Consider the following 72,089-nt stretch of genomic DNA (forward strand, 5'->3'; position numbering starts at 1 on the left):
ACAAGTGCTCTTTATACTGCTAACTGCCTTGTACGATCGTCGACCATCGCAGTTTTTCATCGACCGTGACGATCGTCTGACTAGCCTTAACAGGCTCCTTCAAAGGTTAACAGCACTTGAAGCGGAACTTGGAGTTCCTGTGCTGTTCGGCGCATGTAAATCGAGGCGCGTCAAAAACAAAACCACGGGGCACTCAAAGCTCATAGACGCGAAGCGCCATAAAAAATCGAAACTCTCCTGGCCGCCTGTGGCGCCGCCAAGCATCGGTTTTCTTGGCTTCCGACATTCAGGTTGTCTTTTGTCTCTTCCTTGTGTGATAAAAGTGCACTATCGGTTCCAAAACAAAACAAAACTTCAATATTGAACCGCGCAACCTTCCTCCGTCAGCCTCAGAGATTCGTGGTCTCCATGGAGTAAGGAGAATTCCTCCAAGGCGGCGACTATTGTCCTATGACGTCATCACGCTTGTACTTGCGAGATTGGCCTGTGGCGGCAATACCTGTATTTTGGTTCTTGGTATTTTCTACCTTACAAGAGCTTTGTTTTTAGCAAGAGTGGCGTTTTTGTGATCAAGAGCTCGTATTCTGTCGATACAAGCCAACTTCAATTTCTCCTCAGTGTCCCTTTAAAGGCAATAGAGCTGGTAGCTTCTTGAGCTATTTCCATTAAAGATGGGTGCACATTACACAAGGCTGCAATTTGGTTAATTATACTTTTTGTTCCATAATTTGTTCTGGATCGTGTAGTCAGTGTTGTAGGTATTACTGAACAAAAGTAACTAAATACGTTACTCGTAAAAAAGGGACTGCATTATCACCCTACGTTAGCTACAAAAAAGATAACGCATTATTGTTATCGTTACCGAAAAAAAGTATTTTACGTTACTTTGCCGTTACTCCATGGTCATAAATTTTAATCAGTGCGTCTACGATGCAAGAACTCACGATAACAATTTTATAAAGGTCATATTTCTCAAAAAGTTCTAGCCCAAACAACGATTTTACCTGAAATCTTGATTTAACACAAATACTTCGCACAAATGTGCAGGAGCATAGCAGAGGCCTAAAGTTGCCTGCAGAGTTACATGTGATGGCTTCTAACTCAGTGGCACATGGTGGAGCCATTTTCTGAATGTGACATTACACCCAAAATGACACTTTGTCATCAATTCCAACTTCACAAAACATCACTGAAGTCTAGTCAAATTTACAGTAATTCTGAAACATGTGATGCTCCAAAATGCTCGGCATGCTTCCACTCATAAAGTTTAGGGGAGGTAGGTGAAGGCAAAAGCGTGGATGTATGTTCGTGCATGTGTTTCGTGCTTTATGGGCATTCTGTCTTTTTCTTTTAGCTGGGTGCACTGTCAAGGGCAGGCGTTTTCTGGCATGCGTGTGAGCCACAACAAGGCTCGTCAAAAGCACCTGTACATTTTCTTTATTTGCAACATCACTTTAAGTGCTCTGGAATTTTTTTTCCTCAAAAAGGGGGTGGAGGGGGGAGGAAAATTGGAATAAAAGTAACTAGTAATGTGACACCTAACATTACCGAAAAATGTTAACGTAAGTATGTTACCCGTTACAGTTCCGAAGTGGTAACAAGTACGTTACTAAGTTACCAAAAAATGTAATGCGTTACCGGTAATGCTGTTACTTGCAACGTGATACCGCCAACACTGCTTGTAGCAGATAGAAAAAGCATGCGCGATTAGTATTTTATGTTTCTAGAAAGCTACATATTTCAGAAAGAAGTGAAATCCTTCTGAATTTTATGAGACATATGAATTGCTAAGCTAAAGTTATAACAGTCAAGGAAACTGTGGGCATGAACAGTTTTGAAGAGATCTGTTCCATCAGTTGGGCTTGTTCATAAAGCACATAGGGCTCTTTTCTGGAGAGAAAATAATTTATGTGAATCAGTTTTATTGCAGGTACCCCATACTAGATTGCAATATACTACATGAAGTCAGTGAACCAGAGTAAAATATAACTGTTTTTAACCTGCTGTGGCAGAAGGTATCTTATTTGATAAATCATACATAAAGATCTGTCCATTTTCAATCTGATGTTATTCACCTGATCAGTCCACCCTAGATCACTGAGGAAATACACGCCAAGAAACCGAACGCTATGCACTTGTTCAATACTTCGGTTATTAAACTGAATTGAGATGTGGTGGTCTATTGGCTTATTTTTGGTTGGAAAAGCATAAATTTCGTGTTGTTAAAATTCAACTCAAGTTGATTTACAGAGAGCCAGATCATTAAATCTTTCGGCCAGACATTTGATTGCTGTTCAGTGTATGTAGGTTAGTACCTGAAAAGAAGACATTTGTGCCATCGGCATAAAACACAATATTAGTGGTTAGTGGACTGTTAACAATGTTGTTGATATATACAATGAACAAAAGGGGTCCTAGGATATAACCTTGGGGGACGCCAAAGTTTACTAAACCAAATTCAGATTTTACATCATGTATTTTTTTGTATTGCCTGCGTGCATTTATATAACTCTCTAAAAGTGTATTGGCAATAGTGCAAATTTAATATATCTGCAATATTTTAAGTAAAATTCAATGCCTAACTGAATCAGAAACCTTGCAAAAATATAGGACGATTCCAACAATATAGAGCCTGTTTTCAAAATTTTGAATTAAACAATTTTTGATGTCTAATAGTGCTGCTTGGGTTGGTTTGCCTGTCTGAAAGCCATACTGCTCTTCACAAGTTAAATTTTCAGCTTGCAAGAAGCTATTTAGCCACTTGAAAAGTATACGCTCAGTTATTTTCCAAAAAAAGCAACAGTACTGAAATCTGAAATGGGCCGATAATTTATCGGGTCATTTTTCTTCCCCCCCTTTGCAGAGCACTATAACACGTGCAACTTTGAGTTTGTCAGGAAAAACGCCTGTGAGCAACGTTCTATTACAGATATGTGTCAGAGGGCCAGTGATAATAGTAACAACATATTTCAACAGAAAGACGGCTATTTCATCATCACCAAGTGAAAAAGCGTTCCTGAAAGCATCTATGATGGATTCGACTTCATCTATTGAAGTAGGCGACAAAAATATGGAATCATTACTTCTGGAAAGCATGTATGAGTCTATCGTTCTAGTTGCATGAGAATGAACAGCCCTGTGATGAGCTCCAGCTACTATGAAATGATCATTAAGTTTACTGGCAAGTGAAACCCCCATGTAATTAACTCCATTAATTCGTAGTGCAGAGAGAAGATCCTTTTTCTTATTCCCTATGATTGCATTAATACCTTGCCAAATAATTTAGGGATGTGTGAGAATGCCCGAAAACTTGCTTTTATAAAATAAAGACTTGGCCTTCTTTAAATCTGTATTTAGTCTGTTTCGGAAGTTCTTAAACTCAGTCAAAGCCTCCAGGTTTTTGTTTCTAAAAAACGAAAAAAACATTTTATTCTTTTCTTCAATTCGTTTCAGGGGAGCCCTTGTTATCCTTTCCTGGCCTTCCTATGCTTTCTTATAGTCATCATGGGAAGGCTGCACCGCAAAGTTTTAGTAGTTTTCAATAAATACTTTGTACGCTCGTCACAGGTCTGTTTCATGATATACTTCAGCCCAATTAGTAGACGTCAAATTACAAAATTGGGCAATATTATTATCATCATAAATTCTCCACTTAAGAAAAAGACCATTAATGTTCTTTTTCTCTGAATAAAAGCGAAAAGATGGGCAGATGATCACTGATGAAAAAACACGTGATGGTGTTCTATTTTCCAGAATATTTGTAAAACAGAATCTTTCGGAGTATTTTGATATGCGCGTGGGTAATCAGTAGTGTTCTCACAACCATTAGAAAGAAATATTTCACTTAATATGGTCCTTGAAGGAATATCTTCCATAAAGTTAATCTTAAAATCCCGAATTAAAATAATGTGCCACTTATTCAGGTATGTGAGCTGGAGGAAAGACTCAATCCACCGGAAAAAATTACCCAAATTCACCTTGAGGTGGGCGATACAGGGCCATTATAGTAATATTACAAAAAATTATGCATACTGCTTCAAAGTCATTGCATACAAGAAAATAATCTCGCACGATATCACAAGATAAGTGGTACTGGACATATAGAGACACACCGCTACCACGCCTTCCATCTCTAAAAACTGAAATCAGCTTGTAGACTACAAACTCAATAATATATGAATTTGAATTAAACCATGTTTCTTTAAAAGCAATAAAGTCGAAATGAATGTGTAGTTTGTGCAATTCTGCTTCTATCTCTTCGGCTTTGTTTTTTAGGCTCTGAAAATTTAAATGATAAAAGGATAAAATGTTTCCTGAATTGTATGCATTACGCTTCAACATTTCATTGAATGACTCGAAAAGTAAAGTATGCCATTTTTGAGCAAGTTCGCTGGGCAGCTTGAAAGCTTGAGGTATTTAAACGATTTTAAACACCCACTCTGCCCTCTTCCTGTGTCTTAACGTTACATCTATAATTGTTCTTTCCATAGCTCGCTGCGTTGTCCTTAAACAAAGCTGAGCCCTTATCGCTAGCCTCCAACTGTAAGTACCAGCTGGTATATACAGCTGTTGTACACTTTTCTGTTGAGGATAACTGGTAAACTGCCATTCATGATTTTAGAGAACTTGCCAAATGCGCTCCACCCCATTCTCATTCTTCTAGCTTTTTTCCTCGCGCGATCCGGATCTGCGGTCACCACCTGCCTTAAGTACACGTATTCCCTTACCACTTCCAGCACCTCTGTACCAATTGTAAACTGCTGTTGCTTTCAAAGAGTGTTGAACATTACTTTGGTTTCCTGCATATTAATTTTTGATCCACCGTTCTGCTCTGCCTGCTATTGATCATGCTTGCAGTTCATCTTCTGAGTGGCTTATCAAGGAGATGTCGACAGCGAATCGTATATTACTAAGGTATTCTCCATTCTCTCTTATCCCCAACTGTTCCGAATCAAGGCCTCGGAATACTTTCTGTAAACAGGCGGTGAATAGCACTGGTGAGATCGCGTCTCCCTGCCTGACACCCTTCCTTATTGGAATTTTATTGCTGAATTTATAGAGGACTATGGTAGCTGTGCAGTTGCACAGCTGAATGCAGATATCTTCCAGTATTTTCACATAAGGCTCTTCTACACCCTAATTCCATAATGACTGCCAAGGTTTCTACTTAGTCAAATGCTTTCTCGTAATCAATGATGGCCATATATAGGGGGATGGTTATAATCTGTGCATTTCTCCATCAACTGATTGATAGTGTGAATATGGTCTAATGTTGAGTATTCTTTACGAAAGCCTGTCTGATCATTTGGCTGATTGAAGTCTATGGTTGTCCTGACTCTATTAGCAATTAGTACCTTAGTAAATACCTTGTAGGCAATGGACAGTAAGCTGACTAGGTCTGTAATTTTTCAAGTCCCTAATGTGTTCCTTTCTTATGGATTAAAATGTTGGCGTTTTTCCAAGCTTCTGGCGCTTTCGAGGGTATGAGGTATTGCGTATACAGGGGGGCTAGTTTTTCTAGCACAATCTCCCCTCCGTCCTTCAACATACCTGTAGTTACCTGATCCTCACCAGCAGTTTTCCCTCACTGCATGGCTAGTAAGGCTTTCCTTACTTCCTCTTTCGTTACTGGCTAGACGTCCCATTGCTGTGCGTTAGTGCCTCTCTCATTTACTTCCTGATTACATTGGCGACTGTATATATTTGTTTAGAACTCTACTGCTACTTTAACAATCTGACCTAAATCGCTAATGACATTACCCTCTTTGTCTTTTAATGCATACATGCATAAGTGTGATTAATGGTAGAGCATCCGTCTCGGCTACGGGAGGTTGTGGGTTCGACTCCCACTGCTGCCGGGTACCCACCGTTTTCCTCAAATGGGTACAAGCCATTCCCCGGCCAGGTGCTTGGCTTCTCAGGGTGCATGGCTTGGGAAAGGACCTCGCAACATGAAACCCCAACATTGAGTGAGCTAGGAACAGGTACTTGTGCATGCTTAATGCACAAGTGGGCTTTTACCACATGAGGCAGATTTAGGGTTGCTTGAGGGCGGAATGAATCACTGGCCCGTCAACTAAATGATTAAGTCTAAGACCCTTTGCCCAAGCAGTTCACCCCAGACCCCAGAAAAGCTGAGCAGAACGCCGCAGGAAATCTTGTACCCATTAGAAAGCCAGTGGGTGCCTGGCGGCACTGGGAATCGAACCTAGCACCTCTCGAATGCGAGGCGGATGCTCTACCACAAGACCATTGCCTATGCCTAGTTTGCTCTTCACCGCTTTTAGGCTACCTCCATTCTTTATATAGAGTATGCTCGATTCTCTCCATATTAAAATTCCTAATGTCGGTTACGTTGCACTTATTAACTTTGATAGCTCTGCCAGTTCAGTTCTGTCCGTGGGGTTAGATGTTTTCATGCTTTGGTGTTTCTTGATCAAATTTTTCGTCTCCTGAGAGAACTTGCCGGTATCTTGTCGAACCATCCTACCGCCTACTATTACTGTGAAGTCCGTAATGATAACTGTGAGATTATCGTTCATTGCTTGGACATTAAGGTGATCGTACTCAGTTAAAACTGATTATCTGTTCTTCAGCGATATACTGAAATCCTCTACCTTCCCTCTTGCAGCTAACTCATTAAAAAGCTTCCGTTTCACTAGTTTCTTCCATTCCAGTAAGCACACTGCAATGGACGCTTTACCAACTGCGAAGTGCGTTGGCTTAGGCAGATGAGTTGGTGGAAACGAGAAAGCAGAGGGTAGTGGTAGCGAGACTGGTCTCCCGAGGCGATCATATTTGCTGCTATGGATGCCCCTTGAGTCACTTGATTCCATCCTCGCACAGCAGGGCTCTTGTAAACATACCATGAGAAGCAATGATGCCGGCTGCGCTCAAAGTCGACGAGCAATGTGTGAACACATGAGTGCACGGAAGGAGAGCAGTTTGGGCAGCACTGAGACTGTGTTCTGCAGTGAACCGAATGTATGAGGAAAACATGATTGGTGGTGTGGCACTCAACTTCGAAAATTATTTTCTCAACTAAAACAAAAAAGACCTCTATACAAATTGCAGAGCGAAATTACAATAAAACAGGCTATCAGATAATTTCTATTTTGCATTTTTGCAACGAGCACCTCAGTATGAAATTCTTGTCCAAATACACAGCACAATGCACTTTTTTGCAACTTTTGCATTTTTTTCCGGAATGTTATTCTGATCACCTTTAGTGTAAAAATTTTCCAAGTAGTACATGCTATGGGGAGCCGGTTAACAGTCTTGTGCTGTTTATGAATTTTGTGTGTTTTTAAAAACAGTTAAACAATGATGTGTCTTGAGATACAAAAATGAACTAAACAAACATAAAAAACTGTGCACTGGCAATTTCTTGATGCTAGGTAAAAAGCACAACTCGTAAACATTACCATTAAAAAATTTTCAGCACAATCAGAAATAAATTTTTCTGACAATTTTTTTTAAACACCAAGTTCTGCACCACTCAGAAAATTCAACGAGCTGTCACATGACGGGAAAGGTTTTTCCCGAGAGATATTAAAGAAGAATGCATTTAACAGTTCAATAAAAACCCAGATATTTAATAAGAAATCGGAGTCAGTAAACCGTAAATTTTGGTGCATTTGGCATGGAATGACCCATGAAGTAGCATTATGGTTGCCAGTTTAATTTTCTTGTTTTTTTTCTTGGCCAAGGTCTTTTTAAAACGTTACTTGAGTCTTTCTTACTACTGTAGTCAGCCTGCCTTTTTACTCAGCCATTTTGTCTACTTACGCATGTAGTTTCAACATGCAGAAGTTCGGAGCAGAGACTATTTATGCAATTTTTTCAATAAAGTTTAAAAAGAATAGAAACTAATGTTTTTACTAGCATGCACATTTTGAAACTATGCATCAGTGTAAAGCTTGACTAGCATGCCTGCCACTCGTATGAAAATTTATACTGCACATTGCTGTTCAATGCTTTGTCGTGTACATTAAGCCACTCAAGAGGAAACTTCACAGCTGTTACATGGTCTGCTTTACATGTTCATGGCAAAAGGATTCGAACAATGTATAATTTATATTTCCATAAGTGGCATATGTGCTAGCAGAGCTTTACACCGACACTGTTCGTCAATTTCTACGCCAATATCAGGGTTATGTCTGCCTCTGTACAATCATTGGATGTTCGGTGCCTCTACAAACTAGTCCGCTGGACGTCCGTAGTATGTATCGTATGTAAACGGATCTCTGCTGGATATCCGAACCTCGAGAAAAAGACGTCTGGCAGACATCCATCGGGCGTTGTGTGCCATCTGGGTTACAATTTGTTCAGAAGCTTTGCTCTCTTAAAGGTGTGAAAATGCTGTAAATTTAAACTAGTATTTTTTTATCCCAGAGGTAACCAAGGGTGCAACAGGATATCTTCATCATATCTCCACAGAGTTCATTTAGAGGCTTGTCTAGTTTTGTCAGGATGAAGTTGCGTGTGTGAGGTGCATGTGTCTAATATGCAGACAAGATATCACCCCAGTAAAGCGTTCCTGATGTGTACAGGCAGTTTCACACCTAAAAATGTTCAGATCGGTGATCCCGTCATGAATGGATGTGGAGAGGAGGTGCACGGTGTCACTGAATGGCCAAAGTCCGCCTCTGGTCTCGAATTCATAAGGGCAGTGCAGGCGGACTGGGAAGAGTAGGAGAGGAAAGAAGGCGCCAAAAGGTAATCTGACATGCACAAGGAAGCGAGGTTGTGCCACTTTGAAGACAGCGGAGGCAAAAGAAAAAGAAAAAGGGAAAAACAACAGATGCGCAAAAGGAAGGGAGATGAGAGAAAAGAAAGCCAAAGGGAGGAAACAAACATAAAAAAGAAAAAGGTGGCAGCAACTGCATAAAATGGAGATCCACGTACCACCGAAGGCAAAATGCCACCGCATCTCCCGAAAACACAGAGTCTGAATGTGCCAGCCGAATGAACGGTCCCTCCCTCTGTTGGTAGGGTGGCTACCGTTGGCACTGCCGGAACAAAACAGGAAGCTGCGTCGCTGCGTAGCATGACATGTGCGCAGACACCCTCGCTTAGAGAGGAAAACTGGTAGCGAGTGGTCGCCGCACTTTGAGAAATGCTGCTATTTCTAGGGACCCTACAGCTGCTGTCGAAAGCCGGTGAGAATGGGTGGCACGACGCGCATACATGGAAAGAGCAGCCGGCTGTGCTTACTGCGCATGAGCCTTTGCCGCTGATTCTCACTGGCTGTTCGCAGCAGCGCTTCGCAAAGCACAGTGGTCACAGGCTCCCAGTTTCCTTCCAAGTATGGAGGAAGGAAGGAAGGAAGGAAAGAATTTCCTCCAAGTGTGAAAGAGCCTGTACATGACTTCCACTCTCAGATGGGGTTACAAGGTATAGCTTAATTAGTACTTGATTACTCTATATATAGACTGCTATTTATCCCCGAGTTTACCGTGTACTAACTTCATGCAATCTTTATGAGGCATGCTTATTATCTTACTTTCCTTGTGGCGGACTTGTGCTACGTAGACATCTGTTCTCTCTTTTCCACCAATTCTGACATGGCTTTGGATCCAGAATTTTATGTTATGTCCTTGTGTTGTGATCCTTATGTATTATATTGTCTAGTAACGGTATGACTGCATTTGTGAATTATCAGTGCATTGTCAGTGCACTGAGGGAACTGGTGTAAATAATACTGTTATCAATGCTGTCATATACTATTTTTCCTACAGCTACCAAGACAGCGTAACATTATGATCGACGGTGGCATATCCTTTCATCAAGGCGGCAACCTCCACCAGAGACAACAGCCTTGATAGGGTCTCTAGCCTTGAGCCTCGACATCAATTTGCAAACAAATTGTTGGCACCTAGAGTAATTGGAAAACTTTAGAGTACCGTGTTCCTTTTCCCTGCGCTGCTGAGCTTGGAAGGAATGTGGCTGTCATGGCCCGATGTTGCCACAACAGCAAGCACAGAAATTTGCAGGGAATATCCTTCCAAAGTCTCTGGACTCTCCTCTAAAACCTGCATACACACGCAAGGTGCTGCTTAAACGAGTTACAAAAACCACTGTTTCAAATTTCTTCTGAGTGTTCGTTTACGATATCACTGAAGCTGCGCAGAAGTTTATTTTGTCATTTATGATAACGATATTGTGAAGGCAAATACACAGGGCATCACAGACGCGACATTCATGATGGGAGGAGCACCAGGCAGCGGCTGCCCCATATATCTTCCAAATCCGTTGGCAGGGATAGGGGGATCACGGTACTCAGAAAAAGTGGAAGCGCTCCATGGCACCACCTGCCACACGTGTCGAGCCACAAGAGTCTGTATTATGACACATGACAAGGCCGCAATGAACCATTGACTGAATCACCGACTAAACCATTGACTGAACTAAACCCACCACAGATCTAGGTGGCTTTGACTGAATGCTTTATTTTCGTTGTGGTCCACTCAAAATCGAATACTACTGACTCAGCTTTTGAGTCGAACACAGGAACGTTCACGGCAACGGCAACGCAGCTATAGATAGGCCTAGTTAGAGATACGCAGTCATGTCTTACCATGCATTTCTCTGTGTAGCACACTTGGAACATCAAGGCTTTACTACCTCAAACACTGCAGCTAGAGGCCATGACTGCAGTATTTTCAAAAGCAAACTGTCTCTGAGGTGCAGTGAATGAAGACCAGCACAACTGTGGTGCACACAAACATTTATCCTCAAGAGTAATGGCTTGACCAAATGTTTTACAAGTAGAAGTACATATGCAAAGCAAACCAAATGGGATTTGAATTAAATAGTGCAAGTGATTTTACAAGGTCACAAGGCAGCGTTCAAAGAGTAGACATGAATGAATGAGCTGTTTATTTAGAAGGGGAGGCTCAAGGCCGTTTGTTGCGGAATTGGGTTGTTAAGGAAGGGAAAAGTAGGGGTCTATTGATACATGAAGGGACAGCATGGGTGGTCTAGCCACGCTTTACATTGCTTTGTAGAGGCCACTTATGAAAATTTCAGCATTTATTTTTTTGCCAGTTATGATTGCACAGTCATGGAAAACAGTTTAGTTCTGGTGTCCAGCTGGTCCAGTGCTCAACATGTTGTGAGCATGAGCCTAGTAAAGATTCTCTGAATTCCTTTGCTGTCGCCAATGCTTTTGAAATACCGTCTAAGTTACTCAATAATGAGGGCATGCCAACAAACCTGCTAGAAGTCCTAACCTGTGCATCGACCTATTTCTATTTGGAACCAACAGTAATAATTAATAAAATCACCCTATAGACGAAAAGGTATTGAATGCCTATAAAAAACCTGCTTGTACCTATAAGCTCAAATAATTGCCAACTGTCAGGGTGCATCATTTGCAATATATATTCGTTTAATTTGGCACTTGCTTTAAGGCTACCTGGCACACCTTTGTCTATGAACTACTTCGCTGACATGCATAAAGTTCTGCTCACATTAGAAAGTGCCATTTTGTCAATGGCCAATGAATAAATGACTGGCACCCAAGGAAGCTTTGCAAAAGATGACATGTTCTTGTGCATGTCTTAACACTGGTGAGAGGACTACTGTAGACAGTAATGCTTACAAGGCCTCACACAACGATGGTCCTGGAATGGTGGAATGAATAGAGGAGACTGTTGCCTGCAGTTTGTGACATGCAAAGGTAGCGATAGGTGCATACTTTTATGCAGCTCTCATGTGCTATGAGATGAAAATAATTTTCCCTGTGCAAATCTTATCGAGTTGCACCTGCTTCCTGCTCCGCGTAACACCAGGGCTGAGTCAACAATTGAAAACATGACTACAGACCAATCTTCCAAGCGCTTTGCGACAGATAGGTGGCACTATGCAGAGAAGTGTTGAATGATCTAATATAATTTCCATGTCTGATGCATTTTTCTTTTTTTTTTAAAGCTGCAGCAATGTTTGCAGCCTCGCTCCTTTCTCACAAAGAAACCCCGTTATTAGAGTGCAGTCAGTCTTTTCTTTTTGCTGCGAAAATATTTCACACTAATATTCTTACAATATGCAAAACTAAATCTAAATGACGTCTTTAACTATGCTTATTCCAGAACTGCGTGCCTTTTTTAATGTGTACATTGAAATTCCTTTAAGATAAAGCCTGTTATGCTGATAACTCTAATTAGCTGGACCTTTGACAGTTTTTAAAGTTTGTCACAGAGATCGCGCAAACAATATGTCGTTACCAGAAACCACAACTTGTGCACATGGTTAATGTGAACTCTTGCAGTATTATGAGCAGCCCACAGCACAAAGTGATCAATTGATTTGTGTTACTGTACAGCATTGCCTAAGGAAAAACGATGCAACAGAATGAGTAACAACTTTAAAGCGACACTCAGGACAACTCTCCAATTACTGTTCTTATTAAACATTTGATTCTCCAGCTCTTTCTGGGCATGTTAATATATTTATCCGGCCGCTTGGCTGGGAAAATGGAATTAAAAAATTTCCTGGTACTAGATACAAATTTATGACGTTAACACCGAGAAGGACTGGTTACTGCTGTTTTGAAGTGAATGGCGGTGCCGCATAGCATTCGGTTTAAACACGCAGTTTACTTGCAAAATCGGCTGGTGATGGCAACACCTGTATTTCATGCTTTGGTCCTTTCTAGATTATAAATGTTCCATTTTCTATGAGAGTGGTCTCGTCACTGGAATGCTGCAGTCTATCAATACAGGCCAACTTAAATTTGTCCTCAGTGCCCCTTTAAGAAAGCTGGCAGCACAACTGGCTAGCAAGAGCAATGGTGAATTGTGGGTGCCTTTGTACGTGACACATAAGTAGTCAAATTCGGTTCCTTCAACATAAAGCTTTTCAGGACCATGAAAGCTGTGTGGTCTTTGGTAAACAGCATGCAGACGTCCTGCTATGTAGAGACTCTCACACTTTTTAACCTCCCGCTTTGATTTGGTTTGGTTCATGGGGGTTTATTGTTGTTGTGGTTGGTTTGGTTTATTGTAGGTTTATTGTAAAGTGACTCGGGCTATGAGGGACGCCATAGTGAAGGGGTCTGGAAATTTCAACCACCTGGGGTTCTTTAACGTGCACTGATATCACACAGTACACGGGCCTCTAAAATTTCACCCCATTGAAATTTGACCGCCACGGCCGGGATCGAACCCATGCCTTTCGGGTCAGCAGCCGAGCGCCATAACCATTGAGCCAACGCGGCGGTCTCCTCCCTTTTTGGATAACAGTACCTTCGGCCAGAGTTTTCTTTAAGATGTACAGTGGTGCTGCCATTTCAACATGAGAAAGTTGTTCATACAGCTATCACTGTAAAAAAAAAACTGCTGCAGCAAAGGTTAAAACCCAGAAACGAATGGGATCTGTATGGAATTTCTAGAAACTTTTTCTTTTAAAATCGCTTGGGAAACGTTACACTCCTCGATTATGCTTGCCTTGTTCTGCGATTAAGACTGCCTACATACTCTTACACAACCTGATATTTTAGGCACTATGTCATGCTGAACACATTTACATCACAATGCGATGTTCTTATGGGAAGTGTACTGCAACTTTAGTCAACTACAAGAATTAATCAAAAACATTTCAAGAACCTTTGCTCATATAAGACAACAAAAAATTACAATATACCCATAAAATGCTGCGCTGCAACACCTAAGAAGTCTATATATCAATATTTTCTATGGTTAAAACAGTTTTTGATCAAAAAAAGACTGATTGATCCGTATTTTTTTTTCTGATGCCACCGATCCTTTCTTTCTGGCTTTGCGAATATTCAGTACCCAATTCAATGCAACACCCAAAAATAACCGTAAATACAATTTTTGTGTGTAGAGTTCCGAGACTGAGTCCATTAAAGAAAACGTGTTTAACATTGAAATCATTTGTGCAGCACCCCTTCGAAATAGTCTCCCTTGCAGTCTATACACAGCTTCAAACACTTCTTGACGTCTTGGAAACAGTTGCAAAACGCTTCTTTTGGCAGGGCTGTCAGCTCCTTTGTTGTGGCGTCTTGAATGGCCTCCACACTCCCCATCCAGCAACCGTTTAGGGCTCACTTCACACGCGGAAAGAGGAAAAAATGCATGGGAAGAGGTCAGGCGAGTATGGCGGATGGGGAAGTACAGTAATGCTGTGCTTGGCGAGAAATTTTGTCATGCTGAGAGCAGCGTGTGGCCTTGCGTTATCGTGGAGAAGGCTCCATTGTCCAGATGCCCATAAGTCAGGGTGACGGCATCACAGTGCATCACGTATGTGTTGGAGCACGCGGATAAGAAACTCCTGATTCACCGCCTGCCCTTGTGGGACGAACTCGTGCTGTATGACACCTCTGGCATCGAAAAAAAGCTATCAGCATCGTCTTTGTTTTGGTCTTCTGTCGCCGCACCTTTCTCGACGCCGGATACCTTGTGGACCGACATTCGGCGCTCTGCCTCTTTGTTTGAGGATCGTATTTAAAACACCATGTTTAGTCTTCAGCAATGATGCTGTCGACGAATGCAGCATCCTTCTCTGCCTCGGAGAGCAAATCAGCGCTCACTGATGCCCGCATGTCCTTCTGGTCCTGTGTGAGGGAGTGCGGCACAAGTATGGCATTCAGCTTTCGTTTCCCCAAGTTCTCACGCAAAATTTGGTGGCGTGTTGTCTCACTAATGTCGAGAGCATCTGATAGCACGCGAACTGTAATGGTGCGGTCTTGCTGTGCGATTTCCATGATCCGAGCCACGTTGTCTTCACTCCGTGAGGTTGAAGGGCGCCCCTGCCTTGTGTCGTCTTCCATTTACGTTCTCCCCGAAACGAACCTCTTGTGCCACTCGAAAACTCGCGCCCGCGATAATGTCTCGTTGCGTAAGTGTCACGAAGGAGCTCATACGTCTGTGTGGCTGTCCTGCCAAGCTTCACACATAATTTTATGTTTACACGCTGATAGAGGTGGACGTCCATCTCTCCACATTCACTCACAGTAGAATGCGCAGACGGCTAGTAACAACGTATTTTTCTACATGTAGCGCCATCTAGCGGCTGCCACAGCATTTAACATAAATAGCTCAGGTTAGACCAAAAAGATAGCGCTACACATTCGCACCAACATTTGTTTTGGGGAATCATTTCTAGAGAAAAAAATAAATGAGTCTCGAAACTTTACTGACAAAGCTGGTATACATACTCATGAATTATACATATTTTCTGAACAAACATGTCATAACACAAAAATTTGTGAAGTGCAAAACTTGAACTGAAATTTTAATGGGGGCTAGCAGGATGCAAGTGACACAATCAATATCAGGATGGGTACATACAGGCACAGTAAGTCTTTGCGTCTATATACAAGGTGTCCAGGCCAATTTTAGCCAAAGGTTAAAAAATAAGATATTTGAGGTAGGCCAGGGAAACCACTTACATACAGCTAGCTACCAGCTGGCTTGCACATGTAGACAATTTTTTGTATTGCTATTAATTAAGTAGCAATTAAGATCATTTTTCTAAATGCATGAATATTGTTTCTAGACAGTAGATGTGAATAGCAAAGTTGGAGAGCACCCTCAGAAACCCTCCATCCCATTTATTTGCGATAAAAAAACCCTCGCGTGTACCTTTTTTCCGAGCTCCAAAGAAAGCCTGCGAAATAAAAAAAAATCACGTGACTAGTGCATTCGCGTACCTCGATTGTGCTGCTCTCAATACTGGCTTGAGTGAACGTAATCAGCTGCTGGTATGCGCAACAGCCCCATTGCTCCCGCAGGCCAATATGTCGTCGGTGGTTGCGATACCCGCGCGAGCCAGTCTGCAAGCGTGACGGTGCAAGTTGCAGCGAACGCACCAGGCATTATGAGCGCGCTGAAAAGCCCAAAGGTGGAAAACACAAATGCGATGAGTTTTATTGGTCACTAAGAGTAAAACTTGATAAGTAAAATACTTGCTTCAGTCGGCGGGGATGCTGGCGGCAGCGTTGATTCGCCTGAGGATTCTGATCTGCGGAAGCAATGCCAATGCTAGAATAACAGTTGCCAGAATGGCCACATGCAGTCTTTCACTGAAAGTTGTTTTTTTCTCAACATGCACTTTCACAACACGTGCTCATATAGGTCACCTTCTGCGGCGACGCAGTACTGGCATCTGAGGAGGCTTTTACTTCGCTGCCTTGAGCACCGTCGGAGAAATGCTGCGGCAGACTTCAGTTATCCTCTCCTGCAAGGCCTCTGGAGTTGTTTCCGTTGCGTATACGCAGTCCTTAATATAGGCCCACAAGAAAAAGTCAATAGGATTAAGGTCGGGTGACCTTGCCGGCCACAGAACAGGTCCGTTGCTACCTATCCACTGTTCTGGGAAGGTCATATCAAGCCATGCTCATGCTTGACCACAGCTATGGGCTGAAACCACATCGCGCCAAGCCGTTCCAGTGGCATGTCGTTGCAGAAGTCTTCAACCGGTCCCTTCAGGATCTCACTCACATACCTCTTGCCGGTCAGTGTCGTTAAAAATAGTGGGCCAATGATTGTGCTCCCATACATTCCGCACCACACATTAAAAGACCACCCATACTGGTGGCAGGATCTTCCTAGCCAGTAGGGATTTTGCTCTCTCCAGTAGTGTGCGTTGTGGATATTCACTTGGGAATTCCGAAAAAGTTTGCCTCGTCAGACCACAGTACTTTTCTGAGAAAGTCACAATCCTGCTCCTCCTGAATCAAAACCCAATTCACAAAGTTGAGTCTGTTTTGACCATCTCGAGACTGAAGACACTGATGCAACTGCAGATGATAGGGATGCAGTTCAGCTGTTTTCAAAATCTTCCAGGCAGTTGATTTCGGCACTCCGATCTCTGCACTCACGTTGTGCACGCTAGCGTGTGGATTAGCTACCATAAAGGACAAAACGTTGGAAAGTACCTCATCATTTATGGCTGAAGCTCTCTGTCTTCTTCTTGTGAAGCTGCCGGTTTGCTTCAGAACCTCGCAGTGATACACTATTGGCATCGGGCTAGGCAGTGTTTCAGGGTGCCAGCTTTGAAATATCCTTACAGCCTGGCGTCTCTGTCCGCCTGCAGCTCCTAGGGCAAGGATCATGTCTGCTTTTTCCTAATTGGAAAAAGGCATATCAAATTCGCTCCCGATTCAACAGTCGATACACGATTGTCTGTTAACAGCTGTCACGAACTGCCATGTCCGTCAGTAGCTTCAGGCAGAGCAAGCGATTACGATTACTGGCACAAATCGCACTGGCAATGCATGCGCCGCTGCCTTGTCACCTTTTAAACGGCACTACACAGAGCTAAATGAGCTTTTCGTCTGTACGTGGAACGTTTGAGAGCACTGCAATCGCGGCGCGCATAAGGGATGTGATGTATTTTTTTAGCGGTCTCAGACTCTCAATATTGAACTACGGAGAACGCTTGGAGGCGGCAGGATGACCTTCAAGCTCAGCCAAGGGACTGGGGCATAGCCTCCCTTGCGTAAAGTTTTGCGTAGTATAGTAAGCTATCTTGAGCTGGTGCAGGACCACATGACTCACTGACCGTTTACAAGTACATAACTCACTGACCACTTTACTAATTATGTGTAGTAACTAATTACAGTTAATTAGCTATCAGATTTAAAATTCAACTTTACGGTATAACATCAAGCCATATACCGTTGGATAGCATATGCTGAGTATCACTGCAGTGAACTAATTGCAGGATTTATATCATTAGTGTTAACTAGTTATTCTGATAAAAAATGAACTTCATGCAACAGCATCAAGTCATATATCGTTGGATAGGTTAAGTCGAAGTATGACTGCCCCAAACTGACATTAAGGAATAATTATTTATCATAAATTAAGCAAATGGGATTAAAATTTGAACTTTACTCTAAAACGTCAACTCGTATTGTTACGGGAATAAAGATCCGTTCGATTCGCCTGCACTTCGTGAACTGGTTCTCGCGGTGCTGCACTTCGCCATTCATTTCAGCGGTGCAAGATGGCGCCGTCTGCACGACGCCATTCGTTTAAAAAAAGTGCAGATGTGCAGGTTTAGTTCAGGAAAGTGAAGGAAAACTGCACCTCCTCAATGGTCGGTGCCGAAATGGTGCAGCTGTAGCAGCCATGGAAGCAGACGACGGCTTTCGCGACGATGGCTTGCGCTTTGCGATAAACGGCGGACATACTCAAATTATTCCACTCGTCGATGACAACAGTGCCTCACACGGGCCCGCCGACTCTCATGGAACGTGAGTGGCCACCCGAGAAGGCGACGACGGAGGTGGGGACGGCGGCCCTCGCTGGCACCTTGCATCTCTCGACCATCGTGCTCTCGACGGATCCGTAACCGGCGTCTATCGATCCTTTCTACTAATAAAGTTATATTAGTACTCGAAGCCGGTTATGTTAACTAAAAGTAAACACGTGCATGCAGCGCATGATGCACGTTGTTGCAACAACCGCTTACCATGCAAGTCGGCACGCGCGCACCTCAGTCGTGTTCAGTAAAAGAACGCACGTGCGTTTCGCTTAGCTGCCGCGAGGTTGCATCGAGGCTGATTCATGGCAACACTTTTCTACGATGTGCTGTTTGAAAATTATTCACGCGGTTCGGGATGTTGGCGGCCGTTGATTTGGGCGCCACGCTGCTGGCTGCAATTTGGTGGCGACGCCAAGGCTAGCAGACGACCAGGCCTGCACTCGACCATTCGTTTTGGAAGTAAGCAGCACTTGAACAGCTGGAACTGGCGCTGCACGCTCGCGGCACCGCTGCGGAACTTTACAGAACTGGTGCAGGGAGTGCAGGCGAATCGAACGGACCTTAAATGCCCAGGGCACGGCGTACGCCGACCAAGTGCCCTGCGCGGAAGATGAGGCGCGAAGGAGCGAGTGCACGCAGACGAGGATAAAAATTGAGGGCCGTTGGCGGGGTTCCTTCGGCTCTCCGACTTTGTGTGCTTTCCTTTGGGCGGGACCGTCGTCCCGTTGCAATATATCGGTGGATAGCTTATATGAAGTATGATTGCACTGCACTAACTGCGGATCCTAAGCACTTCCTGTTAATTAACTGTGATTAGTAGAGTGCATCTTTAAACCGCGCAAAAAAAAGACAAGGGACGAGGAAGAAACCAACAGGACAGAGCGCGGAACTTCAACTGGTTTATTACAACAGTGCGTCACATTTATACAATCATCGCAATCACGTGGTAACATGACAAATGATCATCATGACAAACGACTGAAACACGTGGTAACATGACAAACGATTGAAAATTGAATTTTATGCTTCAGTGTCGTCATATACCGTTGAAAATGTTACGAGTAGAATCCGAAAATATAAATCATCGTACAGCTATCGCTCGATCTTAAAGGGGCTCTGAAACGCCTTCCGAGTAGACATTAACTCACTTAATCACTGCACTGTGTTCCCATGAAAAACAGAGCCAAATAATACTCTTCTACACGTAGCAGACGACCCACAATTACGCGTCAAAGTTGGCGAGCCCTTCCCGGCGACTTTTTCATGCTCGCATCCTCCTCCGTCCCCCGCATCTGTGTAGACATGGTGAGAGGTGGCCATTGCTTAGACTCTTTCAGACCTCAGGCAGCTACCGTGGCCGCGGCCAATAAGCCGCGTATCTCCGGCGGGTCGGGAAGCTCCGCTCCCAGAGGGGGGTCGGCGAAGGAGCGCCTACCTTCCAGCGTACAAAAATTGACGAGAGAGGGAAAGGCGCGAAGACGCTGTAAACGCAGCTTCTACAACCCGCATTAAAAAAAATCCTTGCTGGACACTTCGTGAAGCGGCGTGCTTCAATATCCCAGGCATGCCGGAACTTTATTAGAGCCCCCTTCACAGCCCCTTTAACTGCAACCAGAGTTAAATCCGTGTGCATTTTTTTTGCATGTCGCGGGCAACCACAGTAAGCGCAAAAAAAACTGATACGCATGATATGGACGTCAGAAACTTCAGTCGGATGTTTTGCGGACCATTCTACAACTTTGTAACTCGAATTCTTGCCCAACTTTATTCCTTGCGATTTCGGTTTACTTTGACTGAACACAGTTAAGCAGGAGAGGAAATAGTGTGACATTCTCCACACAATCTTCAATAACATGCAATTGGTCGCGTCATCTTAGAGTAAATTGGCACATTTTTAAACCCTGGCTAAAGATAGCTGGGACACCCGTAGTATAAAATGTTCCAAACTATAAAAAATCAGTCTCTGTGAGATCTGAATTGACAAAATGAGGCCGAATTTCGAAGTCTCGTGGCCCCATATTATGATGCAGTTAGACATAGTAAGGATAGAGGTTGTCTTCCAACATCCACCACTCTGATAATTTTGACTCTTCAGAATCTGTTTTCCCTATTCTGTGGGGGTCCAAAGAATATAGCGAGAAAATATTCTGTGTCCTCAGCCAAGACAGCTAGCTGCCCTGCGCGCCGTGAAAACATATCGGTCTCCCGCAGAGTGTTTTAGGTTCGCACAATTTTAATCGAACTTGGCCGCCTGCCTTACTTCAGCAGAGCACATTACCAGCCGCCTCTGACCATTGCCTCCAGCGTTCTGCATCATCCTAGCAAAGCGGCGCCGCCGCCAGCATCCCCACCGACCGAATCAAGCATTTTACTTATCTTGTGTTGCCTCTAAGTGACGAATAAAACACGTCGAATTTGTTTGTCACCTTTGGCCATTTCATCGCGCTCACAATTCCCGGTGTGTTTGATGCAACTTGCACCATCTCGCTTGCAGACTGGCTCGCGCGGGAGTCGCAACCACTGTCGACATATCGGCCTGCCGGAGCAATGGGGTCGTCGCGCCTTGCCAGCAGCCGATTTCGTTCACTCAAGCCAGGACAATCGTGGCACGCGAATGCGCTAGTCACGTGATTGTTTTTTTGTATTTCGCAGGCTTTCTTTGGAGCTCGGCAAAGATAGACGAGGCTTCCTTTATCGCAAATATATAGAATGGGGGTTTCTGAAGGTGCTCTCCAACTTTGCTATTTAAATTTGCTGCCTAAAGTCAATATTTACGCATTTAGAAAAATTACCTTAATTGATAATAGATTAATTGCAAAACAAAAATTGCCTGAGATGCGCAAGCTGGTTGGTAGGTGTATGTAAGCGGTTTCCCTGGCCTACCTCAAATATCTTTTAACCCTTGGCTAAATAACAGCCAGGAGAGTGAAAGTGACATGGTGGTCGAGGATGCCGTCCCGCCTCCATGCAAGCGCAGAATCAGGGAAGAGAGCAACTCAGACCTGACTGCGGACAAAAAGCTAAACAAACTAGAAGCCAAAATGGACAGAAATTTAAAAACTTTCGCAAAGGAAAGGGATAGCAAACTAGAGGATTTTTTTCACCAAATCCAGAACCAAATGCAGAACAATTTCTGTTTAATAACTGAGGCACTACAGCAGCTGAAGGGGGAAAATGCCATCATACATGCACGACTCGCTACAGTTGAGGAGAGCATCACCAAGCTTAGCAATGGACAGGTCGCCCAGTAGTACCCAAATTTGGCAGTGGAACTGTTGCGGCTACCGACGCAAGCGGCCGGTGCTACAAAGCGCCTTGTCGATGCTCGAGACAGCCACGCTAGCAGTTGCGCTGCAAGAGACCGGCGGTCCGGCTAAACTGCAGGGTTATCAGGTTTTCCATAGCAGCAGGGGAGACAAATCAAGGGTATCAACATTAGTCAAGAGAAACGTAGCAACAATAGAGCACGATCTAGAAGAAAAGGTAATCGAAAACGTTTTCGTGGAAATTTTAACAGGAAAGAAGGGAGAATCAAACATTTTTCTCTTAAACATATACAGCCCACCCAAACAGAGGAAGGTTAGGTTTAGGGCAATAATTAACAAAGCACTTAAAATAGCAGAAAACCAAGCCTTAGTCATAGTAGGTGACTTCAACGCCCATCACCCGGAATGGGGGTACCCGAAAGAAGACCCAAAAGGGAGACAATTATGGGAGGATATACACAACCTGCGACTTAGGATACTAACAGATCCGGAGCACCCCACACGAGCTGGAAATAGCGTCAACATGGACACTTCACCGGATTTAACCCTCGTCAGAAGCGTAGGAACGGCGAAATGGATTAACACCGAACAGAACTTAGGCAGCGATCACTCTGTCATAGCAACAGAGATAAGAACCAAGAACAAACAAATAGGCAACAAACAAAGCCCTACGAAGATCACAGAGTGGGACCACTTTAGGGAGCTCAGAGGAAACAGACATGAGACAGTCATAAATAACATCGGAGAGTGGTGCGAAGCAGTTAAGAAGGATGCCAGAAAGGTAACCAAAATGCTAGACGGGGAGAAAGCTCCCGAGATAGCGGACAGCCGACTCCTACACATGTGGGAAGCCAAACAAGGCATGGAGCGCCGATTAAAGAAACAGGGCAGGAACAACCGCAATCTCAAAAGAAGATTGGCGCGGCATAATAAAGAAATAGAGGATTACGCCTTTAAACTGTGCGAACAAAATTGGAATAGCAAATGCGACGAAATGGAGAGGAGCATGAATCTCCCCCAGACGTGGAACATTCATAGGCATCTCATAGACCCACAAAAATCCAAAACGCAAGCAAAAGTTACAATGACCAAAGTTAAACAAGCGTGTGGGGAATACGATGACGAAAGCTTCATGCGCAAACTAGCTGAAACCTACATAGGAGACACAGACAAAAGTCGGCTTCCCGATTATGAAAGAGCCCCGAACGAGGCCCTGGACGCGCCCATTATGGTAGACGAGGTAAGGGCGGAAATAGACTGAAAACCAGATCGGCTCCTGGCCCAGACGGGATTACGAACACAATGTTAAGGAACCTCGACGATAACTCCATAAAGGCCCTCACAGATTAAATGCAGGAGTGCTGGGAGAAGGGAGAGATTCCCCCGCAATGGAAAACGGCCACCATGGTCCTAATACCTAAGCCCGGGAAGCAGCCGCAGATAGGGAACCTTCGACCTATATCCCTCACATCGTGCGTCGGGAAACTAATGGAGCATGTCGTCCAGACCAGAATATCGAACTACATGGAAAAGAATAAGAAGTGGCCAGATGAGATTTATGGGTTCCGACCCCATCTCAGCACACAAGACGTCATGCTGCGACTAAAACAGGATATCATTGACTCCAGAACCAGGGACGCAAAGGTTATCCTATGTCTCGATCTCAAAAAGGCATTTGATAATGTTAAACATGAGGCAATATTGCAAGAACTCAGCCACGCCGGAGTAGGCTACAAAACCTATCGCTACATAAGAGACTTCCTCACAGATAGAACTGCGAGCATAATCTTCCAGGAGATTAAATCCGGGGAAATAAAGCTAGGAAGCAAGGGAACCTCTCAAGGGTCGGTGCTATCACCCATTCTCTTTAACATGGCCATGAGAGAACTCCCGGGCGAACTTGAAAAAATTGGCAACCCAAACTTAGAATATAGCCTGTATGCGGGCGACATTAATCTATGGATCAACCGAGGAAGTGATGCAGAGATTAATCAAACCCTACAGGCAGCTGCCAATATAATTTCAACGTATGCAGAAGAACGGGGCTTAGAATGCTCGCCCAAAAAATCTGAAATATTCATATATAACGATAAGGCTCTGAGGAACAAACCACCCTCGGAAATTCAGATTTCTGTAGGAGGAAAGGAGATATCCAAAGTGGACACAATTAGTATCCTAGGCCTTCATATGCAGTCGAATGGGAGAAACACGATAACCATCAAAAAGCTTGAGAGCCACGTGATGCAGACCCTCAATCTCATCAAACGTGTCTCGAGCAAAAGAGGCGGTCTTAAAGAAAAAACCTACTTAGGCTCCTACACGCTTTCATAGTAAGTAGAATCAGCTACGCCACGCCGTACCTAAATCTCAAAGCAGCAGAGAGGAACAAAATCGACGCTCTCATAAGGAAGTGCGTCAAGAAAGCTCTAGGCCTGCCCATGTGCACATCCTCAGAAAAACTCCAAACACTGGGCATACACAACATGCTTACAGAGCTCGCAGAAGCAGTCCAGACATCACAGCTAGAGAGACTCAGCACAACACATGCGGGAAGAGCCACACTATCCAAAGTCAGACTCCAAACAGACAGGGGAGCTAGACAGAGGGAGGATATCGACATGGAGATTAGGAGCAATCTTAGGATTCCCCCCTTATCCAAGAACATGCACCCAAAAATAAACAAGGAAAGAAGACAAAAGCGGGCAGAGGTGATAGAAAGCATCTACGGTGACAAGCCTCAGGAGGAGGTCGCCTACGTAGACGCAGCGGGCGATAGATATAATCAGTACACGACCGTCGCGGTAGTGAACGGAGCGGGTAGCCCCATCATGGTCGTAACTATCCTAGGCACAAACACCGAGACGGCGGAGGAGGTTCAATAGCACTAGCTTGCGTCGGTTCCAAAGCTAAATACGTCATAAGCGACAGCAAAGCTGCAGTCCAAAATTTTAGTAGAGGAAGAGTCTCTCCCCTCGCCGCCAAAATTTTAAGACAAGCGACATTGAATAGAACAATCAATATAATCTGGACCCCCGCGCACGAATCTGTCCGTGGCAACGAGGCGGCCCACGAGGTAGCTCGAGATCTCTACCACCGAGCTGCACAAGACGGGACACCGTTCGCAGATCATGGGAGAGAAGGGAGACTAATCTCCTGTCAGGAAGTTACAGAATATTATAGACAACATCGCAGGTACTTTCCCCCACCTAGCAAAGCACTCAACAATCAACAGGCGGTGGCGTGGAGGCGTCTACAAACAGATGTCTACCCACACCCAATTCTAAGCAAACATCATTCCAGAAATAGAGGACGATAAATGAAAGAAGTGCGGGGCGAGAGGGACCCACGACCACATAATATGGGAGTGTAGCCAATCCCCAGGCAGGGCAAAGAACATTAATAGTAGAGACGCCTGGAAGACCTTGCTCCTGAGCACGGACCCTGAGCTCAAGCTCACCGCCGTCCGAGTGGCTGAAGAGGCCGCCGGGATACAAGAGATCCTGGACAGCATCTGATGCGACTACCCCATGCGGCCGGATCTCTCCTGATCCTCCTCCCTCAACTGAGGGTATGGGACAGGGGAGGTCTGGATGAGGTGGTCTCATTCTGTTGGACAATAAAGGTTTTCACTCACTCACTTGGCTAAAGTTAGCCTGGACACCTTGAATGACTGGTGCTGCATTTGTTGCACCCCTTTGGTACTCAATTGCAAGACCTGAGTGGACATGATAGCAGGATATGTCTGCATATTGAAAATAAAAATAATAAAAATGACACAAAAAACACCCTTAGCCCAAACTAGAGGGCCAACAAGAGCTAAGTTAGAACACCTTGCACCGGAAAAGTACATGAACCTAACATGATTTTCAGAAAATTGACCACAATATGCTATCTTCGCTGTAAGATTTCAGTGTGAAACATGTGGCTTAAGCAGATAAGTGCTTTTAGCATTTATAATGCTCCTGCATGCTGTACAACGGAAAACTGTTTTCCGACCTTTTACGACTACCACTGCATACTCATCGCAACAATAATATACAATGAGGTTCAGTGATCATATTTACAAAATAATTTACACTGGTTTCTATAAAATCTACAAAACGACCTAAAAAGGATCGACACTGGTTTCATAGTGATGAATATCACGTGAAAAGGGTGCACCAGAAAGTCATCAGGCCCACCAAGGGACACATTGCATATGACACGGTGATAGTACCACCAGACCTGCAAATAAAAGGAAAAGGGGGAGGGAAAAGGAGACAGGAGTAAAAAAACATAAGTGGTGCACAGAAACACTAAAATTCTTGAAATAATGATATGTTCTTAGCATCAGAAAAAAATTGCCGAGTAGTAAGTGCAATACTAGAGAAGGGAGCACCACGGTTCCTGCTGGGCTCAGTAGTATAGCTGGCACTGCACCTTCAGAAATCCTAATCTTGGTAGGGGTGAGAACAATCTCATTTGTAGAACTTTCCAATGCCAGGGACACCATAAGAGCCTCACTACACATCTCAACAGCAACCCTAATGGCCTGGGAACTTTATGACCAATGCTGTACAGTCTTTGCCAAAAGTAACCAGGCTGTCGTGACTTGAAAAAGTCGCCTGGCGGTAACATTGAGTTTGCCAGCCCTCATCGGCTGTGAGGGTAACCTATGTGACGTGGACCTGCACCACCACTATTCACCTCAGGATGATAAGTCTCCTGAGAGGATGAGAAGTGGGAAAGCCCGCCTGGTTATATTTGGCAAAGACTATACAAACCGGGTGTTTCAGCGAACAGTTCCACAAATTCCTAAAAACAGGGAATTAGTAGAAATGAAAAGAAAATATTATAATTAAAAAACTGCCAGCCATGGTGAACGTCAGTTATAAAATCATCCCAATTAAGTGGCTAATGAATTAAAATTTACTAACCAATTTTTGATTATCAGATATGACGATGCCATATCAGTTTTTGAAACAAAGAAAAAGCCATTCTCTAAAGCTCTGCAGCATGAGGAAATCCAGTGCTTTTTTCCACAGAAAACTGAGTGAGCGCATGAGACGCGCAAGAAGCTCTGTGCAAATGCAATGTCTGCTGATGATGTGTTGCAATGATGGCGCCAAGGGAAGCTTCGTGAAAATGCACCAATCTTCCTGCGTGCCTCATGCATTCAGTTTCGGTTTTGTGCACAAAAATGTGCCAGACTTCCTCATGTGCTGCACAGGTTTAGATAACTACTGATATACTTCAAAAACTTTTGTGGCATCATCTTGTCCATGCCTTTGAACACCAATTTGGCACTAACCAACAGACTGAGTTAATTTAAAGGTGAATTAGTGAGTTTTGGTTGATTAGCTATTTGATTAGGATTATTTTCACACTAACTGACGTCCACCACGGCTGGCAGTTCGGTTCTGAAAAGATTTCCGTTCTCTTTCGAACTATGTACCTATTTTTAGGAATTTTCTAAAGTGTTTGCCAAAACACCCTGTATACAATACGCAATTACTATTACATTTCAAACATGGATTATTAAAGGGGCCCCAAAACACATTTTCAGTGCATTGTTTTGCCTGTTGGTTGCATAGAATGAGTTATAGTGATCCTATTAGCATTGGTCGTAGCGCGTATACTGTGGTTTTTAATATTTTAATTAGCTTGCAAAAACAAATTCGTGGCGCTGACCGTGTCACCATACAGTGGCGGTTTTTAGCAGCGGATATGACATCACTTAGTGGGAGCTTGATGATTGGACAAAGAGTAAATATACTGCAAATTGTGCTAACAACTAGAGATACACTTTGTCAAGTTTTTGTGTTTTATATTACATTAACAAAACCAACTTGTTTGCCCTAGATAAAAGCACTGTAAAGCAAGTAAAACAAAAATACACCACCAGATGCTCTGGCTACTTTTTGCATCGAAGGGCTTTGCGCCTCACTGTAAACATCCTACAACCTAGCACTCAACACTTATGGCTACTCTCTCTACCTGAGAGCGGCTTTGCGGAATGGATCCGATCGAGCCATTGAACTCTATAAGCATTCGTTTCAGTCACAAGGAAGGATGCGTTCGTTTCACATTTAGCAGGGAGTGCGCATCGTCAGCTTGTGGAGGATCACCGGGCGGCGGCGCCACCGGTCAACAGCACGCGCTCCTTGCTTGCCGTGATAGGATAGGATAGGAAAACTTTTAATATCCAACAGAAAGAGGGTAGCCAGAGGGCTACCCGCCTAGACAACGGCCGAATGGTCTTGACTCTCAGCAGCGGCTTCGGCCAGTCGGACGAGTTGTAACTGAGTCGCCGGGTCGGAGCTCAGTAGTAAGGTCTCCCATTGATCTTTTGTGTTAATACCTCGTCCCTCCCGGGGAGCATGAGGACATTCCCATACTATGTGGTCCAAGGTGGCCCTAAGTTCGCAGTTCGCGCATTTTTCTGAAAATTGCCCTGGGTACATAAGACTCCAGAGGGCCGGGTTTGGAAATGTGTAAGTTTGTAACCGGCGCCAGTTGATGGCTTGGTATCTGGACAAGGATCTATCCGCTGGAGGAAGTCTAGCTCGTTGCAAACGATAGTGTTGTGTAATTTCTCTGTAGGTCACCATGCGATCCCTGTCTGTAAAGACCACCTCGCTCGGGTCCGCCCGGAAAGAAAAGCCTCGGGTGAACTCGTGGGCCGTCTCATTACCAGGCAGGGATGCATGTGCTGGTGTCCAGACTAGCGTAATTTTCCGGTCTATTACATGACGGCTTAGAATTGTATTCGTTAGAGGGGAGACCCGGCCCCTGCTGAAATTTAGTATGGCAACTTTGGAGTCACTGATGATGTATCTCGCTTTTGTGCCTACACAAGCCAGTGCTATGGCAGCTTCCTCTGCAGTCTCTGGGTTACCCGAGAGTATGGAGGCACTTATTTTGAGGAGTTGTTTATTATTGACGACCGCGACGGTCATCGTGTTCTTACCATACTCAGCGGCATCCACGTAGACCACGTCCTCGTCTTTGTAGGAGCGGAAGCGTTTCTCTAGCGCCTCTGCCCGCTTGGCCCGGCGCACTGAGTGATGAATAGGATGCATATTCCTGGGTAATGGGGGTACAACTATAATGTCTCGAATTTTTCCGAGCATGTCAACTTTGGCGGTTGTTCTGTTATCTCGGCTAAGATTGAGTTTTTCTAGAATGGCCCTGCCGGTTGTGGTCCCGGCTAAGCGTTCGATTTGGGACGTTCTCACTGCTTCCGTAATTTCTTCCAGGGTATTATGCATTCCCAGCTCTAGGAGGCGGTGAGTGGATGTACGCATGGGCAATCCCAGAGCTTGTTTCGTGCATCGCCTGATAATTCCATTTATCTTTTCCTTTTCTGAAACTTTAAGATCAAGGAAGGGGGCAGCATACGAGATACGGCTTACTACGAACGCCTGTACCAGCCGTAGGAGATTCTGCTCTTTCATGCCGTGTCTTCTGTTGGCAATCCGCTGTATGAGCCGCATAGCTTGTTGCGCGCAGTTTTCCATCTTAGTTATTGCATCACCGTTATACCCGTTGCTTTGTATAATCATTCCTAAAATTCTGATTTTTTCAACATGAGGAATCTCCGCCTCTTGAGTTTGTAATTTGATGTTAGGGATGGTTCTAGTTTGTCTTTGATGCAGAGGTCTATAAAAAAGAAGTTCAGACTTCTGTGGCGAGCATTGCAAGCCCCTACGGCTGACATAGTTTTCGACCTCATTTATGGCCTTCTGTAGCGTACTTTCGATGTGCGCGTCGTGGCCACGGGTCATCCACATGGTGATATCGTCCGCATACATGCAGAAATTCAAGCCATCTATCCCCTCCAGTCTCTTCGGGAGCCGTATCATGGCCACGTTGAAGAGAATAGGGGAAAGTACCGAACCCTGAGGGGTGCCTATGCTGCCCAAGTGTATGTCTTGAGACTGACTTTCACCAATTTGGATGCGCGCTATCCTGTCCGAAAGGAAATTGGCAATGTAGTTGTATGTGCGCTCCCCGACGTTTAAAAGAGCCAGGTTTTCTAGTATCGCCTCGTGTTTTACATTATCGAAAGCTTTAGTGAGATCAAGTCCCACTATTACTTTCGCATCCAGCGACTTAGTGTCTAATATGTCATGTGTGAGCTGTATCATGACATCTTGCGTGGACAAATGCGATCTAAAACCTATCATCGAATGGATGGGGGTATAAGTCGTTCTCTTCCATGAAATTGGTTAGTCGCGTTTGTATGACATGTTCCATCAGTTTTCCAACGCAAAAGGTAAGGGATATAGGCCTTAGATTTTCTAGATTGAGCGGTTTCCCTGGCTTAGGTATGAAAATTACCTTAGCGGTTTTCCATTGTTGGGGAATCTCACCCTTCTCCCAGCATTCTTGCATGAAATTGGTCAGCGCCGTTATAGATTTGTCATCTAGGTTTCTATGCATTTTGTTGGTTACACCATCGGGTACAGGGGCTGATTTGGTTTTCAGTTTTAGTATTTCTGCTCGAACCTCGAATTCGTGAATAGGGGCGTCTAGTTCGCTGTTGGATTTACCCTCATAGCGCGGTAAGGTAGTTTTGGTGGCGGAGCCTATATATCGACAACGAGTTGCATCGAGGAGTTCCTGCTCCGAACCTTCAAATTTATAACCTAATTTCTGTAAATTTTGTCGCTGTGTTAATTTGCTACCTTCTGGATCGAGGAGGTGCCGAAGGAGGTTCCATGTTACCAACCAGCGCGCTAGGAGCAACGGGCGATGGTTGGCGGTAAGCAGTAGTGGTATGCGTTATACTAAATGTGTCTGATATCTTGTGCACGCTGTCACACCGTCGCAGTATCTCGCGCTCGAGTTTGGATCCATAAGCAAGGGAACGTCACTGATCAGTGTTCCCTTCTGCGCTGTCGACGTGACGGTGAAGCATCTCTGGGTCATTCACATGGTTGTAGTAACCATGCAGCCGGCACTGCCAGCCTTAGCATGAACGAGTTACAGAGAACAGGCAACCATGGAGTGCAAGCTTCCGCCCCGTGCTCTGATAGGCTGTTTTGATTGGTCCCACTAAGTGTCGTCATTGGGAGAGTGAAATGGGAATGGGAAGCTGCGCGAAAACCAAGTTGAGGGCAGCATTTTGGTTGCTTGCATTTTGAAATTTCGCCACTGAATTACTCTCGTTCCTATCCATCGATTCTCTTATTCTTTTTGAGACAGCATCTGTGTGACATAAAGAATCCATCTGAAGTGTAACCGGTATCTGTTCAAGCGGTGTTTCGCAGCCCCTTAAAGCAGAAGTATAAAAACTCCTAGTAGCAAACAGCATTAAGACAGAAAAAGAATGACAGCCAGAACAACAATGAAAATGAAAAACAAGCTAAAGATTCATATATTGTAACCTCAAGGTCACACGAGTACATCAAATTCGTTGGTAGAGAGAGAACAAATACACAGACATAAAGTGCAGAGCTTTCTCATTTACACATCATTTAAAGATTCGTGCCAACACATTACACTAGTGCTGCCCCTGCTGCAAGTCATATGCTGATCTTGTTTCCCACTCTGCCTGCGAGCCTGCTAGCCTAGACAACAAAGAAAGTACCCTAGAAGGGAAGGAAGTGGTCCAAGGTTGCCCCGGAGTAATAGACTTTTCAAATTACAAAGATTTCAGAAAGGTCATGGCTTTCTGCTGCAGCCATATGACTATAGTTAGCCACGCATTATTGATTTTATTGCCTTATTAGAATCTTTTTCGGCCTTGGTGGCTCATATATACAAGTACAGTCTAGAACAGCACTTTAATATTAAACTGATTTTCACCCACAGCAATAATTGCATACAGAAGTTGAACAGGGGCAATAAAAAGAAAGGCAAACAGTGTGGTGGCTAAGCACTCTGCTGTTTGTATTTCTTTTTATTGCAACAGTACACAAAGCGCTCAGATGTATATTTTTAATATTAAATTTCACATGTCAACCTCCTAGATTTCAAGTAATCCACGAAGCTTCTAGTACAGTAAAAATCATGTTCCCAAGCCTCATGCAATTGTGCTACAGAAATTAATTTTTTTTTTCTTGTTTCAGCTCCGCAACTAAGGAACAACCTTCGACAAAAGTTTAGAGCCCACAGGGCTTCTAAGCCATGTAGCAACTTATAGCATGCGGAAGTCCTCAGTATCAAGGGAGCAGCACCTGATTTCCTCTTACATTGAAGAGATCTGGAATGCTGAGGATGCATAATGAGCCACACAATGATAATGAGACACGGTAATGAGACACATAATGACTCTGGCACTCACCTATCCCAAGGCAGTGGCGGTTCAACTCCAGGAATTGCACTGTTCAAGTACACCGTCAGAAATGTCGCAGTAAACATCCCCATGCCATAGAAAGCAGCAATCCAAAATTCATCTGTGGATCCATATTACAGAAACAAGTCATTTATGAATACAATATAATAAAAAAGTTATCTGTTCTCTTTGCATTTCTCCAGTTTTTTGTAATGAGGACCACAAATTAGTGAAGGTGACATGGATATAATAAAACAAGGCCACAATAAATATTAAGTACGTTTTGCCCGTATGTGCACCTTGAGGTTGAGATTCACCAAACAAGTCAAGAAAGCAAACACTTTAATAACGAGTTTGCATTAACAACTCTACACAATGAGAACAGTTGAGCTACTGTGAGCTGGTACATGACATTTAAAACACTGCAACATAGAGGGCCAGACGTGTCCCTTAGTAACATTTATTTTATTCCTAATGCAGCACCACAAGGGCATCATTGCAAGGAGTACATTCCAGAAAAAAACAAGCATCAAATACTAATTTACGAAAAACATTTATTGCATGTAAAGCAATGACTCATCTCATCTTTTTATTTTAGGTATCATGTGGACAACAAGAACGTGCACTTGATTGTTACCTGAAGGTGTGAATGAGTATGCCAGATAGTCCGACAACGAATATGTCGTGAGAGCTCGAAAACAGTTTTCTAGAACATAAAACAGATGAAGCATGTCAGTTCAGCACAAAGGTGTCTTTCAGTGCATCTAAGAAGTACAGTAATGAGCAATATAAGAGGGAACAAACTTTTTGCACAAAATTGCGAATTTCTTGGTTATTTCACCACTAAATTTGAGAATGGCTTTTGGATATTATATGCCAGGAGAACTAATTATTATTAGGGGAAAAGAGAGAAACCTGTGCTTGGTACACACAATTATGAAATAATCAAATGAATACTCAAACTTAGTTTCCTTTCATATTGCTCACAACTGTACTTCTTTCACGTTGGAACCCAGAACTTAAGCACTTTCTTTTCATTATTACAGGGCTTTTAACTGCTAAATGAAGTAGATATCAGCAGCTTTTTTACTGCCTAGACTGGCTCATGGAATTTGATACAATATCACTGGCAATACTACTATTACACTAACAAATTAAGAATGATCACCTATACACAATAGAGTTCCTTCTAGAACTGAAAAGAAAAGGCAGTGTCTATCCTACTCACAGCCAGTAGAAACATTGGGCTGAATTTCCCCTAGAACTCTAGTCTGATTGGCTACTTAGGCCCAGATTCGCCCAACAATGTTCATTTTGGCTGCAGCCAGCAGAACTACCAGAATGATCAGGCACCAGCGAATGATCGGCTCTATAATAGTTGAACTTAAACAGTCATTAAGAACAAACTGAAGTTGGCCTGTAACAATAGGGTACTGTGTTCTAATCATGAAGAGACCACTCTCACCGAAAATGGAGCTTTTTTTATAAGCTAGAAAAGACCAAGAAATGAAATATAGGTGCCGCCACCAGCGACAGATTTCAAAAGTAATACAAAAATGCGCTTCTACACGAATTGTTAGGTGCAGATCCCAATGGCTGCGCTACACTGCCATTCACTTCAAAACGGTGTCAGCCTATTCTTTTTTGGTAACAGTGATGCCCACATTACAAATTTTCTCTACATAACGGGTTTTTTGTTGTCGTTCAGAGAACTAGCATTTCTTTACAGAAATCTAGGAAATTTTTGCTTTCTGTAATCTTGTGTCACTGTACAGCCTAATGAAAGACGCAGAGTGTAAAATCAGTAGTCTGTAAGTGTAAAAATATAAAAATCGCTCAGTGCTGATCTCCTCATTCCTTTTTGAAAAACTCAGGGGACTGCAAGAGGTGACTTCTGATATTAGCATTAGCTTATCGTTACGACCATGACGGCTGCTGCAGCGTGAAAGGAAATGTGAAATATTGTATCCTTTGGAACTCATATCTAGTTTAGCGCCAACGGCATACTTTCTCCCTGCCAGTATTTCCTTGCAAGCTGCAGGCATCAGAAAGTCAATGGAAAGTTCTGGAATGACAGATCCAGTAGTACGATTCCAAGTAAAACCATAGCTATTGGTGAGTAAGAAAGTTCCCTGCTTTCTCTACTGCCAAGTGTGTGACACAGATTACAAAACAAGGATATCTGACATATATCGCAATTTTGGAAGAATTATACCATAACCAAAACGTTGTGGACCTGCATCGCCATACAAGCTAAGATATATATTCACGCTTTCAGGAAGTAGTAAAACGTGGCAAAGAGGCAGAAATCTGCCTGGCTTCCCCTCTTGGAGAGCAAAACCTGTTGTTTCATTCTATAGGGAACTTTGTTGTTATTATTAGTTTGATATTAGTATTAGTTGATTAAGAGGATGACGTGCAATGCACAGCGCGAGTGTGTGTTGCAGTTTAACACAAGGCATGTTCGGCTGCGGTGATAGCCTAGTGCTTTCATGCAGTGGCCAGCAAAGCTGATCTTTTGCTCCGCTGCGGATTTGAATTGTAGTCGCGGATGTTTGATTTATTTTTATTTATTTCACTTGGCACAAACCCACAAGCACCGCAAGCATACACACATCGCAATATCTTGCTCGGTGTTTACCCATCGGAATACTGCTTTCCAATTCCATGGAGTTGTCCTCAGTGTTCCCTTGCTACTTCTGTCGTCCTTCTCGGCTGCTGAGAACTTCCGAGTCCAAAGCTTAAAAGATCGCAATCCACGTGGCTTGATATAACCGAAAACGGAAGCAGTAAACGATAGTTTACGCTAAGTGCGACAAAAGGCTGAGTGAAAGTTCCGTAGGGGTTTGCTGTGGTACAGAGGGCGCGCGCGGGTGACCCCAAGTCTCAGCTCGCCAACTCAACCCGCTGCTCATAGTGCGCATCATTTACCGTCTTTGCTTGGCCTTTTCGCGATTTATCATTATTTTTCTCCGCTAGTACACTCACAGTTAACTTCACCGAGTTCGACATTAAAATACGCCGCGATCTCATCGCGCTGATTTTATGCATTATAGAATGGAAAGCTGGTTTTCAGATGGCTCAAAAGATTGCCTAGATATGTCCCTGCTTGCAGTTGCTTGCATACCAAGCAGCAGTGGAGTTTCTGTCGATGAAAATTTGAACACATGCGGCGCAGCAGGGAACAGTCGAAGCACTGTTTCCTGGCGACCGAACGTGAAAGAACCGAAATAATCGAAATAATCACTGTTTTCATGGCAAGAGGTCACGCAGTTTTCTGCCGTCAATCGAAGACGAGTGCCGGGAAAATTTTAGCCTGGAAATTCTGCCGGCTAACGGTAGAATAGACATGAATATGGTGTAAAGCGCTTGGCAGAATTAAGTTTACGCGTACAGCAGAATAACGTTCGCGCAAGGAGCATAAACTGTAGTTCAGGAGTACGCCTCTTTAGGGCCTTATCTGAACAAGTACTCGAAGCAGGGAATACTAACGGCAATGATGCGAGACGAAAAAATTGGAGGATGCTTAAGCTTCGTCTTTAAGAGTGGGACGCGACAGCGTGTTGCAGCGTTGCCAAGGGGCCCAGGGAACGCCATCGCCCGTTTGGCGCGACGCCTTGCCTGTTGGACAATTTAAGGAAAAGGAAATGCCGCCTGTCTCACATATCTCAGTGGACACCCGAACCGCGCCGTAAGGGAAGGAATATTTCCGACGCGCCGTGCCGACAACTACAACTACTACGACGCCGACTGCATTTCGACCGAACGAGCTGTACACGCTGTCGCGTAACAGTTACACACGGCCATATACCGGCATGACCTTTTGCTGCTGAGCTAAAATAGCGTTTTAAACACAGAAGCTTAACTGCTCCCTCCAAAACAGCGAGGTCTGGGTAACGCAGGACAGCATGTTCACTGAACGAGTCACCGAACAATGCGAATATATTTCAGGCGAGATTGGACGCAGTGCCAATATAAGCAACTGCTAGATGTGCATTCTAGCATGATGTCACCTTTGCTGCAGAATACAATAGCGTGGACGACAGCGAGCAGTACCAGCAGCAGCAGTCCGGTGAGTAGGGCGGAGCGAAACGCACGCTCCGAGAAACTTTCTGTAAGTTCAGAGACATAACGGCTGTCGCTTGACTTCGATGAATCTTCATCAGGCACCTCTTGTTTACGGTCGAAAGCCATTTCTGTCCAGCCAACTACACAATTAACGAACAGAACAGTTTTTTGCAGAGCACGCAATAGAATACACTGGCTAATGCCTCCTCAAGAACATGCCAGAAGCGTCTCTTCGATTTCAATGGATCTCGATATCGCGTCGACAATGCGCAGACTGGCCACTAGGCGGCGCTAAAAGATGACCCTCAATTTCGGTTTCAATGGCTGGGAGAATGTAATGCGCGGCTCTCGATCATTCTGTTTCATTCTTTTTTCGGCTTTCAGCGACAATATTTATTTCGTTAACGACAAAAACATGTTTTTGAATGTCTCAGAGTGCAGCAAATGCTTAAAATGTCTAAGCTGACTTCCAGACATTACTGAAAGAGAATCATCAGTTTCGATTTCGAAATCTAAAAGCGTGCTGTGCATCCCGGTCTATCATGCCGTTAGGACCTTTTGTCTACTGCATAACTAGTAACTTTTGAACGGTTTGCAACGAAAGGAGCATGTTCGAAACATCCATATTGCAGCAAATGCTAGAAGTGCCTATAAATACCGCAAAATAAGTATTTACACTGCATGATGCATTGTTGCATATATTGTACTGTTGCCAATGGCAAGAAATAAACTACTTCGGACTAGCAAAAAGAGAAAATAATCCATGAGATAGAATAAGGACAGGAGGAAGTCCGGAATTACCTGAGCTCTCAAATGTAGCCAGGTGACCAGTGGCAAAGGAGGACTGTATATGGCGCTCAATGAACGGAAGCCGGAGACGTCGCGGTAACTTGCCTGGGGAGTGCCTCCAAGCGCAGTTTTACGTTTTTTTTAATACTCACACGTCGCTCGCCATCTCTGGTACTCCCCTTCTTCCAGTTGTCATTTCATCAACGCACGTACGTGCTTGTCATTTGGATAAATCCGGTCAGTCAGGCCTGCTTTGTTACTCGACGTCACTGTGCGCGTGTGCATCACACAGGAACCTAGTGAGCTGTGTTTCTTGCGAAGAGAATAGAGAAGAGGGGCATGGGTTTATTTGAAATTTGTCAACGTTATTCAAGGAGGTACCGTTCGGCGAAAGCTCGTTGGAAAAATGCCGAAAAACAGCGCAGCTAGGCTGCCCTCCAAGATCTGCTTCGCCCGATCGAAACATCTCTCGCAATGCTTCGCAGCAAGATTGTAACAAACGCGCGTTTCGCAAAGTTCTAAGAACATTAGATATAAGGGATGCGCCCCCTGCGGGCCAGCGACTCCCCAGGCAAGTTACCGCGACGTCTCCGGCTTCCATTCATTGAGCGCCATATGCAGTCCTCCTTTGCCACTGGCCACCTTGCTACAGTTGAGAGCTCAGGTAATTCTGGACTTCCTCCTGTCCTTATTCTATCTCATGGATTATTTTCTCTTTTTGCTAGTCCGAAGTAGTTTATTTCTTCCATTGGCAACAGTACAATATATGCAACAATGCATCATGCTGTGTAAATACTTATTTTGCGGTATTTATAGCCACTTCTAGCATTTGCTGCAATATGGATGTTTCGAACATGCTCCTTTCGTTGCAAACCGTTCAAAAGTTACTAGTTATGCAGTAGAAAAAAGGTCCTAACGGCATGATAGATCGGGGTGCACAGCACGCTTTTAGATTTCGAAATCGAAACTGATGATTCTCTTTCAGTAATGTCTGGAAGTCAGCTTAGACACTTTAGGCATTTGCTGCACTCTGAGACATTCAAAAACATGTCTTTGTCGTTAACGAACAAAAAATTGTTGCTGAAAGTCGAAAAAAGAATGAAACAGAATGATCGGGAGCCGCGCATTACATTCTCCCAGCCATTGAAACCGAAATTGAGGGTCATCTTTTAGCGCAGCCTAGCGGCCAGTCTGCGCATTGTCGACGCGATCTCGAGATCCATTGAAATCGAAGAGACGCTTCTGGCATGTTCTTGAGGAGGCATTAGCCAGTGTATTCTCGGCGCTATATTTGCGTGCTCTGCAAAAAACTGTTGTGTTCGTTAATTGTGTAGTTGGCTGGACAGAAATGGCTTTCGACCGTAAACAAGAGGTGCCTGATGAAGATTCATCGAAGTCAAGCGACAGCGGTTATGTCTCTGAACTTACAGAAAGTTTCTCGGAGCGTGCGTTTCGCTCCGCCCTACTCACCGGACTGCTGCTGCTAGTACTGCTCGCTGTCGTCCACGCTATTGTATTCTGCAGCAAAGGTGACATCATGCTAGAATGCACATCTAGCAGTTGCTTATATTGGCACTGCGTCTAATCTCGCCTGAAATATATTCGCATTGTTCGGTGACTCGTTCAGTGAACATGCTGTCCTGCGTTACCCAGACCTCGCTGTTTTGGAGGGAGCAGTTAAGCTTCTGTGTTTAAAACGCTATTTTAGCTCAGCAGCAAAAGGTCATGCCGGTATATGGCCGTGTGTAACTGTTACGCGACAGCGTGTACAGCTCGTTCGGTCGAAATGCCGTCGGCGTCGTAGTAGTTGTAGTTGTCGGCACGGCGCGTCGGAAATATTCCTTCCCTTACGGCGCGGTTCGGGTGTCCACTGAGATATGTGAGACAGGCGGCATTTCCTTTTCCTTAAATTGTCCAACAGGCAAGGCGTCGCGCAAAACGGGCGATGGCGTTCCGTGGGCCCCTTGGCAACGCTGCAACACGCTGTCGCGTCCCACTCTTAAAAGACGAAGCTTAAGCATCCTCCAATTTTTTCGTCTCGCATCATTGCCGTTAGTATTCCCTGCTTCGAGTACTTGTTCAGATAAGGCCCTAAAGAGGCGTACTCCTGAACTACAGTTTATGCTCCTTGCGCGAACGTTATTCTGCTGTACGCGTAAACTTAATTCTGCCAAGCGCTTTACACCATATTCATGTCTATTCTACCGTTAGCCGGCAGAATTTCCAGGCTAAAATTTTCCCGGCACTCGTCTCCGATTGACGGCAGAAAACTGCGTGACCTCTTGCCATGAAAACAGTGATTATTTCGATTATTTCGGTACTTTCACGTTCGGTCGCCAGGAAAGAGTGCTTCAAATGTTCCCTGCTGCGCCGCATGAGTTCAAATTTTCATCGACAGAAACTCCACTGCTGCTTGGTATGCAAGCAACTGCAAGCAGGGACATATCTAGGCAATCTTTTGAGCCATCTGAAAACCAGCTTTCCATTCTATAATGCATAAAATCAGCGCGATGAGATCGCTGCGTATTTTAATGTCGAACTCGATGAAGTTAATTGTGAGTGTACTAGCGGAGAAAAATAATGATAAATCGCGAAAAGGCCAAGCAAAGACGGTAAATGATGCGCACTATGAGCAGCGGGTTGAGTTGGCGAGCTGAGACTTGGGGGCACCCGCGCGCGCCCTCTGTACCACTGCAAACCCCTACGGAACTTCTTCACTCAGCCTTTTGTCGCACTTAGCGTAAACTATCGTTTACTGCTTCCGTTTTCGGTTATATCAAGCCACTTGGATTGCGATCTTTTAAGCTTTGGACTCGGAAGTTCTCAGCAGCCGAGAAGGACGACAGAAGTAGCAAGGGAACACTGAGGACAACTCCATGGAATTGGAAAGCAGTATTCCGATGGGTAAACACCGAGCAAGATATTGCGATGTGTGTATGCTTGCGGTGCTTGTGGGTTTGTGCCAAGTGAAATAAATAAAAATAAATCAAACATCCGCGACTACAATTCAAACCCGCAGCGGAGCAAAAGATCAGCTTTGCTGGCCACTGCATGAAAGCACTAGGCTATCACCGCAGCCGAACATGCCTTGTGTTAAACTGCAACACACACTCGCGCTGTGCATTGCACGTCATCCTCTTAATCAACTAATACTAATATCAAACTAATAATAATGACAAAGTTCCCTATAGAATGAAACAACAGGTTTTGCTCCCTAAGAGGGGAAGCCAGGCAGATTTCTGCCTCTTTGCCACGTTTTACCACTTCCTGAAAGCGTGAATATATATGTCAGCTTATATGGCGATCCAAGTCCACAACGTTTTTGTTATGGTATAATTCTTCCAACATTGCGATAAATGTCAGATATCCTTCCTTTGTAATCTTTGTCACACACTTGGCAGTAGAGAAAGCAGGGAATTTTCTTACTCACCGATAGCTATGGTTTTACTTGGAATCCTACTACTGGATCTGTCATTCCAAAACTTTTCATTGACTTTCTGATGCCTGCAGCTTGCAAGGAAATACTGGCAGAGAGAAAGTATGCTGTTGGCGCTAAACTAGATACGTGTTCCAAAGGATACAATATTTCACATTTCCTTTCACGCTGCAGCAGCCGTCATGGTCGTAACGATAAGCTAATGCTAACATCAGAAGTCACCTCTTGCAGTCCCCTGAGTTTTTCAAAAAGGAATGAGGAGATCAGCACTGAGCGATTTTTATATTTTTACACTTACAGACTACTGATTTTACACTCTGCGTCTTTCATTAGGCTGTACAGTGACACAAGATTACAGAAAGCAAAAATTTCCTAGATTTCTGTAAAGAAACGCTAGTTCTCTGAACGACAACAAAAAACCCGTTATGTAGAGAAAATTCGTAATGTGGGCATCACTGTCGCCGAAAAAGAATAGGTTGACACCGTTTTGAAGTGAATGGCAGTGTAGCGCAGCCATTGGGATCTGCACCTAACAATTCGTGTAGAAGCGCATTTTTGTATTACTTTTGAAATCTGTCGCTGGTGGCGGCACCTATATTTCATTTCTTGGTCTTTTCTAGCTTATAAAAAAAGCTCCATTTTCGGTGAGAGTGGTCTCTTCATGATTAGAACACAGTACCCTATTGTTGCAGGCCAACTTCAGTTTGTTCTTAATGACTGTTTAAGTTCAACTATTATAGAGCCGATCATTCGCTGGTGCCTGGTCATTCTGGTAGTTCTGCTGGCTGCAGCCAAAATGAACATTGTTGGGCGAATCTGGGCCTAAGTAGCCAATCAGACTAGAGTTCTAGGGGAATTTCAGCCCAATGTTTCTGCTGGCTGTGAGTAGGATAGACACTGCCTTTTCTTTTCAGTTCTAGAAGGAACTCTATTGTCTATAGGTGATCATTCTTAATTTGTTAGTGTAATAGTAGTATTGCCAGTGATATTGTATCAAATTCCATGAGCCAGTCTAGGCAGTAAAAAAGCTGCTGATATCTACTTCATTTAGCAGTTAAAAGCCCTGTAATAATGAAAAGAAAGTGCTTAAGTTCTGGGTTCCAACATGAAAGAAGTACAGTTGTGAGCAATATGAAAGGAAACTAAGTTTGAGTATTCATTTGATTATTTCATAATTGTGTGTACCTAGCACAGGTTTCTCTCTTTTCCCCTAATAATAATTAGTTCTCCTGGCATATAATATCCAAAAGCCATTCTCAAATTTAGTGGTGAAATAACCAAGAAATTCGCAATTTTGTGCAAAAAGTTTGTTCCCTCTTATATTGCTCATTACTGTACTTCTTAGATGCACTGAAAAACACCTTTGTGCTGAACTGACATGCTTCATCTGTTTTATGTTCTAGAAAACTGTTTTCGAGCTCTCACGACATATTCGTTGTCGGACTATCTGGCATACTTATTCACACCTTCAGGTAACAATCAAGTGCACGTTCTTGTTGTCCACATGATACCTAAAATAAAAAGATGAGATGAGTCATTGCTTTACATGCAATAAATGTTTTTCGTAAATTAGTATTTGATGCTTGTTTTTTTCTGGAATGTACTCCTTGCAATGATGCCCTTGTGGTGCTGCATTAGGAATAAAATAAATGTTACTAAGGGACACGTCTGGCCCTCTATGTTGCAGTGTTTTAAATGTCATGTACCAGCTCACAGTAGCTCAACTGTTCTCATTGTGTAGAGTTGTTAATGCAAACTCGTTATTAAAGTGTTTGCTTTCTTGACTTGTTTGGTGAATCTCAACCTCAAGGTGCACATACGGGCAAAACGTACTTAATATTTATTTTGGCCTTGTTTTATTATATCCATGTCACCTTCACTAATTTGTGGTCCTCATTACAAAAAACTGGAGAAATGCAAAGAGAACAGATAACTTTTTTATTATTTTGTATTCATAAATGACTTGTTTCTGTAATATGGATCCACAGATGAATTTTGGATTGCTGCTTTCTATGGCATGGGGATGTTTACTGCGACATTTCTGACGGTGTACTTGAACAGTGCAATTCCTGGAGTTGAACCGCCACTGCCTTGGGATAGGTGAGTGCCAGAGTCATTATGTGTCTCATTACCGTGTCTCATTATCATTGTGTGGCTCATTATGCATCCTCAGCATTCCAGATCTCTTCAATGTAAGAGGAAATCAGGTGCTGCTTCCTGGATACTGAGGACTTCCGCATGCTATAAGTTGCTACATGGCTTAGAAGCCCTGTGGGCTCTAAACTTTTGTCGAAGGTTGTTCCTTAGTTGTGGAGCTGAAACAAGAAAAAAAAAATTAATTTCTGTAGCACAATTGCATGAGGCTTGGGAACATGATTTTTACTGTACTGGAAGCTTCGTGGATTACTTGAAATCTAGGAGGTTGACATGTGAAATTTAATATTAAAAATATACATCTGAGCGCTTTGTGTACTGTTGCAATAAAAAGAAATACAAACAGCAGAGTGCTTAGCCACCACACTGTTTGCCTTTCTTTTTATTGCCCCTGTTCAACTTCTGTATGCAATTATTGCTGTGTGTGAAAATCAGTTTAATTTTAAAGTGCTGTTCTAGTCTGTACTTCTATATATGAGCCACCGAGGCTGAAAAAGATTCTAATAAGGCAATAAAATCAATCATACGTGGCTAACTATAGTCATATGGCTGTAGCAGAAAGCCATGACCTTTCTGAAATCTTTGTAATTTGAAAAGTCTATTACTCCGGGGCAACCTTGGACCACTTCCTTCCCTTCTAGGGTACTTTCTTTGTTGTCTATGCTAGCAGGCTCGCAGGCAGAGTGGGAAACAAGATCAGCATATGACTTGCAGCAGGGGCAACACTAGTGTAATGTGTTGGCACGAATCCTTAATGATGTGTAAATGAGAAAACTCTGCACTTTCTGTCCGTGTATTTGTTCTCTGCCAACGAATTTGATGTACTCGTGTGACCTTGAGGTTACAATATATGAATCTTTAGCTTGTTTTTCATTTTCATTGTTGTTCGGCTGTCATTCTTTTTCTGTCTTAATGCTGTTTGCTACTAGGAGTTTTTATACTTGTGCTTAAAGGGGCTGCGAAACACCGCTTGAACAGATGCCGGTTACACTTCAGATGGATTCTTTATGTCACACAGATGCTGTCTCAAAAAGAATGACAAGAATCGATGCATAGGAACGAGAGTAATTCAGTGGCGAACTTTCAAAATGCAAGCAACTAAACTGCTGCCCTCAACTCGGTTTTCGCGCAGCTTCCCATTCCCATTTCACTCTCCCAATGACGACACTTAGTGGGACCAATCAAAACAGCCTATCTGAGCACGGGGTGGAAGCTTGCACTCCATGGTTGCCTGTTCTCTGTACCTCGTTCATGCTAAGGCTGGCAGTGCCGGTTGCATGGTTACTACAACCATGTGAATGACCCAGAGATGCTTCACCGTCACGTCGACAGCGCAGAAGGGAACACTGATCAGTGATGTTCCCTTGCTTATGGATCCAAACTCGAGCGCGAGATACTGCGACGGTGTGACAGCCTGCGCAAGATATCAGACACATTTAGTATAACGCATACCACTACTGCTTATCGCCAACCATTGCCCGTTGTTCCTAGCGTGCTGGTTGGTCACGGCGAGCAAGGAGCGCGTGCTGTTGACTGGTGGCGCCGCCTCCCGATGATTTTCCACAAGCTGACGATGCGCACTCCCTGCTAAATGTGAAACGAACGCATCCTTCCTTGTGACTGAAACGAATGCTTATAGAGTTCTATGGCTCGATCGGATCCATTCCGCAAAGCCGCTCTCAGATAGAGAGAGTAGCCATAAGTGTTGAGTGCTAGGTTGTTGGATGTTTACAGTGAGGCGCAAATCCCTTCGATGCAAAAAGTAGCCAGAGCATCTGGTGGTGTATTTTTGTTTTACTTGCTTTACAGTGCTTTTATCTAGGGCAAACAAGTTGGTTTTTTTAATGTAATATAAAACACAAAAACTTGACAAAGCGTATCTCTTGTTATTAGCACAATTTGCAGTATATTTAGTCTTTGTCCAATCTTCAAGCTCCCACTAAGTGATGTCATATCCGCTGCTAAAAACCGCCACTGTATGGTGACACCGTCAGCGCCACGAATTTGTTTTTGCGAGCTAATTAAAATATTAAAAACCACAGTATACGCGCTATGACCGATGCTAATAGGATCACTATAACTCATTCTAAGCAACCAACAGGCAAAGCAATGCACTGAAAATGTGTTTCGGGGCCCCTTTAATATTCCATGTTTGAAATGTAATAGTAATTGCGTATTGTATACAGGGTGTTTTGGCAAACACTTTAGAAAATTCCTAAAAATAGGTACATAGTTCGAAAGAGAACGGAAATCTTTTCAGAACCGAACTGCCAGCCGTGGTGGACGTCAGTTAGTGTGAAAATAATCCTAATCAAATAGCTAATGAACCAAAACTCACTAATTCACCTTTAAATTAACTCAGTCTGGTGGTTAGTGCCAAATTGGTGTTCAAAGCCATGGACAAAATGATGCCACAAAAGTTTTTGAAGTATACAAGTAGTTATCTAAACCTGTGCAGCACATGAGGAAATCTGGCACATTTTTGTGCACAAAACCGAAACTGAATGCATGAGGCACGCAGGAAGATTGGTGCATTTTCACGAAGCTTCCCTTGGCGCCATCATTGCAACACATCATCAGCAGACATTGCATTTGCACAGAGCTTCTTGCGTGTCTCATGCGCTCACTCAGTTTTCTGTGGATAAAAGCACTGGATTTTCTCATGCTGCAGAGCTTTAGAGAATGGCTTTTTCTTTGTTTCAAAAACTGATATGGCATCGTCATATCTGATAATAAAAAATTGGTTAGTAAATTTTAATTCATTAGCTACTTAATTGGGATGATTTTATAACTGACGTCACCATGGCTGGCAGTTTCTTTCTTATAATATTTTCTTTTCATTTCTACTAATTCCCTGTTTTTAGGAATTTGTGGAAGTGTTCGCTGAAACACCCGGTTTGTATAGTGTTTGCCAAATATAACCAGGCGGGCTTTCCCACTTCTCATCCTCTCAGGAAACTTATCATCCTGAGGTGAATAGTGGTGGTGCAGGTCCACGTCACATAGGTTACCCTCACAGCCGATGAGGGCTGGCAAACTCAATGTTACCGCCAGGCGACTTTTTCAAGTCACGACAGCCTGGTTACTTTTGGCAAAGACTGTACAGCATTGGTCATAAAGTTCCCAGGCCACCAAGGTTGCTGTTGAGATGTGTAGTGAGGCTCTTATGGTGTCCCTGGCATTGGAAAGTTCTACAAATGAGATTGTTCTCACCCCTACAAAGATTAGGATTTGTGAAGGTGCAGTGCCAGCTTTACTACTGAGCTCAGCAGGAACCGTGGTGCTCCCTTCTCTAGTATTGCACTTACTACTCGGCAATTTTTTTCTGATGCTAAGAACATATCATTATTTCAAGAATTTCAGTGTTTCTGTGCACCACTTATGTTTTTTTACTCCTGTCTCCTTTTCCCTTCCCTTTTTCCTTTTATTTGCAGGTCTGGTGGTACTATCACCGTGTCATATGCAATGTGTCCCTTGGTGGGCCTGATGACTTTCTGGTGCACCCTTTTCACGTGATATTCATCACTATGAAACCAGTGTCGATCCTTTTTAGGTCGTTTTGTAGATTTTGTAGAAACCAGTGTAAATTATTTTGTAAATATGATCACTGAACCTCATTGTATATTATTGTTGCGATGAGTATGCAGTGGTAGTCGTAAAAGGTCGGAAAACAGTTTTCCGTTGTACAGCATGCAGGAGCATTATAAATGCTAAAAGCACTTATCTGCTTAAGCCACATGTTTCACACTGAAATCTTACAGCGAAGATAGCATATTGTGGTCAATTTTCTGAAAATCATGTTAGGTTCATGTACTTTTCCGGTGCAAGGTGTTCTAACTTAGCTCTTGTTGGCCCTCTAGTTTGGGCTAAGGGTGTTTTTTGTGTCATTTTTATTATTTTTATTTTCAATATGCAGACATATCCTGCTATCATGTCCACTCAGGTCTTGCAATTGAGTACCAAAGGTGTGCAAAAAATGCAGCACCAGTCATTCAAGGTGTCCAGGCTAACTTTAGCCAAGTGAGTGAGTGAAAACCTTTATTGTCCAACAGAATGAGACCACCTCATCCAGACCTCCCCTGTCCCATACCCTCAGTTGAGGGAGGAGGATCAGGAGAGATCCGGCCACATGGGGTAGTCGCGTCAGATGCTGTCCAGGATCTCTTGTATTCCGGCGGCCTCTTCAGCCATTCGGACGGCGGTGAGCTTGAGCTCAAAGTCCGTGCTCCGGAGCAAGGTCTTCCAGGCGTCTCTACTAATAATGTTCTTTGCCCTGCCTGGGGATTGGCTGCACTCCCATATTATGTGGTCGTGGGTCCCTCTCGCCCCGCACTTCTTTCATTTATCGTCCTCTATTTCTGGAATGATATGTTTGCTTAGAATTGGGTGTGGGTAGACATCTGTTTGTAGACGCCTCCACGCCACCGCCTGTTGATTGTTGAGTGCTTTGCTAGGTGGGGGAAAGTACCTGCGATGTTGTCTATGATATTCTGTAACTTCCTGACAGGAGATTAGTCTCCCTTCTCTCCCGTGATCTGCGAACGGTGGCCCGTCTTGTGCAGCTCGGTGGTAGAGATCTCGAGCTACCTCGTGGGCCGCCTCGTTGCCACGGACAGATTCGTGCGCGGGGGTCCAGATTATATTGATTGTTCTATTCAATGTCGCTTGTCTTAAAATTTTGGCGGCGAGGGGAGAGACTCTCCCTCTACTAAAATTTTGGACTGCAGCTTTGCTGTCGCTTATGACGTATTTAGCTTTGGAACCGACGCAAGCTAGTGCTATTGAACCTCCTCCGCCGTCTCGGTGTTTGTGCCTAGGATAGTTACGACCATGATGGGGCGGCGGCGGTTGCTTTTATTTCGGCAGCTGCTAGACCGCACCGCTAGCCGTCAGAAATCACGAAGTCTGCGTTTACGTCACGTTTCACGCCACTCCGTCCTATGACGTCATGAGAGGACGCCGTGACGTCATAAGAGTGCTTTGAGTTTGAATCTGAGCGGCGGGAAAAACATTTTCAACTTCGAATACAAATTTCTTTGAAATAAATGCATATTTCGCTCCCGGACAAACGGAAACAAAGCCATGAAATGCCGAACTATCAGATTTTGCTAAAAAAAAAAAATTTTGATACAGTTCTACTCACTGTCCCTTTAAGAAGAAATTGAAGTTACTATTTCCTGTTTTGTAATTTTGTGATTATTTGAGTTCTGTTGGCATTGTTACTTTTTTATTAATGCTGTGGACTTTTTCTGTTTCCTGTATATTTCTGCTCCAGTGCCTGTTTTCAGTTTTGCAAAGGATTTTTGTTTTGCTAGGTATTTGCTATGTGTATTTTTTCTGGTTAGACAGTTCGAACATAACGGTGTCATGTTACCGTTTTTGTATAGATTTTAGGAACGTCTCTCTCTTTTGTCTTTGTGATTAGGTTTCTACACTAAAGTAAGTTGTTTTCTTATAAAATGATTTTATTGTATTTACATATGATTTGCTGTTTAGTCATCAGTGACGTGATGTGTAATCCGAGGTGTAAGACTCGTCAGGAGGCATGCTTTGCCTGCCTCCTTTTGCCTCTTCTCGGGGGCATATTGTAAATATGGCCAAATAAACTTTTCAACTGGCAACTTTCAACACGGATTAATGACATCCTAGTCGAAATCAAGAGGAAGAAGGGGGCTTGGGCAGGGCATGTAATGCGAAGGCAAGATAACCTTTAAGGGTAACGGGGGGATTTTTTAAGGGTCTTTAAGGGTAACGGGTGGATTCCAGGAGAAGGCAAACATAGCAGGAAGGGGGGGGGGGGGTCATGTGAGGTTAAGAAGTTTGCGGGGATATGCTGGCCACGACTGGCACAGGACAGGGTTAATTGGAGAGACATGAGAAAGCCCTTTGCCCTGCATGGGCGTAATCAGGCTGATGGTGATGATTCTGACAGTATGAAGCAAGGGCGACGAAAGATGTGGCTGCAATTATTTCACTTCATTGTTACTGTAATGCATGAATGCTCACAATAAATGTTCTGAAAGATTTTATATCGACTCGTGTTATTATTCGCGTTGTAATCTCCATATTTACTATGGCCACCTCAGAATCTAAGCTGCGGCTGAAGCTAATGAAGGAGTCATATTTTTTTTTGTTAGCACGTCCACTAGAACACAAGAACAACACATCTTAATGCGCTGTATGCATCCGTTGTTGAACCAATTGCCTTATTTTATATTTGTAATAATAACTGTTGACATTACAGAACTCGGGAGCCCGGCGAAATGCATGGACTCCAGGAGAGAGCTTGGTGGGAAAAAGAAAAAGCAGAGGATGGTGAGACTCCAATTTCCCGAGGCAATCATATTCACTTTTGTGGATGCCGCCTCGAGTCACTTGATTCCATCCTTGCATAGCACGGATCTTGTATAAACACAGCACACGAGAAGCAATGATGCCAGCTGCGCTCAAAGCAGATGAGCAGCGCTTGAACACGTGAGTGCACGGAAGGAGAGTAGTTTGAGCATTGCCGTGGCTGTGTTCTGCATTGAAGTTACAGCACAGGGCAACCGTGACTGGTGGTGCAACACTCAGCTTCAAAATTTTTTCTTGACCAAAACAAAAATAAGGCCTTGATAAAAATTGCTTTGCAAAATCACAATAAAATGGGCTGTCAGCTGAATTGCATTATTTTGCATTTTTGAACGAGCTCCTCAGTAATAAATTTTCGTGTGAGTACGCATCACAGTGCACTTTTTTGCAACTTTGGCATTTTATTTTATGAACATTATTCAGTTCAACTTTAGTGCGCATTTTTTCAAGCAGTACATGTTATGGTGAGCCGAGCGAAAGTCTTATATTGCTCATGAATTTCACGTGGAGTTTTTTAAGAAAGTTAGAAAATTGTGGAAATTGTGAGAGATAGGGTTTCATGGTTCTTTCCAACAGCACGTTCAAGAGGAAGGCCATTGAAGTCATCAGTAAGAACTTAAAGACTTCTCAAACTGATGAAGGCCAAGTCCTGGGCGGCAGCTCTACTGAACAATTTAACATTAGACAAGCTGGCATGGAAAGTCGAGGAATGCAAAGCGACTGCCTTGAGCATGTTCTTTTCGGCGAAAACGCACAGAGAGTTGTGTCCTTTCTGAGCCATAGTCACAGGAAGGGGAAGTTGGCAAGCAATGGTCAGCAAGTTCTTACAGCGCCGTCTTAGGGGTCTCAACCGCTAAGACGCCTACAAAGTCGTCAACTCGGGCATTGTCATGGCTGCCTTGGAAGAAGGGATTCCCGAGGCCAACAACTCGATTTTAGTGGGCGTGCAAAAACTGTTTTACTCTTCCCTGCATGATGAGCTGTTTTCCAATGTACGCGAACTGATAGAGAGTACGGGGTGCATTAGGTTTCAGAACTGCTCAAATTTCACTTCCAATCTATGGTTGCTAGTTACGGCCCTAACTTGTATGTGCAAAACCAAGGTGCGTGCATAGGATCCTGTGTGTGTCCTGTTCCCTCAGAAATATTCTTGGCCCAGTTTGATAGAAAGCTGAAGCAGGAGTTGAGTTCTGCAGATGTGGAAGTAGTTAAAGTTAACAGATACGTAGACAACTTTCTTGCGTTGCTTAATGCATCAGAAGATTCTCCTTTGGACTCCGTTGCAGATTCGGTTTTGACCATGTCCGCGGGTTGCTCCAAGTTCTTATCTTTCGCCGTTGAGCTTCCAAAGAACTGGCGTATCTAGTTTCTTGATCTGCGACTGTGTCTCCACGGGGTCAACCACATTTATTGGACATATATGCCGAGGTCGAAGAAAGCAATCTTACCATTCTCGTCATCCCATTCTAAGCTGGTGAAAAGGGGCTTGGCAACCTCGTGTCTCCGGTCTACTTTGTCCAAGTCGTGCCCACAACGTGTCCAGGAAAGTTTTTCCCTACAAGTCGGCAGATTTCAAGAATCGGGTTATCCCGTGGACCTGCTTTTCACCATATCCGAGTCCTTACTGAGCACCTACCACAAGATAAACCAGAATAGTATGAGCAGCAATGACACACTGAACCTTGCAAAAAGCCCATAACGGTGATGCCTTATATACACAGAGTACGGTATCTGATAATCTTAACTGAAAGCGGCGCTTATAACGTTTCGGTATGCCAGGGACGTTAAAATACGCCGCTTCACGAATATTGTCTGGCAGGTACTTGTTTAATGCGCTTTGTGGAAGTTGAGTTATCTGTAGTCAAAATTTGAATTTCAGCATGTTCGCGCCTTTCCCTCTCTCCTCGTCACTTTTTGCACGCTGGAAGGTCGACGCTCCTCCGCCTGGCCCACTACCTGGAGCGGAGCTTCCTGACCCGCCGGACTTACGCGGCTTTTTGGCCGCGGCCTTGGTAGCTGCCTGACGTCTCAAAGAATCTAAACAATAGCCATGTCTCACGTTCTCTACGCAGATGCGAGCGACGGAGGAAGGTGCGAGCATCAAAAAGTAGCCGGAAAGGGCTCGTAAACTTTCGGGCGTGATTGTGGGTTTTCTGCTGCGTGTAGAAGTGTACTGCTTGGCTCAGGTGTTCATGACAACACAATGCAGGGATTGAGCGAGTTGATGTGCTCTCCTCAGAAGGTGTATCAAAGCCCCTTTAAGAAGACAGTCTCAAAGGTTGGAGTAGGTCACGTGTTTTCCGCTCCACATAGACTTTCCGAGCTGTGTAGGCTAATGGATGAAGGGCGCTCGAAAAAGTGATCATGTGGGATTAATCACGTTAAAGATCCCCAGGTGGTCGAAATTATTCCGGAGCCCTCCACTACGGCACCTATTATCCTCTCTTCTTTCACTCCCTCCTTTATCCCTTCCCTTACGGCGCGGTTCAGGTGTCCAACGATATATGAGACAGATACTGCGCCATTTCCTTTCCTCCAAAAAACCAATTATGTGATTAATCACCAGAATAAGATTGTTCCCTGTTCTACAGGTGTAATTTACAGCATTCCCCTTAGCTGCGGCTCGGTTTACATTGGCCAGACGGGGAAGTAAACAAGTTACATGAGCATGCTGCGTCGCTAATGCCAGATTTTGGCTCGAACCTTCCCCTGCATCGTAAAAAATCCAAGGATGTGAAGAAAAAGAAAAATGAATGGAGAGGACCAGTGAAAATTGGTTTTGAGGAAAGGAAATGGAGCAGTAACTCTCGCATATCTCAGTGGACACCTGAACCGCGCCGTAATATGGGATAAAGAAGGAAGTGAAAGAAGAAAAGTGCCGTAGTGGGGGGTTCAGAATAATTTTGACCACCTGGGGATCTTTAACGTGCACTGACACCGCACAGCACACGGATGCCTTTTGCATTTCGCCTCCATCAAAACACGGCCGCCACGGTCGGGTTCGAACCCGGGTACTCCGGCGCAGTAGTCGAGCACTCTAACCACTGAGCCGCCGCTGCGGGTCGAAAGGACCAGTGTGTGCCTGACTGGCGCTGCTAGAATTGGTTGGTTTATGGGGGTTTAACGTCCCAAAGCGACTCAGGCTATGAGAGACGCCGTAGTGAAGGACTCCGGGAATTTCGACCACCTGGGGTTCTTTAACGTGCAATGACATCGCACAGTACACGGGCCTCTAGAATTTAGCCTCCATCGAAATTCGACCGCCACGGCCGGGATCGAACCCGCGTCTTTCGGGCCAGCGGTGCTGCTAGAATTATCGGGCATGGTAAGCAGAGAACTGAGAGAAATTTTGGGGGCCTCAAATATTATCGTGGCAGGTAATGACTTGTGCATTAGTTCGACATCGCGTTCTAGTTCTCGACAAGGAATGCAGGTTCCTAGGAATTATGTAGCCTAACCTGCCTCGCATTCTTGAAAATCTCCCACCTATTGACGTGCTGCGGTTGTGGATCGGTGCTTTTGCCGCTCTATCTTGTTTTTCTTTTCTTAGCTGTTTCAATGGTACGGCTTCATCATGTTGTGTCTGGTTTTATGTATATGAGACGTGTGGAATCGATCCACGCATTCTCACCGAGGAATTGAGTGTTTTTTGGCTTTTTCGGTTTGGTTTAGCTGCTCGTGCGTTCTTGTCCGTGTCGTCCTTTCTTAGTGTCCTGGTGTTTTTTGTGCGCTGTTTGACGATCTAAAAAAGGAAAAAAATTCAGAAATGTTTTGTCTTGAGCTAAAAAACAACTAAATAAACGGATAACTCTGTACTGGCAGTTCTTTGATGCATGATAAAGAGTACAACTCGTTTATTGTTTATAAAAATTTTAAACCGTAGAAAAAAATTTAAAAATTTTCGTCAATTTTTTTAGACCTAGCATTTCACTAAACTGGAAAATTCAAAGGGCTGTCACATGACTGGAAATTTTTTTTCCAGAGAGAGATTAAGGGATACTACGTTTTACAGTTCAGTAAAAAGCCACAATATTTGGGAATAAATTTGAGAGTGTCGAGCACATACTCTGCTGTGTTTGGCATGAAATGACCCTCATAAAATGTCTGGACTATAGTACGAATGCAGTATAACTAGCAAAATACTTTTCCATAATATCAGCACGACCTGCCTTTATGCTATGGCTTTCTTCACTTTTTGGCACGGATGAGAAAAAAAATCACTAGATCCTATTTACACATGGTGGTCTGTATGGATGCTGCTAGCTGTTCAAAAGATACACTGCACAAGCTACCATTCGGGTAAATAAGTGTGGTAAGAAGTGCATAAAAGATTAGTGCTGTGCCTTAGCCACTGCAATAAAAATGGTATTGATGTTGAAGTACTGCCTTAAGGTAGAATGTGGGACATGACAACTACCAAAATTAGTCGCATTTGAAGTACTGAAAAATGATTGGTGAAAATAAAGCCACTTAAAAATAATAGTATTGCTTGTTTTACACTGCTCATACGAGTTCAACGACTATAAAAGGTTTCATATCTGTTTAAAGGTAAATCTGATGGTGGATGTAATGTGGACGTCCTCTTTGGTACGTTCACTGTACCTCCGACGGATGTCCGAACTCGTATTAGGACGTTGGGATCTTGACTGGACGTCCGTCGGGCATTGTGTGCCGTCTGAAAAACATGAATCAGTTTCGCTCATTCAGGACCGCTGCACAGAATTCCTCCATGACAAAAACGTAGTCTGTTATCATGAGGATCCACAGCGCACACAAATGAGTGCGCTATGGATCCTCATGTTGACTACCCACTAGCCCAAACCTTCACCCTTCTAAGTAGTTAAAATTTTTCTTCTTGCCTAAACAAGAAGCAAATCGCAAGAAAAAATTATAATCTAGAATTTATAATCCCATTTCTTCTCTCATCTGTTTCGGCTTGGGTTTCACCCACTGATCTCGATTAGGTGGCTAGATGCCGCATTCCCACTTTCTGAGGCGAGCGCGAGTGAAGCCACCGGAAGTTGGACGGTTGTTCCGGAAGTCCGGCGCCTGCTTTTTCATTCGCAGTTTTTGCGTTGTTCTCGTGTGCTGTTATACCTGTATCAAAGGATTAAGCAAGCTGAACGCAAGAAATGCAAGCATCGTTTGGAGAACCCTGTAAATTCAGAATAAAACCCGAGGATAACAGGCATGCAGGTTTCATCGTGCCGCGGTAAAGGGTTACATACATAATACACTACGTTCTTGTCTTCCGACACTAAAGGAGCACTCAGGGTGAAAGGAAATCTCAGGAGAAGCCCTCGCCATCCGATATGCACGCCTAAAAGTGTACCGGAAGTCACTCGCTTTTGCAAGGCTTACTGGCGCGTGCGCAAGCGCGCTGAGGCGGCGTCCACGTAGGAGGGGGAGGGGGGCGGATTCAAAAAATGTGACGTAACTGCCTCTCCTGAGTTCTTTCCTTCCTCCATGGGAGCACTAGCAGAATGACGATGAGGATACGGCCATCTTAAAACCGAATTTTTGCGTAACAAAGCACTAATGGAATGACGATGAGGATACGGCCGTCTTAAAACCGAATTTTCGCGTAGCAAAGAAGGAAATGTTTTAAAAAGAGTAAGGCAAATGGTGGTGCCAGCGGGTGTGAAGACGTGTTTCTTCAAGTTGCACACTGGTACGTTGCCGGTTAAAACATGGATGGAGGAGAAGGGATTGTTTTTACCATGGGGTGCTGACTGCTTGTTATGTCAAAAACTAGAGTCAATAGAACACGTCTTTATTGATTGCTGGGATGCGCTGCTCTTTTGGGACGTGCTCCAGTGTACAATAAAGAAAGACTTACCCTTGACGCCGTATGGGATACGATTCCTGGAGGAGGAGGAGGATAAACTTTATTTTCATTGACCAAGGTAGCAGTTGGTGTGGGGTTATAGCCCGATCAAGTGGCCATGACGTTGAGCCGGATCTTTATAAATACAATGTAATTTTCCTTCTTGGCCTGCACAGCATTTGGCGAAGCAGGATGGCTGTACGACACTGCGATGAAGAGGCGCGGTCTGTCCGAGATTACTTCAAAGAAAACATATTTAAACTGCGTGAAGTGTACAAGGAGCTATGTTTTGGGGATGAAGTTACCGAATTGATGGGAGAGCTGTGTTCTTTGAAACAGTTTTGATTTTCTCACGTGAGTGAAACGCATGTCCGCTCTTGATGTTTGAGAATGTAGCGCAGAGCATGTTTGTGATCTGTTGTAAACTGTCGAAACAGGCAGTAAAGACAAAAAAGCCGCGGTGTCTCACTGGTTAGGGCGCTCGGCTACTGATCCGGAGATCCCGGGTTCGAACCCGACCGCGGCGGCCGCGTTTCAATGGAGGCGAAACGCAAAGGCGCCCGTGTGCTGTGCGATGTCAGTGCACGTTAAAGATCTCCAGGTGGTCAAAATTATACCGGAGCCCTCCACTACGGCAGCTCTTTCTTTCAATCCCTTCTTCATCCCTTCCCTTACGGCGCGGTTCAAGTGTCCGCCGATATGTGAGATAGGTACAGCGCCATTTCCGTTCCCCAAAAACCAATTTTCAATTTTTAGCAAAGAAAAGTCTAACGATGGCGGGAATTCTGATACTCGACGTCCCTTTAAGCGCCGCTCGTTATACAGCTGCTGTAGTTTCAGTTTCGAGTTGCAGGCAGCCGATGTCTCGTCGCTTTCGTCCCATCGATGACGGAAATGAAATGAAAATTGGTTTTGAGGGAAAGGAAATGGCGCGGTATCTGTCTCACATAATGACGGGCACCGATGGCGGGTGAATGTTTATCGCTTTGGACATCATTTACTTGCCAAACGTACTCTTAACCTAACTCTATAGCACAATTAACCATGCTTGTACAGCTACCTATGAGAAGTGCGCAAAACAATTTCGTGGTAGTCATTACCATATTGGGAGGTTCACAGCGCGAGATAAATTATCGACGAGAAAGTGGAACAGAGGACAAGCGCTGTTAGAAGTCAGCTGCACCAAGCATGAATAAAATCCCATACAGGCATATAATTTGATACAATATACGAAACAGTATTTGATACACACTGTTGGAAAAGCAGTAGCGTGCCTTTTGGGGGCGTTGATGAGAACCAGAATACCGTCGGCACCGCATCAGATAGTAGCCGTGACCTCATTCCGGTTCGATCGAAACAATTCGGTCAAGTAGTCACTGCAGTCTGCAAAGCAACGTTTTTAGATTCTTCAAAGTCGGCTGCCTAGAGAAGGTTCTCACCTATTCTTTCTTAAATGTATCCCTCATTGATTCAACTTGAGCTTAGAGCGAGGGAACGTGCATCACAATAAAGCATAGCGTTGGCGACGCTAACGCAACGGGACGTTACAGAGTTGAACAGACAAGACTCCATGTATGAAAACGTCTCCGCCAGCTGCGCCGCTGCGCTAATTGCCTCATCGAGGCGAGCCTCGCCGGCGCGCTGCGTTCCTCACTCACCGGCAGCGCACCTACCCCCAACAGCCATGGAGGTGCAAGCGCAGAGGGAAGACCTCCGACTCAGTGAGTGGACCCCGATACTCCGCGCGTAGAAGGGTGGAATCTCAAGTGTGCTGTGCGATGTCAGTGCACGTTAAAGATCCCCAGGTGGTCGAAATTATTCCGGAGCCCTCCACTACGGCACCTATTCTTCCTTTCTTTCACTCCCTCCTTTATCCTTTCCCTTACGGCGCGGTTCAGGTGTCCAAAGATATATGAGACAGATACTGCGCCATTTCCTTTCCCCAAAAACCAATTATTATTAAGCGCGAAAACGCTGGCCATATCCCATCAAGCAGCGTCTGTTCCATCTAAGCCTACGGCGTCCGCGTCCGCTACCCCTTCGGCTTTCAAGCCTACATACAGGCCTCAACAACATCAGCGGCGCTTGACGCACGCAGTAGCACTCCGAAGCAAACAAATTGCTTCACTCCTTCCCGGCACTATACGGGTAGTTTACCAAGAGGAGGCCTTGCTTTGAAAGGAACCATGGCGCAGCCACTCCTGCAAGTCAGCGCCGCTAGCCGTGGCCTCGGGGACGAATAACACCTTCACGGTCGCTACCCCGCAAGATACAACCGCCCTTCACCTCGTCCAGCTCAAGGAAGTGGTCCACCAAGAGACCGCTTACCCTGTCGCAGCCTACATTGCGCCGCCGGCGGCTGCTGTGCGCGGAGTCATCTCGCAAGCCTACTGGGAGGAGACGCCGGAGCAGATGCTACGGGACCTCCAGACCCGTAACCCGTACGCTGATATCATTGCAGCCCGCAGAATGGGAAGGACTCATTCCGTACTGATCACCTTTGCGCATGGACCAGTCCCCCATACGCTACATGAGTGTAGTGTACAGATGCACGCCATACAAGGGAAGTCCAGACGCGTGCACGAACTGTCGTCGGCCGTATGACGTGTGCCCGCACCCCAAGACTGGTCTCTGCCCGCGGTGTGGAGACAAGCACGAACCACAAGATGTGCCCTCCTGCATTCCGACCTGCATTCTCTGTGGAGGCCAGCACCTCACGGGCACCGGCTCGTGCAAGGCAAGAAATCGCTCCGCCAAACCACGCAACCCATCGCCCCAGAAGGCAATGCCCCCTAACAAGAACGACTTTCCCCCGCTGCAAACGACTCTCCCGTCTACTGCAACATGGGCCTCCAAGGCTGCCGGGACGAACACCAGGGCCTCCAAGGATCCGGACGTGAAGGCTCTGCGGGAAGAGGTAAAGCAGCTCAGGGCAGCCCTCTCTCCCGCCACCTCTGCTGTATCTCCCCATCCACCACCCCCATCCCCTTCACCCACCCAACCCCCCCTCCCCCCCAAAAAAGGAGGCTTGATGAGAGCCCAGTCCAACCAATAGACCTAGAAGCTAAATTTCAGGAGTTCGCCCAAAACTTAGAAGCAAGGCTCACAGAGCACATCACTGCGCAGGTCACTGCACAGTGCCAGCTTATGATTAAAGCTACCACTACCTGTATAATGGATAGTGTCATCTCTAGCATCCTGACCAAGGTGGAGGAGAGCTTAACTCGCCTCACTTCTGGACTCTCAACGGACTACCCTCCCACAGTCCCACTTTCCACACCCCTCCTTCCCCTCACTACCCACCTCCACCTGACCATCTTTAATGATTTCAGCTTACCTACGCGGATTGGTAACAGTGTCACTGCCGATACTAGCCCAGACCTCACGCTTGGAAGAAACTTGGCCCACCTGCAGTGGGAAAGAATGCTATCCACACTAGGCAGCGATCACGACCTAATTCGCATAACGCTAAACTATCGCCGATCTCAGCGCAAATTTACCGTTAAGCACACTAATTGGGACGAGCTCCGCAAATTTAGGCAAGTGCAGCCAACACAGGCCCCCTTTGACCTAGACACCTGGATTATTCAGTTGCAGAAAGACAATCGCCAACACACTCAAACGCTCGACTCTACCCCAGACACCCCTGTTATTGACAGTAAGCTCGCCCACCTCCTCCAAGCACAGGACAACATAACGCAAAGGTGTAAAACTCAGAAGCATAATATAGGAGACTAAAACTCAAACTTGCCCGGATTCAATCCCAAACAGAGCACTGTAGTGCCACTCTTTGCACAGCTAACTGGGCTCAGGTTTGTGACAGTCTCCGCGGCAATCTCTCCACAACCCGCGCTTGGCACCTGTTACGGCACATGCTATAGATCCCATGCAATCAAAATCCCAGACGCACCTTAGCATTCGCCGCCTCGCTCACAACCATCGACAGGACACCGACGCCTTCCTCGCGCAGGTGAACGGCACCTATACCACCCCCGGTCTCCCTTGCAAGTACCCCGATTACTCGGGCCCACCCCAACCAGTGCTTCACGCCCTTATACATAATCAGAATTTCGCGCCGCCCTATTGAAGTTACGGAATACCGCTCCCGGAGACGATCAAATTACCAATGCAGTTATCCGAAATCTTGACGATGCTTCCGTCTCTGACTAAGTCAACTACTTTAACGAATGTTTGGAGGCAGATACTCTCCCTGCCTCGTGGAAGCATGGAAAAATCACCTTTATTCCAAAACTCCACAAGCCTATCACCCGAGAAAACACCCGCCCCATTTCTCGTACATCCTGCCTAGGCAAGGTCTTCCAGCACCTAATTCTTGCTCGTCTAACAATGTACATGGAAGACAACCACCTTTTCCCCCACAGTATGTTCGGCTTTCGTGCGCATCTATCTGCGCAGGACGCCCTACTTCAAATTACGCATGACGTGCTTGATGATACCATCCGCCACCACACTAAAGCTATCCTGGCAGTTGACCTCTCCAAGGCATTTGACAGGATTCGACACGATGCCATCCTACGGGAACTGAAGTCTCTACAGGTAGGCCCTAAAGCCTACAACTACGCTTGCGCCTTTCTCTCGGGCCGCACTGCCTCCCTGCACATAGATCAGATTACCACACCCCCTTACACACTCGGAGAGCTCGGAACCCCTCAAGGGGCGGTCCTTTCTCCCCTTTTCTTTAACATTGCTCTCATCCCCCTACCTCACAAACTGGCTCTGATCCCACACCTAAAGCATACCCTGTGCGCTGATGATATTACCACATGGACCACTCATGGTTCTGACGGGGAAGTTGAGGAAACCCTTCAGTTAGCAGCAGACGCCATCTCCTCTCACGCGTCATCCATCGGGCTCGAATGTTCCGCTCTAAGTTCGCGCTCTTCCTAATTAGACCAAAATCTGGCGCTAATTCGCCCATCCAAATCGCTTTAAAAGGATCCCCTATCCCCATCACACCCGCTATCCGCATCCTTGGCCTCCACTTGCAGGATTCTATACGAAATGAACATACCCTTAAACGACTCAAGGCCTCCACGCAATCCATGTAGCACCTTCTATGCCCAGTATCCTCCCTTAACAAGGGTTTAGACTAAGTGGACAACATGAAAGTAGTGCATGCATTTACGCTTAGCCGCATTCTATACGCAACTCCGTATCGCAAATTGAACCGCACGGAAGCCGAACGCGTGGATGCCATGATCCGCCTTGCGACTAAGGCAGCCCTAAAACTTCCTCGTAGCACTAGCACAGCCAAACTCCTTGCACTAGACATGCATAACACCATTCAGGAACTACAGTATTTCCCGCTCAATTTAATCCAAACGCCAGAATATTTAATCTGAGTGCCATTCAATTTAATCCAAGCGCCAAAGCATTAAATCCAAACGCCAGCTAATTTATTCCTCATGCATTCTCAAACTAGACCGCTCAAACTTAAAACGCGGTCTACAAATCCCAGACGCGTTATCGATGAGTTGTTACTGACGAAGCATTAGACACTCAATGAGCAAGTAATAATAACTTTTTTTAATCATAACAACTAAGGGCGGGTATTTATACCACCCAACACATCAACCGAAGTACAGGGTGAGCGCGAAGCATATTGCAGATATGCATCGGCGGTGTCCTGCAACTCGCATCATGTCACAACTTTATTATCCTGATAAGATGAGCGACTCACACTAAGGTGATAACTACGATAAACTCCCTGTGATCAGCCGATAGTCCACTCACATGACTTCGGATCGCTTGCAACCTGACGTCCCACATCCTCAACCAAAGTCATGAGGGGTATGGAACGAAACGTTATATCGAATGTAATGACGCTATCACTTTGACACACCTTTAGCCAGCCCATTCAGTGTGTTCCTACATGACATTAATAAACTGCACAAAGATGTGCAATTCTTCCCGCCTTATAAAGTCACGTGACTTTCAGGAAATGGGAGGTACTTTTGCGACCCAACAACATTGGTATCGGATTTCCCTGGACAATATGGCTATCCTTTGCACACAGCTATTGCGTTGAGTCCAGTCTCCGGTCTCACGCGACTTGCAGTATCATGCATCACATCAAGTCACTATTGCAATCTTATCGCTAACTCTAAACGCTTTCGCTGCGTCATTACAAGTTATGACGTCACAAGGAGCGACTTTCATCATGACGTGACGTTACGGCAACCCTGCAGTGATGGGTATCAAACCAATCGGTTTTCCCTGGGTAATAAGGCTCTCGTGATGATGATACTTTGTAGCCAAGTCATCATTTGGCATCACGTGACTTGCAGTATCATGAATGACGACACGACACGTTGCTTTCGCAACCCTTTGATGCTGGGTATGAAACGAATCGGTTTTTCGTGCGGAATAAGGCTGTCGTTAGGACGAAAACACTTCTGATGCGGCACTATGAGCTGGGACGTCACATGGATCGAGTTTAATGACGACGAGACATTATGGCTACCTTGCTGTGATGGGAATAAAACGGTTCGGATTTCCAAGTTTAATAAGTCTCTCGTGAAGATGATACATTTACGACGAGTCATCATGCGGAGTCACGTGACATGGAGTGTCGTAAATCACGACACGTCCCTTTGGCAACCCTATGAAGTTGGGTATTAAACGAATCGGTTTTTCTAGCGTAATAAGGCGGTCGTGAAGATGACACATTTTCCCCGAGTCATCACCCGGGGTCATGTGACTTGCAGTATCATGCATCACGACGCGTCTCTTTGTCAACCCTATGAAGTTGAGTGTCAAGCCTATCGGTTTTCCTAGTGTAATAAGGCTGTCGTGAAGATAATTCATTTTCGTCGAGTCATCATACGGGAGCAAGTGACTTGCAGTATCATGCATCATGACAAGTCTGTTTGGCAACCCTATGATGTTGAATATCGAACGAATCGGTTTTACGAGTGCAATAAGGCTGTCGGGAAGATGATTCATTTTAGCTTAGTCATCATCCGTGGTCACGTGACTTGGATGATAGTGAATCACGACACGTCGCTTTGACAACCCTATAATCTTGGGTATCAAACCAATCGGTTCTCCTAGCGCAATAAGGCTGTCGTGATGATACATTTTCGCCGAGTCATCATCCGTGGTCACGTGACTTACAGTACCACGATTCACGACACGTCACTTTGGCAACCCTGTGAAGTTGGGCATCGAACGAGTCGGTTTTACGTGCGGAATAAGTCTGTCTTGAAGACAATACATTTTCACTCGAGACATCATGCGGGGTCACGTGACTTGGAGTTTCGTGAATCACGACACGTCACATTGGGAACCCTATGAAGTTGGGTATCAAACGAATAGGTTCTCTTAGTGTAATAAGTTTGTCGTGAAGATGATACATTTTCGCGAGTCAGCATTCGGGGTCACGTGACTGCCAGTATCATGGATCACCGGGGTTCCATCCCCAGTGCCGCCCGGTACCCACCGGTGATACAATGGGTACAAGCTTTCCCTTGCCTGGTGCTCGGCTAGTAAGGGGTGAAATGCTTGGAAAATGGGTATTTGATCCCACCTTGAGTAATCGAAAAATACCTTGTGTTATGGCGCTCTTTGGCCATAGACGCCCTTGCGCGATAAAAATTCATAATCATCAGTATCATGCATCACAACAAGTCTCTTTGGCAACCCTATGATGTTGGGCGCTGTGGGTACTGAATAAATGAAATGAAATGAATGCATCAAACGAATCGATTTTTCGTGCGGAATAAGGCTATTGCAACTTCTAAACACTTTCGCTTCGGCATTACGAGCTGGGACGACACATGCAGCTACTTTAATCCTGACGGGACATTACTGCGACCTTGCAGTGGTGGGCATTAGACGACTCGGTTTTCCCAGTCTTATAAGGTTGTCGTGAATATTATACATTTTCGCGGAGTCTTAATCGGGGGTCACGTGACTTGCAGTATCATGCATCACGATACGCCACTTTGGGAACCGTATTATGTTAGGTATGAAAAGAATCGCGCTTTCGTGCGGAATAATGCTATCGCTGGGTCCAAGCACTTTCGCATCGTTTTTACGAGTTGTCAGGTGACATGAAGCAACTTCTCATGATGGGCATATTAGCGACAATAGAGAGATTGGTATGAAATGAATCGTTTTTTTTAGAGTAATAAGGATGTCGTAGGGACGATGCGTTTTTGCAGACTTGCAGACCCAAGTGACATGTGGTATCGTGCGCCATAGCACGTCACTTTTGCAATCCTAGTATGCTTGTTATGAAATTAATCTGTTTTCAGAGAGTAAATAAACTGTCGATAGGTCTGCAACAAAGCATTTTTGTGGAGGCAACACATATTTGTTCCACAATAGGTATTGCCGGTTCTGCGCAGAGTGGATGATTTGAATGACATACACACAGGATAATCAAGAGTACTTCGCCGCCAAATCAGCGTTAGTTCGAAGTATTAGCCTTTCAGGGATTTACAGGAGTTCCATACTTTTTTGTAAACCTTGCATATATTAATTTTCATGTGAATTTGATTAATAAGGATGCGCTCCGAAACTGGACAAATTTATTCAGTTTCAAGCGAGGCAAGACTGGTTCGTCAGCCGAGTTAGACATATTACATGCTAAGAGTGATTTAATTGCAGTTTATAGTGGACGTGTGTGGGTCGCCTTGCATTGCGAGTTCCATCTCGCATGTCATCACAATTCAGCGCGGGAGACAGGAAGGAGAAGTGGTGCCTGTCGTATGCGGCGCACTCGGAAGGAGCAACTTGCTGCAAGGATCCCTCCGCGGCCCTGGCGAGCATTCGCGCCTATGGGCTTTCTTTGTGAGATTCGCTGCGGTTGTCAGCAAATCGTGTTCATGCTCACTGAGGAAGCCTTTCACGGAGGATTTGAATTTTGGAAAAAAAATTCTTCTGTGGAATTGAAAAACGGGCTGTATGCATGGAGGAAGCCTCCTCAGAGAGTGGTTTTCCGCAGCGAGCATTGCACTTTCGGCGCGGCTGTGCGCTGGCGCGTTGTCGAATATGAACACTGCCTGTGTATCGGGGTCCTGTTCGCTTACATTTCGCGAAGCCTCTGCAAGGAAGTCGTTGAATGTGGCCCAGTGAACTTTGGAAACTATGCTGTAGTTGGAGCAGTCCTCCTGACGACATGGAAAATAATATATTCAGGTTTGCGCCTTTCGTGCTTGGCACGAGTCGCACAGCTGGCACGCCGCGCTGGGCTCTCGCGAAGCTTCGTGCGCACCAAACATCGTAGTTCGTTTCATCCACATAGTAGCGGGCCAGAGTGGTTCCTTGGTTCTGCAGCCATTGCGCGTAACTTCTGCGGTCGCGTTTCACGTCAAGGCGGTTTCTTTCAACTGGCCTTGGCGTTGCAAGTTTAAGCGTGTAGCCGTGCCCGTCGAGAAGGCGATCAGCAGTGGACTTGCTGATCTGAATCTCCGGGAACATCTCAATTAGGGCGTTTCTAATCTCATCCAATGTCGAAGCAGAATTTCTGTCAACAATGTCGCACAAAGCCCTCTTGACAGTCTGTCCGAGCGTTTGGGTTGAGCCACCTCGTTTCTTTTCCTCTTTTCTATCAGTCGGTGCAATCGACCGAGCAGTCTTTATATTTATAGCATGTGCGGCAGCGAGCTGGTTGAGGTCGCCACCGCGCCTCGACGCATCGACGATCCTGGCCCGGTCTGTTGCGGACACCGGCCGGTAGTTTTTCTTCTGCTCGCCAGGCAGCTTTCTTGGTCATCCTCGTTTCTTGACGCTGTCCATCTCAGTCGATTGTGGAGTGTGCCTTCTGTACCGTCGTGCGAACAGTTGGCTTGAAGCTTCACAAGAAGACCACAACAACGGGCCATACAAATTGCACTGGCAGCGGCACTTCTGTACGTCTGCTTATGCGGGCACGCGAGAGCATCCTTACAATTCTGCTTTAAAAGGTCAGCACTACGGATGAGAATGATGACAAAAGATTACAAACTTTTCTTTTTGATTAGTTTAATAGGACAATTTTAAGTATTGCCTCGTTTTGATGACACATCTCGCTTTTACTGCCGAAGCGGAAATCAGTTGCCGCTCGGTCGTCTGCGAGTGAGCAGAAAGGAACGAAATGACATGAGCCTTAAGAAGTTAGCAGACAGCACTAATATCGTCTCCATAGAAAACTTAAACAAGAGACGCTTTTATAACGATCTCACCCCATCTTCTCCCTGCGCATACGCAGCGTTGCTGACGGTGCAGTTGTCTCTGCTACAACGCCTGTTCCTTCCTTTTTCACTTTTTTTTTCAATTAACCACCAAGACTAGCGCACAGTGCTAGAGGACAGCGGCGCAGTACTTGGCCTTCTCAATGAAATGCAAATAAGAAGAAATAAAAAAATACGCCTGCCGAGGCACCAAGGAGAAGGCGGGGGGGGGGGATCTGCGTAGACATTCGTCACTGCTGTTTCCAAAGCCATAAAGGCGATGTAGCAACGCTCACAATATACGTACATATTAAGTTAACGCCACCATAGAATCTGGCCGCTCCACTCTTCCAGGCTTTCCTGATGACGCTGCTTAAGCAGAATGCCCAAACACGTTAACGAACTGGCAGCCCAAGCAAGCGGCGCGAAGTGCTTTTGGTCCGTGCCCGTGGCGCCGCTGTGCGCCTCGAGAAGCAGACGACGAGCGTAACCGCTTGATTTCATTGCGTTCCTTTCTGCTCACTCGCAGACGACCTATGAGAGCGGCAACTGATTTCTGCTTCGGCAGTAAAAGCGAGATGTGTCATCAAAACGAGGCAATAGTTAAAACTGTCGTATTAAACTTCGCAAAAAAAAACAGTTTTTAATCTTTTGTCATCATTGTCATCCGTAGTGCTGACTTTTTAAAGTAGAAGTGTACGGATGCTCTCGCGTGCCCGCATAAACAGACGTACAGAAGTGCCGCGGCCAGGGCAGTTGGTATGGCCCGTTGTTGTGGTCTTCTTGTGAAGCTTCAAGCCAACTGTTCGCACGACGGTACAGAAGGCACACTCCACAATCGACTGAGATGGACAGCGTCAAGAAACGACGATGACCAAGAAAGCTGCCTGGCGAGCAGAAGAAAAACTACCGGCCGGTGTCCGCAACAGACCTGGCCAGGATCGTCGATGCGTCGAGGCACGGTGGCGACCTCAACCAGCTCGCTGCCGCACATGCTATAAATATAAAGACTGCTCGGTCGATTGCACCGACTGATAGAAAAGAGGAAAAGAAACGAGGTGGCTCAACCCAAACGCTCGGACAGACTGTCAAGAGGGCTTTGTGCGACATTGTTGACAGAAATTCTGCTTCGACATTGGATGAGATTAGAAACGCCCTAATTGAGATGTTCCCGGAGATTCAGATCAGCAAGTCCACTGCTGATCGCCTTCTCGACGGGCACGGCTACACGCTTAAACTTGCAACGCCAAGGCCAGTTGAAAGAAACCACCTTGACGTGAAGCGCGACCGCAGAAGTTACGCGCAATGGCTGCAGAACCAAGGAACCGCCCACGGCCCGCTACTATATGGATGAAACGAACTACGATGTTTGGTGCGCACGAAGCTTCGCGACAGCCCAGCGCGGCGTGCCAGCTGTGCGACTCGTGCCAAGCACGAAAGGCGCAAACCTGAATATATTATTTTCCATGTCGTAAGAAGGAGTGCTCCAACTACAGCATTGTGGCCAAAGTTCACTGGGCCACATTCAACGACTTCCTTGCTGAGGCTTCGCGAAAGGTACGCGAACAGGACACCGATACACAGGCGGGCGGACCCCTTCATCTCATCCAGGAAGGCAGCGGCGGTCTGACTGAGGTCCGCACCTGGTGTGTGGCGCTTGGATGTGCCTCCGAAGTCCAGGGAGACCTGCAGGGGAGGACGCGTAGGTGGGGGGGGGGGGGGGATAGGGCAGGATGGCTGGCGGGAGGGCCCAGGGACTCCATGTATAGGCAGCGGAGAGCATGCCGATCCTGGAGTGGGGGCGTCCCGAGAGGCGTGCGCGGAGGGCTCTGCCGTCAGGAACATGGTGGAGCCGGTTCGTGTGTGTGAGGCCTCTCTGTAAGGCTCCTTTATTTCTACCCTTCACCCCCTCGGTACCTCTAGCGCGAACAGCCCGAACAACGAACAACACACTACTCCCGTCACGGGGACAAAGGACCGTCTCCTTCCCTTTCCTGCATAGACTCTGCTGTATTTTATCAACCGCGAAGTCATGCGAATCGGTCGACGCCCTTGGCTGGAGGGCCTCCTTTAAGGGGCATCTGCCGCTTCGTTCTTGAGTTGTATCCGACTGTAGGTAGAATATTGGGGGGGAAATCCGACTGTGCGGCCTGCTCGTGGCCCCCCCTGCCACCGGATACGGGCCGGTGTAGTTTCGGCTACTAGGCTCTGTTCAGGTGCAACGCCAGCGGTGGGGATGGGCTGGCCGGGGCCCGTCCTCTGGGGATGCAAAACCCCATGGGAGTGGCAGCGACTCCCAAGCGACTGAGTGGGCCAGTCGCGCACGAGAGGTCCGATGCCTGTGCGGAGGCAGGCCTGGTTTTATAACCAGGTTGGACTCACGGAATTGGGCTCGAAAAGTGCTCGAAAATCAAAAGGCCTCTGCACGCGGGGGCGTGCGTGGCTACCGGCTGGCGCGTCGGTTTTCTTGTCACGGAGAGGCCAGGTCCGCGCGGGGGTTTCCAGCAGAAGGGCTCCTTGGGAGCGATGTCCTCGGGGAAGCAACCAGGGATGGCTGACAGCGGGGCCGTGAGGCTAGAGCGCGGGACGCTGAGGTACAGGGGACCTTAGTACGACCGATGCGAAAACCGTCGATGTTGTGGAGTAGCGGTGGAGTGGGCCCGGGTTATCTCACCCTCGGCCAGGTTTTTGGCTTGTGGCCCGGTCAGCCCGGCCCTGAACACTCCCTCCTCAGTAGGTGTGGAGCAAGCCAGGGGAGGAAATAAGTGCAAGGTTGGTTGGTTGGAAGCACAGGTGGGTCCCCGGGAGTCTAATTCCATTGGCTGGATCCACCACACATACTTCCGGAGTCTGAAAAATATCGAAAAACACTTGACGGTTAGTAGCTGGGCAGCGATTCGCAAGTCCGAACCGGACCCCTAAAAGTCGTGGAGGAGCCCGAGGCAGCTGCCCCGGGTTAGGATTTCCTGTCTCCGAGTCGGATCTATTGCGTCGTTGGGTGGTCGGGCATTTCTTTGAGTGGAGCCGCACCATTGGTCAACATCGACGCCCTCCCTGTCCTGGCCAGAGAGGAGTCGAGCAATGATAAAATGAGGGTGATTGTCTCGCTGTCCCCATTCCCATCACATTACCCATAACCCTTCCCTCAGTCCCATTCCCACATCCTACGTCCCACCCCCTCCGCTACGTCCCAGGGGAGATCAGGGGAGTCTCCCCGGGCCCGCTCCCCCGGCCGTGGGTCGCTTAGTAGCATTACCCCATTTTTTTTTTATTTTCCCACCTACGGGTGGCAGAAGCACAACATTGCCTTCGGGCCTTTTCATTTATATTACGATTTGGTTAAGCCTGTTATATTTAAGTGGCACAGGCAGGGGCCTATTGGTTTACATTCCTTTTCTGGTTGCCCCACCATACTTATGTAGGTAGAATATTTTAAGCCCGTTATACTTAGTGGTGCGGGCTGGGACACATTTTTCTTGTTTTTTTTTATCCCAATATAATCTATGTAGGTAGAATTGTGCAGGCAGGGGCTACTACTGTTCATTTTTTTTTTATTTCGCCGCACCCTTATGCATCTACGTAGAATTAACAGAGGATGACTCACTGTCAATTAATGAAACACCCAGTTGTCGACCTTGTTGGGCTTCGACCAAAAAAGTCCAGTTTTTTTTTTGTGAGTGCTCTGTTGAGGTGCTGGGAGCACGGTAGGAAACCAAGCACTGCTGGGTTGTGCTTTTATGTCGAGCTTCACAAGAGATAGTGGCGCGACGCTCAGTGCCCATTAGAGGGGCGTGAAAACAAATTTAATCGAAACCGCTGCCTCTCTATCTTTTTTTTTTCAGACCCTGCGGGTTGTTTTTTCCGTATCGGGCCTGGGGCAGCACACACACACGGGGCATGGACATTCATACTAAGCACCGTGTAAATTCTTATTCTGCTCGTTTTTTCACTAATCACGCGCACAACCTGGACACATATCTTATTGTGTAAATAGCTTGTGTATATTGCCTCTCCCCCTATCCTCTCTTCCTGTCCCCTCACCTCTTTCGTTTCATTTCTGCATTCTGCCTGCTATACTTTATTTCTGCTGCCCCAGCTCAAGTGCTTCAGTGTCTATGGCAGATGCCGGGGCTAGCAAAAATCTTTTCATTCCTTTTTTATTATTATTTTAATAAAAACCTCTTACTACTAATACTTTTTTTTCCGCCCACCCAAGCGCAGAGGGCTCTCAGTATTAAACAGTTCAACACCTCGCAGCCGTGAAAAGTATCGAGCCCGCACGAGAAGGGAAAAAGCGAGTAGCGGAGTGGGAGCGCGGCAGCTTGAAGCAATGGTCCTACCCCGACGCAGATAGCGCTGCATGAAGCTTTTATTTCCCTTAATTTTCGCGGGCGCACTTGTGTGCCTCTCCTGCAAACGAATTGGCGAAATGTTGCATTTCGTATTCTCTTGTGCAACTCGTGATCAAAAAGGGAGTTTAAAGATGAGAAGATAAACAGACCAAAGTTCCCCCAAGAGTGTCGCAGAGTCTATTTTCCTTCCAAATCAAATCAAGTCCGCTCCGAAATCGCACAGTGTCATTTACAGAGGCAAGGGTCCCAGAATCAGAAGCCTGTACTGGCACTCTGGATACATCATTACAACAAATCAAGAAATAATAACAGCGAATTCAGCGGATTGGTTGCAGCATATGAAAATATAACGACATCTGAAACAAAGCAGGAATGGAGTTAAACTTCACAGAGGCAATACTACCAAAATTATTCAGAAGCGAAAAGATAGAAAAACATCCGTTTTGCTACAGAAAGAACGTTAGCGTTTTTTAATGATGTTTTCAGTGAAAATGGCAATGTGCTTGGCAATCTGTTCTTATTGAATTGGCCGCAAATAATGAGGTCACTATCTCGTAATTAATATAGACTTTTGGAAGTAGGGAACTGTTTCTAGCTGCAACCTGAGAAGAATTGTTGTTTGTCTGCATATTGGGATTGGTAAAATGGAAATGTTCTATTAGCTTAAAGAAAATAATCTTAAGTTGATAATAAAAAGAAATGGTAGTGAACTGGTAGAGTGTTCTCATGTGACAAGGAATGAGCAGTAGTAGAGAACGACCTGCATGGTTATAATGAGGATGGCCTGTTTTTGTAAATGACGCAGAGATAAAACGTGGCAGTGGAGCTTCCCGATGCAACAATACCGTAAGGCCGTAAGTGTGGCGACGGTGTACGAATTCGTAATATAAGGATAACAGTAAGTGAGAAGGAAAAATGGACACTTGATGAGTGGTGCAACGCCAAAGATTTTTTCTTCATTTGAGCGATGCGGGTGGAGAATATTAAGAGTGGAATCCAAAATAACGCCGCGAAAACTGCTGTAATTAGATGCTGAAATAATACTAAAATGAAAGATGAGTGGAGGGGGAAGTTAAAGCAGGTACGCAGGGAAGGGCTTTGGAGTAAATTTAAAAACCTTAAATTCAATTTTATAGGTTTGAATAATTGTCTGATTATCGAGACACCATGTCGTTAGCTTGCTCATTACGGTACTCAGTTCAAAAATTAGATCGTTATTGGACTCGTTATATAACTAGATGGCAATATCATCCTCGTACAAAATACAGTGGGATCGACTAATGCAATCAAATTATGAATATACTGGGCGTCCCAATTAAATGCAAATAACTTTTTACAAAGTATAGAAAAAGACGGAGCCTCGTGCACAAACAGGCGCACCCGCGGCCAAACGCATTGAGTTACGTCAGATAAGTACAAAAAGAAGAAATTTCGCAATCAGGAAGACAAAGCAATGAAACTTTAGACGTCATTCTTACGACAGTTTCTCTGAGAAGCCATACTTGAGAAGATAACGGACGGCTCGAGTGCGCATATTGTTCGCTGTTCTCTGCAACACAATGTTTCTGATCAATCAGACATTGATAATGCTGCTTCTAGTGCCTTCATGTGGCGAAACAGACGGACACACCTGCAAGCCAGGCAGAGGCGATTTTGCGGTTTCCCTAGTTCTGTTTTTGATGGATAGTTCGATTATGTTCCTTTGCTACCGTATTGATGAAGTGGCCTTTTGTCCGACACATTTTTTACGCAAGACAGAGGTACCCCGTATACTACGCCGGCTGCTATATTGCGCAGTGATTGGAATCCACGTTGGGCAGTATTTTCTTTCTCGCCTGAAACACGTCGCCATAGTCTCCTCAGTTTCAAAGAGCAGAAAAGGCTAGAGAGACACCGTGTCTCTCGGCTATTTTCTCCATTTTGCGAGCAACTTTATGCACTTGGAGCGTTACTTTCTACCTTAATATTTCTGGTGTTTCTGGCGATAAAGGAAACACCATGTGCAGTGCAAAACATGTGCATAGCTACGCAATAAGATTCGCGGTCGGCGGAGTATACGAGATACCACTGCTTCATGGGGAAAGTAGAAAAAAGGCCAGCTGCATCAGTAATAAAAAGGCCAGTTGCATCCGTAACAACAACAAAAAAAAAAGAATTGCTTGACCCGTGTTTTTACTGTGTGTCGGGTAGTTGCCTCAAATCTTCATGGCTTTTCAAAAAGGAAATATGGGCCATCTATCAAGAACGGCTTGGGAACAAGGAAATCGCGAATCTGCTCACTCACTGTCGGTGACTTGAGATGGTGCCTCTTGGTTTCACTGCGTAAGTCTGCGAAGCGGAAGTAGCAAGTACAGGCAGATTACTGTGACGCATCGAGTCGCAATTTGGCACTAACAAATCAGATGCTGGACTTAACGTTCGGCATATCGTGACAATCCAGCGTCGAAATACTGGCCGCTAATAACGCACAGAATTTAACGCCGGAAAAATTTTTGATACCGCTCTCGATTTGCTGTAATCAGAACCAGGACTGTTACGAGGTAATCCTGACGACAGGCACGGACGAAATCATCGGTTACATACAAGTTGGTTGGTGCAGAACTCAAACGAACTTTCCACTGCGCGAACTTGCTCTTAAAGCAAACAAAACGGCCGTAGGCGACAGCAACAATTAAGTGCACTACGCGGTCGTCGAGATTACAATTCCCGTGACTCCCGGCCGCGCTCTATTTAAAGATGACTGCGAACATTCAGGGTAAGGTGCCCAAAATACCGAGAACAATATATCCTGAAAGTCGTAGAAGTTGACGCGCGTGCTAATGGCCCTTCTATAGTAGGATACAACTTGAAAAAAAAAGGGGGTTAACACTGGGCCACGGTCCGCGGAGTGCTTGAATACTCCGCTGGCCAACAACAAAAGTGAACGAAATCAGCTGCTTAATGTTTGACTATAATGAGCATGCCAGGTATAAGAAAATATAGAGTTTGCCATTTTTTTCTTGTGATTGGGTTCTTGTTTAGGTAACAAGAAAAGTTGTGACAACGGGCTACTTTTTTGTTGTAGAGAAATTGTGTGCGGGAGTCCTTAATGTGGGAGGTGCTTCACTGCAGATATAAGTCGTAACCGCGACTATGGAGAGATCTGGTCTGGTCTCGCGCCGTCAGTAGAA

At 45.2% G+C, this 72,089-nt stretch overlaps 2 protein-coding genes across 5 annotated transcripts; one reads left to right on the plus strand and one right to left on the minus strand.

Annotated features, from left to right (window-relative positions):
• Nucleotides 1-10,122: 10,122 nt before the first annotated feature.
• On the minus strand, nucleotides 10,123-36,099 carry LOC144114085 (uncharacterized). 4 transcript variants are annotated; one of them, XM_077647572.1, is made up of 5 exons: nucleotides 35,778-36,099; nucleotides 32,402-32,470; nucleotides 31,774-31,885; nucleotides 25,665-25,727; nucleotides 10,123-10,313 (listed from the first exon to the last, which is right to left on the minus strand). In XM_077647572.1, the coding sequence occupies exons 1-5, from the start codon at nucleotides 35,956-35,958 to the stop codon at nucleotides 10,202-10,204; spliced, it is 537 nt and encodes a 178-aa protein (XP_077503698.1). In that variant the 5' UTR covers nucleotides 35,959-36,099; the 3' UTR covers nucleotides 10,123-10,201. The 4 variants fall into 4 exon arrangements, with proteins under 4 accessions (XP_077503698.1, XP_077503699.1, XP_077503700.1 ...); XM_077647573.1 differs by lacking the exon at nucleotides 25,665-25,727; XM_077647574.1 differs by lacking the exon at nucleotides 10,123-10,313 and having other exon boundaries at nucleotides 19,124-25,727.
• Nucleotides 36,100-37,808: 1,709 nt separating this feature from the next.
• LOC144114086 (uncharacterized) lies at nucleotides 37,809-48,240 on the plus strand. Its single transcript, XM_077647575.1, has 4 exons — nucleotides 37,809-38,150; nucleotides 41,461-41,529; nucleotides 42,046-42,157; nucleotides 45,646-48,240. The coding sequence occupies exons 1-4, from the start codon at nucleotides 37,970-37,972 to the stop codon at nucleotides 45,725-45,727; spliced, it is 444 nt and encodes a 147-aa protein (XP_077503701.1). The 5' UTR covers nucleotides 37,809-37,969; the 3' UTR covers nucleotides 45,728-48,240.
• The last annotated feature ends 23,849 nt before the right edge of the window (nucleotides 48,241-72,089 follow it).

The sequence above is a fragment of the Amblyomma americanum genome, chromosome 1 (assembly GCF_052857255.1).
Source record: "Amblyomma americanum isolate KBUSLIRL-KWMA chromosome 1, ASM5285725v1, whole genome shotgun sequence".
Classification (NCBI taxonomy): domain Eukaryota; kingdom Metazoa; phylum Arthropoda; class Arachnida; order Ixodida; family Ixodidae; genus Amblyomma; species Amblyomma americanum.

Coding starts and splice junctions, on each gene's coding strand:
- LOC144114085 (XM_077647571.1), bottom strand. CDS start 35,958: ATGGCTTTCGACCGTAAACAAGAGGTGCCTGATGAAGATTCATCGAAG. Junction 32,471..35,777: donor TATTGTATTCTGCAGCAAAG/GTGACATCATGC, acceptor TTTATGTTCTAG/AAAACTGTTTTCGAGCTCTC. Junction 31,886..32,401: donor ATACTCATTCACACCTTCAG/GTAACAATCAAG, acceptor ATGGATCCACAG/ATGAATTTTGGATTGCTGCT.
- LOC144114086 (XM_077647575.1), top strand. CDS start 37,970: ATGGCTTTCGACCGTAAACAAGAGGTGCCTGATGAAGATTCATCGAAG. Junction 41,530..42,045: donor ATACTTATTCACACCTTCAG/GTAACAATCAAG, acceptor ATGGATCCACAG/ATGAATTTTGGATTGCTGCT. Junction 42,158..45,645: donor CCGCCACTGCCTTGGGATAG/GTGAGTGCCAGA, acceptor TTTTATTTGCAG/GTCTGGTGGTACTATCACCG.